This window comes from Coptis chinensis, chromosome 9 (assembly GCF_015680905.1).
Source record: "Coptis chinensis isolate HL-2020 chromosome 9, ASM1568090v1, whole genome shotgun sequence".
NCBI lineage: Eukaryota > Viridiplantae > Streptophyta > Magnoliopsida > Ranunculales > Ranunculaceae > Coptis > Coptis chinensis.
Window position 1 is genome coordinate 51,723,597 of NC_141464.1, and position 72,089 is coordinate 51,795,685.

The window sequence follows — 72,089 nt, forward strand, 5'->3', positions numbered from 1 at the left end:
CAACATTCTACCATTTGATTAGGGTCTATAAAATTAGTATATAAAAAATGTAACACAATAAACAGTCAACGGTCAACAATCCCAAGGTTGACTGGTCAACAAGTCAATCCCAACAGTTACCAATTCCAAACCGGTGTTCATCCATACGGGTCCTGACGCAAACCCGTATCTAAAACACTTCAACCCATGGTCCTAATCTAACTAACCAAAACAAAACCCAAAACCAAAGCCCAAAAGTCTACACAACTTATTTATACAACCTGACCCATTTTAAGTTATATGGACTGGCCCAAAATAAAAATAGAAATTGGCCCAAACAAAAAATAGAAACTGGCCCAAGCCCAAGCCCAACCAAGAGGTCGTCTTCCTCACCTCACCAGCAGCTCTCCTCCACCACCAGCCACCACGAGCTTCCACTCGCCACCACTCCAAACCTAACAGAAAATAATCCCCATCAAAACCCCAACAACTTTAACAAACACAAAAATCGATTTCCTCACATCACTCACTCTTTCCCCAACTGAATCGCGCCGCCATTAACAACCGCTTTCAAGTTTTAACAGTCCCCCCACTCTACAGTACTCACACACACACTACAATCAACTACCAGTCAACCAAAACAACTACAATATAATCTGCATCAATAACCCTTCCTCCAAACTGGATCGTCCGCCATTAACGACTCCTCCAAGCTTCGACAGCACCCAACCAAATAACAATTCAACATACCCAACACTTTACAACACCAACCAAACATCATTCAACCATAACCACAACAAATAAGAGTTCAAATTCAACATACTATACAAGGCGATTTCTTTGGGCTTGTGCTACCATTAACGGCCCATAAAGCTTCCGGCAGTTCACTTGAGTTTCAAAGTTCAGCAAAAGAATATGCTAATCTTTAACAGTTTATCAATTCGACAGGACCGCAGACTAACTACAGAATAATACGCAAAAAAATGGACGGAAACCTTGGATAGAGAAAAACATAACAAAAACTGAGCGGAAAACTTTGACAGTAAAGTTATCTCTATATAGACGTGAAATAGAAAAACTAAACTACTCACCTTCGTATCGCGAAAAAGTGTATATAGAAAATCACGCGAGAAAACCAATCCCCAGCTAGCTAGAAGACGCACGAATATGCTCCTTCTCCTTCTTCTTTCTTTTATTTAAAATAGTTTAATTCATAAGAAAACCTTGTTTTTTCTGAAAACCCTGAATTTATGATAAGTCATTCCATTCCAAAAATTATCTACCATATATTATGCTTAACTTTTTTAGAAACTTCCTATTTTACCAAATATATCTATTCATAACTATGGAATATAATTCTCTATTAAAAGTAGTATATCTATTAAGTACCTTATATTAATATCTTTTGAAAACTTTCCACATAATTAAAAATCTCTACACAAAATTCAAAATACTTGTTTTCCCTATTTTCTGTTTCTATCAAAAGTCAAGCCCACATTTACTAGCCCGTTGACCAAGAAATAAATATCAAATTCCAAAATGCTAAATGCTAAATATTGTTATGAAATAATTACAGTTGCACTATCGGAGTTGATCGGAATATTCGTGATAATGGACAATAACTCCAACGTGAGTTCACATTCCATCCTATCCGCCGTAATCCAAAATTCATTTTCCCGAAAACCACCATTGTTGTAGAACTTCAACACTAAATATTTGCAGTAGTGTGCCGGAATTAGGTGAAAAAGATACTCCCATTCCCTACTTGCAATTTCCCCATAAAAAAATGGGTGAAACATGCCAGCATCATAGAGATTTTTGAAATTTCTCTCGACTGTGATTCGTCGATTTCCGACCATAGAGGGATCGAAATGATTTTCTGAGGGTGTATATGGGTTGAACGAAGTGAGGGGAAGAGGGTGTAGTAAAATCTTTTGATTCGGTGAAGAATTGACCGCGTGCTTTAGACAAATTCAGGCTATAGGTATCGCGTGCGCGGGTGGTTTAGATGGGAACAAGATCCGGATTTTAAGAGGGAAGAAATGTGAGGGGTTGACGCGTGGTGTGTATCGCGTGAAGACTTTAAGGGCTGGGCACGTGACTTGGGTCGGTTTCGAATTTTTGGCCCAAGCCCATATGAAATCCAAAAATTCCCATTATGTCCCAAAATTTCAAAATTGAAATTTCGATTCGTTTCAACTCTAAATGGAACGAATGAGGTGCCAAAATGATCAGCATTAAAAATGTCATCCAATGGAATATGACAAAGGCACATTCAAACCTTTTTTTTTTAGAGGAAGTTGTGTTTTGTAACAGCCGAACACAACCTTTTTTTTTTTAATGTACAAATGTACAAAGGGAGATTAACGTGTCAACAACACAAGAAGTCCAGAAGAATCACCACAAATAGTAAAATCAGGCAACTTTCATGTCGACTCTGGAGCGAACCCAATCCAGCCAAACTGTGGCTTAACCTTTATGTTTTGGGGGCCTAAGGTCCAGGATGATACCATCCCTAACCAATGTGCAATGGTTTAATAATAATATTACCCTTAGTACATATGGTATAGCCTCAAACTGCCCCATAATGCAATCAAATAGAAAACTGCTAGGGGTTGGCCTGGTGAAATCCATTGCCCGTCCAAACTTGGGAACATCCAATGTTGCACATCACGACTCTCTTTGTGCACAATGCTTAGTGCAAAGGAAAAAATAAAATACACTAGTATATACATGTTGAGTCTTTTAACATCATATCCTCAAGACGAATGTGAGTCTTTTAACGTCAGATCCTCAAGACAAATCCCAACCTGTGGGAGCAACGGGGTAACGACGAAGTTTATCCTACTCAGCTAGTGTCAAACCAAAATATACCTTATACCGGCTCATATCGGATAGTAATTCAAGACCTTGATAGAAAGGTGTTTAACAATGCATACACACCATCCCTTCGCGCACGTCGCTTTCTAGCAAAAGTACTACGACCATTACCTATTCGAGATGGGTGAGATTTACACCAAATGATGAGCTAGAGTTCGCGAGGAAGAGAATAGAAAAGGGAAGAGAGGGAAGGAGGTAAAAATTTTGGTACCCATTATTTACCAGAAGGCACATTTGCTCGATTATCATAAGACATTTATACTCAGTTCTAAAATAGAGTTTTTGTGGACTAAGGTTCCGGCGCTTGCAACCACACACTCTAGGATATTTGAGAGAAGAAAATAGAAAAGGGTCCGACTACCCCTAATGGTGTACTTCCCCTGTTTTAAACACCTGGAAGGAAGTACACCAGCGAATCTTTTAGTCTTTGTAGACTGGATCTTGGAGAAGAGTCTTTTCAAAATCTGGAAAGCGCAACTCATGATAATGTTTAAGGCGTTGGCCATTTACTTGAAATTCGTTGTTATCGTTTAAAATTTTCAAATAGATAGCCCCATAAAGGGTGACAGCAGAGACAGTGAAAGGACCAAACCATCGAGTTTTTTATTTTCCTGGAAAAATGTGTAATTTTGAGTTGTACAACAAAACTTTTTGACCAATTTTGAAATTTTTTCTCAATATGTGTTTGTCATGCACCCTTTTCATGTTTTCTTTATAGGCCTTTGAGAGATCATAGGCATCACTCTGAATCTCCTCAAACTCATTTATCTGCAATTTTCATTTCTTGTCGACCACATTGGTATTATAATTTAGGCTTTTGATGGCTCATAGAGCACGATGCTCCAGTTCAACTGGTAAGTGACAAAGTTTTCCAAAAACGAGGTGGTAAGGAGACATGCCTATAGGTGTCTTAAAAGCCGTTCTATATATATGCCCACAAGACATCAGATAATCGGAGATACCAATCTTTTCTAGACAGATTAACAATTTTTTCTAAAATGGATTTAATCTCTCTATTAGAGACTTCTAATTGGTCACTAGTCTGAGGATGATATGGAGTTGCCACCTTGTGAGTGACTCCATATTTTTTTACTAACAACTCAAAAATTTTATTACATAAATGTTTTTCCCCATCACTAATGATAGCTTTGGGAACACCAAAACAAGAGAAAATATTTTCTTTTACGAACAATATGATGGTTTTATAATCATTAGCACGACATGCCATTACCTCAATCCATTTTGACACGTAGTCAACAACTACCAGTATGTAGAGAAAGCCATGAGAATTTGGAAAGGGACCCATGAAGTCGATGCCCCACACATAAAAAATTTCCATAATTAAAATTGGATTTAAGGGCATCATATTGCGTTGAGTAATGCATCCAAGCTGCTGGCAGCGAGTGCATGCTTTGCAATGCTCATGTGCATATTTAAACAGCGTTGGCCAATAAAATCCACATTATAGAACCTTGGCCGCAGTTTTCTTACCACTGAAATGACCACCACAAGATTGTTCATGGCAGAAGGATAACATGTCATTGTGTTCCCAGTCAGGAATGCAACGGCGTATTAGTTGGTCAGAACAATACTTGAAGAGGTAGGGATCATCCTAGAAATAAAATTTCACAGTGGATAAGAACTTTTTCCGGTTCGTAAGGAGGTAACTAGGTAGTTTACTATATCGATCAGCGTACTAAGGAGATGAAAAAAATGGAATACAAGTGTTCATCCAGAAAGGAATCACAGATGGGTTCGGTATCATTATCGACATCATTGACGAGTCGTGATAAATGGTCTGCAACCACATTCTCGCAACCTTTTTTATCTCTAATTTCTAGAGTAAACTCTTGCAAGAGGAGGATCTAGCGGATCAACCTCTGTTTTGCATCTTTTTTCGCTAATAGGTAACGAAGTGCCGCATGGTCAGTGTAGACTATTGTGGAAGAACCAACTAGGTAAGGACGAAACTTATCCAAGGCATATACAACTACAAGAAACTCTTTCTCAGTGGTGGTATAGTTACGTTGAGCTTCATTAAGAGTTTTACTAGCATAGTAAATGACAATTGGCTTGTTCTCTCGGCGTTGCCCTAGGACAGCTCCAATAGCATAGTCACTCGCGTCACATATTAATTCAAAAGGTTTAGACTAATCAGGTGGTTAAATTATAGGAGCTGTAGTCAAGGCGTATTTTAAGGTCTCAAAAGATTGTTTGCAATTGAAAGTGAAGTCAAATACGACATCTTTAAGCAGGAGATTTGTTAAAGGTCGAGTAACTTTTGAGAAATCTTGAATAAATCTCCTATAAAATCCTGCGTGTCCTAAAAATGTACGTAAGTTGCGAACTATTTTTGGTATAGGAAGGGAAACAATTTTTTCAATCTTAGCTTTATCGGCTTCGATTCCGTCCTTTGAAACAATATGTTCTAGAACTATTTCTTTTGTAACCATAAAATGGCATTTTTCCTAATTAAGAACAAGATTTTTCTCTTCACAAGGTGTAAAAATCTTTTCAAGATTTGATAGACAGCTATCGAAAGAATTACCATATATTGAGAAATCTTCCATGAAGACTTCCATAAAACATTCAACCATGTCACTGAAAATGTGAAGCATACAACGTTGGAATGTTCCAGGTGCATTGCAAAGGCCAAAAGGCATTCGTTTATATGCAAATGTACCAAAAGGACAGGTGAACGTTGTTTTTTCTTAATCAGCAGGATCTATGACTATTGAAAATATCCTGAATAACCATTAAGAAAACAGTAATATGCATGACCCGCTAATCGTTCAAGCATCTGGTCGATGAAGGGAAGTGGGAAGTGATTCTTACGAGTGACCGCATTAAGTTTGTGATAGTCAATGCATATTCGCCACTTCATTAGAATACGAGCGGAGATACATTTATCTTTATTATTTTGCACAACTGTAATACCAGACTTCTTGGGAACAATGTGTACTAGACTCACCCAAACACTATTCGAGATAGGGTAAATAATACTTGCATCGAGTAACCTTAAAACTTCTTCCCATACCACATCCTTCATGGTGAGATTTAGACGATGTTGCGGTTCACGTGACGTCTTAGAATTTTCTTCAAGATGTATGTGATGGGTGCACACATTAGGGTCAATACCTTTAATGTCATCGAGAGACCATCCAATAGCAGAACTGTGTTTTTGAATGACATTAATTAAACAGGATTCCTAATCATCAGTCAATTGTGATGATATGATAATTGGGTGACTATCATCTGGATCAAGATGTGTGTATTTTAAATCCGAAGGAATAGGCTTTAAGTTAGGGGTGGGAGGAGTGGGTTATAAAGAGTCTTGAGGAAAGTCGTCTTCAATAGAGAAAACAGATTGATGTCCGTCCAAGTCGCTTAACAGGCCGGTAGTAGGGTCAAATAGTGGTATTGACTCTAATAACGCATTTACATCCTGTGAATAATCATCAACATCAAATTCAGAATCACCAAAAGAAAGAAATTGGTGTACTTCGTCGTCAGGAAAAGAGTGTGTTAAATATTCTTGTACAAGGGTGTCAACCAGGTTAACCTCACCATCATTGTCATTCTCTGGAATTTGTTTCATCAACTTGAACACATTAACCTCGACCGAAAGATTTTCGAAGGACATGGTCATGGAACCATCCCTACAGTTTATGAGAGCATTAGCAGTTGCTAGGAATGGAGTCACAGGCAACTTCTGTATCCAAAATGACAAAATCGACGGGATAGAAAAAGTCTTGGACTTTTACAAGGACGTTTTCCACAATGCCTTTTGGATACTTAATGGAACGATAGGCTAACTGTAGAGTCATCGTGGTAGGTTTAAGCTCATGTAGACCTAGTTTTTTGAATAAGCAATAAGTAAGTTCACACTAGCTCCTAGGTATAGTAGTGTAATAGCCGTATATTTGTCACCTAATGTGCATGGAACTGTTGGTTTACCAGGGTCTTTGTATTTGACTATACTATTATATTTGGTGATGGACTGAAATTGTTCAGTAAGGAATGCTTGTTGAAGAACATTTGTTCTCCTTTTTGTGGTGCACATATCTTTCAAAAATTTTGCATGTTTTGGCAATTATTTTAGGGCATCGAGAAAGGGTAAGTTGATTGTCAAATTCTTAAAAGTTTCTCGAATTTCATCAAAATTTTCGTCAGGTTTATTCTTTGCCAAACGGGTAGGAAACGGTGCCTTAGGGTGGAATTTGGCATAAGGATCCACTTGCTCGTTTATCAATTTATTAGATGGTGACTTTGTTGAAATTGGTGTTTCCATCATAGGTTCATTATTGGGAGCAGATTCATTGGAACCTCCGGTTACCTTCGTTTGATCATCTGGCATACGGATTTGATTGTCAACGGTTTTGCCAGAACAAAAAGTAGTTATTGCATTCACCTCACCTTGGCTTGGAGCATTTGTACCAGGTGCATTGGTGAGTTCAAAGGCAGTGTTTGCTGGCTTAGAGTTTGGAACTTCTTGGACAGGAAACACACCTTTTTGACTCTTTTCTTGTGTTAATTGTTGAAGTGATTGTTGGATAGACGTTAGGATTTGGGATTGTTGCTTCATCTAAGCGAAGAAAGTCTCGCTTGTCCTATCAGTAGCGAGTGGCATAGGTTGTGCAACAGGGACTAGTTCACGATTATTGCTGAGACGTTGTTGATTATAGCCAGAACTGGGATTAGCTGGAACAAGGCTGCGGTTGTTTTGGTAGTTCGCATTGGAATTACTTTGAAACTGATTTTGACTTTGTTGGTATTGCTGATTATTTCCTTGGCGGTATGGAATAAAGTTGTTGGGTGGTCGAACAGGTGGATTGGCGAAACCTTGAGGAGCCATCTGTTATGTATTCGAGCGTCAAGTGAAATTCGAATGTTGTCTCCAAGGTGCATTAGGAATGTTGAATGCACATGCCTCTTCTGATGGTTGGGAAGGGGAGGCATATAACAAGGGACAATAAGTATCAGGATGGTTAGGACTAAGACAAAGGATACATGGGGAAGTGTTAACGTTCATGACCTGTTGTGGGAGTTGATCGTTTACTTGAACTGCGAGGGCATCTACTTTTTAGTAAGGGATTCTATCAGATTTTTTTAATTCAGGATCAGGTTTTACCTCAAAAATAGATGTAGCTTTTGTAACATTATCCTTAGATGACCTAGAAGAATCAGTGTTACCCCAATGTGTACCTCTTGTTGCTTGTTTTTCAAGAAAAGTATATGCTTTAGTAGCTCCTTTGTCCATGAAGCAACCGCCGTTCATTATATCAAGAGTTTCTTTTTGATGATCGGAAAGTCCATTAAAGAATGAACGAACAAGGACAGCGGTGTCGAGCTGGTGATGAGGACATTCTAAAAAGAAGATCAGTAAATCAACTCCATGCTTCCATTAAGGATTCATGAGGATTTTGATGAAAGAATTGGATTTTTTGGAGCATTTCAGTAGTCTTCTTTTGAGTATAAAATTGTAGCATGAAAGCTTACACAAGTTTAATTTATTCCATGTTTCTATGGATTGTGGCTATTGTCATGCTAGCCAAACTGACGCTTTATCCGCTAAAGTGAAAGGAAACAACCAAAGCAAGATTTGTTCATTAGAGACGGCTGGATGGTGAAATGTTGTGGTTACTTGCTGAATCCTACAGAGGTGATTGTACGGTTTCTCATGGTCTAGACCATGATAAACAGGTAACACTCCAAAAACTTTAGGCGAGATTCTAAAATCGCCGGCAATATCCTCGAGTTTGATGCAGGAAGAAGGTCCTTCCTGTAATGCAGGATAGAAGTCCGAAAGGAGCTTCTCAGCTGGTGGAGTTTCATCAACCATAATGAATGAAGTTAATGGTGACAAGGGATCTTGATGATTTTTATTAACAGGTGAGGAACTATTTTGAGGTGAGAACTTATGCAAATGCTTATCGTACTTTCTCCTATGATAAGTATGTTCAAATTCTTTATTAGTACCAAACCTTAATCTCATGCAAATATAAAATTAGATCTGTTGTACAAAAGGAACTTATTATTACTTGAATTCTATTATTTTCTGAAGCTATAGAATTGAACAACGTATGCCTAAACTGCTGCTAACATAGCAGTGAAACTAGGAATACGTGTGCATAAACCAACAGCCAGGTCACAAAAAAGATATGAGGGAGGATTTTCGTGCAAACATAATTCTAATTAAATAACCTCAATCTTTCAAGTTTCCTATACATCGTTGGAATATGATTAAAATTTATGGGATTTTTTTTTAATTAAAATTTATGCAAGGGATAAAGCCACTACATATTAATATTATTATCATTATTAGTTAAAATTTATGCAAGGTCCCTTTCTTTTTCTTTCTTTTTCTTTCTTTCTTTTTTTTTTTTTTTTTTTTTTTTTTTTTTTTTTTTTTTTTTTTATTTTATTTTTCTTCAGTTAATTAAAATTTATGCAAGGAAGAAAGTACAATCATGCAATCATGCAAATATAACTCATACCTATATAATTTAAATACAATCATGCAAATATAACTGACTCATACATTACTAGATACAGTAGCATGTGAAGATACTCTACTCATACGTATAGAAATACTTATAGGCAAAGTTGTATCATCAATAAATACTTCAATACGTACAGGCAAATACATATCAGTAATACGTATATATAGGCTAATATGGAGATATATATGACGTATACATATATCCACATTAACAGGCAAATTGTAATTACTCATACATATCTAGATACGGTAGCATGCGAAGATACTATACGTACGTGTATATATATACTAATAGGCAAAGACGGAACAGATACGTAAAACTAAACAGGCAATGTATTATATATAGAGTAATATACTACTCGTGGTTTGCATAATAATTCGATTATGTCAATAATTATTGAGATTGCGAATGCCATATAGAGAGCAGCTTCACCCCGCAGGATTTAGAAACAACTTACCCAACTCAAATTTTAACCCTCGTTGGAATGTTCTCCTCTTTCATGAGAAAATCGACTTATTAAACAAAACAGTTTACTCCTACGTAGATAGATACTAAACATACAACAACAGTCACTTATACGTATAGATAGATATAACTATGCAAAACAGTACCACGGGTATGTATATATACATTAATATGCAATTCATAATCACTTAACCGCATATATATATTAACAGTTGTATTCACATGATTCATACATATTTCTAACCTAATACGCAGATAATAGTCCATTACCTACGACATAATAGATAACACCTGTGAATCATACAATAATAATTTAATAGTAGAACCTGTTAGCGTCCCGCAAGTCTGCCAAAGAAATGAAACAGTCGTTACAAACCGTGGACGTCCCGAATACCAAAAGGAATTTTGAAGTAGCTGTTTCAGGTTCAAAAACTTAGGCCCTTCACTGGAATGAGAAAGACCAATGGGTGTTGCTGTTGAAACCTGAGCAAGAATAGATTAAATACACTGCGCGCGCGAGGGCGTGCTAGCGGACGCGAGGCAGGTATCGCGCACGCACAGTAATTGTTCGCAGTAGGCTCAAATTTTTACAGGAGTCTTATGGAAGTTTGTAGATTTGGCTCCAGGTCTTAACTTTTGTTTGCTGCAAGTGCAACCAAAAATCCGATCTAGGATCAGTACCAAAACGCAGGAAAATTTCAAAACAAAAAACGAAGAAAAACACAACAAAATGAAAGGAAGGAAAGGAATGAGAGTGGGGGGGTTTCCCTTTGGAGCAATTCCAGTTTGTAACAATGGTCCTTGGGTCTTTAGAATGGCAGCGGCGCCATTTGATATTCACACTTTGCGGTATAAAGATTTGATTTCTCTACTTCGTTCGGTGTAAACTCAAGTCCTTACTCATGTGTCTTCGTTTGTTTAGCTCGAGTAGGAATTTATTCCAACCTAAAGTCTAGGACAATATTACAACTTTATTGTGCTCCTTAGGAAACTAGTGAGTAAGTTTCATATTGATTTGTTAGCTAAGGTCTGCTGTGTTTTAAATCCTAACGGACACTTAAAATGCGAAACACAAAAACGGAAAAATTACGATTTTTAACAAGATATTTAAAGAGAAAGAAAGGGTAGAGGATTATGCTACTCATGCAAGGACTCATTATAATCCCTTAAAAATCAGATTACTACCATCTCTAAGCCGTTTTTGGTTCATTATCAAACCCTAAATGGATAGAACATCGATCCCTAGCGAGATGAACTAATCTCTAAGTCCATTTCCCTAGTATAAGGAGTTGAACTGATATTTCATCTCTAAATACCATCTCAACTCCTGGACTAATACAATATACACCTGTCAAATAGAAAATTAAGAGGTCAAATAGGACCCACGCGCGCGGCTAGCCCAGGCATGAAAAAGGTGGCGCACGCGAGTCTTTCTCAACTTCTAGGCCTCAATTTTGGCCGGACACTACCATTTTGGGGTAGTGTGCTACATGTGTTTTTAGTCTTAAGCAGTGAATCCTACTTCTAAAAAACATATACGAGTCCTCACATGAGCATCATTAACCCTCCACCTTGGAGGGTTTTAGCTTATGATCCTTGGATTATTTGAAATACTACAAGATATATATGCTAATGAGAGAGAGAAAGGAGAAAAGAAGACTAAACACATGAATTACCTAAGGAAATGATGAAGTTTATTTTAAAAAACTAAAGATGTTCTCCATTAACACTATTACAAGCTTTCTTACATAAAAATAAAAACTAAAAACTAAACTACAAGACAAGGAATGATAAAAGAATCTAAAAAGGGAGTTAATGCTCCAAAATCAGCCCCCCTTATACATAAGAGAGCTTTCTCCTCTTATCCCACGTGAAACACAAACTTCCCTTAATTTCCATCTTATCCATCAAACCAAAGCAAAGTTACACCTTGCATGGTTTACACTATTAGCACCTAATTTATCTAACTCCATTAATTGCATGCAAGGTGTCCATTTTGTTCCAATTATTTGCTCCTTTTGTCTTGAGTTGCATGATAACTCATCAAATCTTGTGGGCCCGCATAGTGGGTCCACGTGTTGTGTCTAATGGCAGGCTAGTCTTTTGGTATTTTTACAACTTCATGCCATTGCGTAGAGTTCATCGCACTGATCGTCTAAGCAGCTCACTTGTCGAATTTAGAGTTCTAATTCAAGAGATATAAGTTTTGGAAGTTTTATGCTTCTGTGCACGTGATCCCATTTCTGATTTGATTATGTCCTGTTTGAGTCTTTGGGCTTTAGTCCAATTTTATTGGGCTTCACATGGCTTAATCGGAAAGCTTTATGTATACTCCTTATTCCGTGCTTAAATACTGGCTTTATCATCATTTTTACGTTGGTTGCTCTAACATGTAAAAGCACGAGAATACGATTATTTCATGATTATTAAGCACAAAATTAACCGAAATGTTATGTCTCTACGAGGTTTTATAATACAGTTTTGGGGGCTTATCATCTACTCAAAGTTTATGTCTACCCAAATCTCAAACTATTATATACCTAAGATAAGATATGTGACTTTTATAGTAAAATTTTGACAGAGTCTCCTCTGTATTTTCAACATTTTATAAATACAATAACATGTCATAACCTGAAAATCACAATAATATATTTCACAAGACGGTGAAAACCCCATATTCCATTTACCAAAACTGAAGGTACTATATGCAACCTAAAACATGATATGGAGGCTTATTCATTCCGATCAAACAACTATATCGCAATCAAACAACACCAACACATATAAGAAAATAGTTAAATTCATAAATCATACCATATTGAAGGAGGACCATCAAGCTTCTCCATGAGATAGTCAAACTGGCGTTGTTGTTGTTGAATTTGCACCTGGTGTGTTTCTTGCGTCTCTTGAGCCGCTTCCTTCCATCCTAGCAACTCTTCCAGCTGAGACTTTGCCTCCTCTGCCCTTGCTCTCAATTGACCCACATCTGAGTGCTCATATCCAGCCACACGTTTACGGGATGGGGGGTGCCTCGCCATGTCCAAGACCACGTTTATAACCAAGTCTTACGCCCAAGACTTCATCAAAAATCTCTTCTTCAGTCAAAGGGTTAGAACCTTCTAGTGTAGGTTGATTTTGTAGTTCCACCATTCTCTCCTGAAAAGAAAACAAATAGATATAACTATCTCACAAAAGTACGATTTAGCTAACTTAAAGGGTAAGTACGAGTTAATTACATAATTATTTTCTGCTTCATGAGAAACCCAGCCTTTTTTCTCACTGAAATGAGTCTTACGATATAGTGCGATCATCCCAGCCTCTTGTTGAGTCTCGGGATCAACCGACTGTGTCATTTCAAAAGACAGACAAACTTCCAAAGTTAGTACTAAAAAAAATATTTATAATATCTAAAATTAATCAATTAAGTGTACCATGTCAGCACGGATAATCCGCACAAAAGATTTTGAACCAGCACAATGGTTGACGACAAGGCATGAGCGGCTGTATTGGTTATGCGTACTAACATCCTGGGTTAAAACAAATAAACAATGCATCATAAAAAGAACTATTATAATGTGTATAAGTACAACAACCAACCCTTTAGCACTACCACTTCCCACATTGAATTTGGCCGCCATAGCCTTTTCTTTAAAAAGAGGAGTAAACTCACTTACCTTACCTTGAACTTATTTGTTTCCCACAGATCGCACCATCTCTCCCAAGACTCTTGTGATACACCATTAAATGGGTGTTGATGTATGTTCACATTATTTGGAATGCTCACGTAGTACTTGTGAAGGGCACACCTATGATCTCTGAAACGATCCCTAATATAATTATTAACAGTAGTTCGACATGTGGTAGATGGATGTCCATGTCATACTTTTCCTACAAAAACAAATAAAATAAAATACAGACAAAGATATCATAAAGACGTAATTTTCAGCACGATGCTTTAAAGAGTTTAGTAAAAGAAACAATTAATAAGCAAACATCGATTACCAAAACAAGCTTGTAAAGACTTTTCCTTTGATCATCAGTCATGTCTTTCTAGTAATGGGCAAAAGGCGGTATTCTAAACCTAGCAATGACGCCAAGCTCGGTGATCCATTGTTGGCTCCAATTGCATACATGCTTATCTTTCCCAATAGCAATCTCTATCCTCGGTTTTCCACCCCCTCGCGCTAAGAGGTTCTTAAGAATTAGGTTTTGGGTTTTTTTCTAGGCTCCTGTTTTTTGGCTTTAATAATTATTTAGAAGACAAGATATTTGTTAGTAAGTATTGTACCAACACTAGCAGAACCGTAAAAGATTAGTATGAAGAAGAATAGTACAAAATTAAGAAAGAATTATACCAACACTAAACCCATCTTACATGGCCTGAGTGGCCTGAGACTGTGATGTAACACAAGTACGCAGTGGACGACCAAGTGCCATAGCTACATCAAAGCAAATTAAATAGTAATACTTTTAAACAAAAGGCAATAAAAGAAGAGTACAATATCAAAAGGCAATAGAAGAAAAGTAAGAAGAGTACAATCCTTTTAAATAAAAAATACTTTTAAACAAAAGGCAATAAAAGAAGAGTAAGAAGAGTACAATATCAATAGGCAATAAAAACAAAGCCTACAAGTATGAATGTGTGATATACATTTATAAGTATTTGAGAAATATATATTTTTATAGAAGAAAAATAACAAGCTTTTACATTGATTATGATTAATCAATATCAGTATCATTATCACTCGAAAGAATCTCCTCTTCAGTACAATATTCTATCAATGTATCATCTTCTTCAGTGTCATAGTCATTGGTCATAATTGTATCGTCAGTATTTTGAGTCCATAGAGTTTTCTCACGATCCTTGGTATGAAACCTAACTCCATTGATAATGCAACCACTATATCGAGTCACACGATGATCGGGACCATATGATAGTGAATATAAATCATCGGTTGCCTCGGGAGATTTTTCATAATACAGTTGTTTCATCTATCAAATGGAAAATAATAATAATAATAATAATAATAATTTAAGATCTTTCGTAATCGAGTGAACCTAACTACATGTCAACTTAATTTAACACGTACGTGAGCCCGGAACCATTCAGCAAAATGTTGTTCCTGCCTTTTTTCCAAATCATGAGAGTTGCATGTGCTTTTGTACGTAGCTCAACCATATGCTCATTGCAAAATGAGTATTATTATCTTTTGTGATTGATTTAACAAAATCTACACATGACACATCTAATCAGAAAAGACACTTACTCTAAATATGATGATATTTATTCTGAATTGTTTAACACATAATATCGAGCCTTGTTGAAATCATTTGAACTCATTGTTATAATTCGGAGCTCCTAATGGTCTAACATTATGTGAGAAAACATGCAACCCCTTGGTTTGTTTCACTTGACCACTGTCGTAGTTACAATCTTCACGGTTGAACTGCGTTTCAATTCCTTGGAGATACATTGAACAAAAAGTGAGAGAGTCAGAGTCAATGTACACTTCTACAATGGAACCTTCTGGGTGTGCCCTATTACGAACATATTGTTTGAGAGTTTTGAGAAATCTGCGATAAAGTGTTATAAGTTAGATGAGCATATCAAAGCATGATAGTATTTTAGCACCAAAATGAGTAGAATATAGTTTATGAACATCACCTCTCAATAGGATACATCCACCGGTATTGTATAGGTCCACCAACTATTGCCTCATGAGGCAAATTTACTGCCAAGTGGACCATGACATCAAAGAATGCTGGTGGAAAAATCAATTCGAGCTTACAAAGTATCACTGCAATGTCCTTTTCCAATTTCTCGAGTAATTCTACTTTTAACGTTTTGCAGCAAAGCTCTCTAAAGAAGAATCCTAATTCAATTAGAGCAAAAAATACATCACTATCCAAAAAACCACGAAGTGCAATTGGGAGAACTCGTTGTAAAAGTACATGACAATCATGACTCTTCAGTCCGTGTACTTTGCAGTCTGTAACATTTACACATCGAGAAATGTTTGACGCATAACCATATGGAAACTTCACCATTTTCAACCACTCGCAAAAAATCCTTCTTTCAACAAGAGACAATGTATAACATGCAGGGGGTACAACAAATTTATTACCCCTTGGAATTAGATGCAACTCGTGTCTAATACCCAATTTGGCCAAATCTAATCGAGCTTTTGCTGAATCTTTTATCTTCCCATCTAGGTTCAACAATGTCCCTAAAACACTTTCACAAATATTCTTCTCTGTGTGCATAACATCAATGTTGTGGGGTAATTTAAGGGTACGCCAATAGGGTAATTGAAAAAATATGCTATGTTTTGTCCAGTTCAACTCAGTCTCAGTACGCTTCCTCTTCTTGTATTCTGGATGCTTTCCATACCCTTGTTCCTCAACATGTTCTAATTGCTTTAACACATCTTCTCCAGTCAACTTGTTAGGAGGCAACCTGCTCCAATTGTTTCCACTGAATAACTGCCTAGCACGCTTTGTCAAAGGATGTCGTGGTTGCAAAAACCTATAATGGTTCATATAACATAACTTCTTGCCATTTTTCAAGTACATAGAACATGTATTCTTGTTGCAAGTTGGACATGCTAGTTTGCCTTTTGTAGACCAACCGGATAAATTAGCAAATGCAGGAAAGTCATTTATAGTCCATAGTAATGCAGCGTGCAACCGAAATGTTTGTTTCGTTACGACATCGTATGTATCGACACCATATACCCACAGCTCTTTCAGTTCCTCTATTAATGGCTGTAAATACACATCAATGTCATTTCCAGGAGCTTTAGGCCCAGGGATAAGGAGAGACATGAAAATGAACGACTCTTTCATACATTTCCAAGGGGGCATATTATACGACATAAGTAGTACTGGCCACATGCTATAAATACTGCTCATGTCAGAAAAAGGGTTGAACCCGTCACTTGCTAGGCCAAGACGGACATTGTGGGGATCACTAGAAAACCACTCATGTTCCTTGTCAAACTCTTTCCAAGCTTCAAAATCAGCAAGATGTCGAAGTATATTCTCCTCCGCAACTCGCTTCTCCTAGTGCATCTCATGTCCTCAGCGGTCATCCTCGACATAAATAACCACTGAAGTCTTAGCTTAAGTGGAAAATACCGTAATACTTTCACTGGTACTTTTTCAGTCTTATCTTCATTAAGTTTATACCTCGATGCATTGCAAACAGGGCAATTTTCAAGATCCTTGTTCTCTGTCCCCCAGAAGAGCACACAATCATATTGGCATGCATGTATTGAGATATAACCTAGGCCCAAATCCCACAGTAATTGCTTAGCCTCATAGTGAGATTTTGGGAGCCTCTCACCTGCAGGTAGTGCTGACTTAACCAACGCAAGGACCATGTCAAAAGATTTGTTGCTCCAACGATTAATTATCTTCAAAAGGAACATCTTCATGAGAAAATCCAACGTGTTATATTTCTCGCACCCCGGATAGAGAGGTTGGCGCGCTTCGTTCAAGAGTCTATCAAATGACATTGTATTTCCATCACTCGTATTATGATGGCCAGCAAATGCATCCTTGTCAATTGCATCGGGTATGTAATTACAGCTAGCTTCCCCACGTTGGATGTCCGACGCCTGATTGTCTCTGTGTGTTGATTGTCTCACATCTTCAAGCATGTCATCCAAACCATCATAGCGTACACCTTCACCACCTAAACCAGTATCATTATCATCGTCATCACTCGCCACATCTAAAGGTTCTCCATGGTATATCCAACAAGTATAATCTTTGTCAAAACCGTTATCATACAAATGATCTTTTACTTCTTGGAACTTTCTATACATCCTATTATTGCACTTCTTGCATAGACACCGTGCCCTATTTGCATTGTTTAAATGATTGCTAGCAAGGACAATAAAATCCTTAATACCTTGGGCATATTCAATAGGCTTATGTGGCATATTCATCCAACTCTTATCCATATTTGATTCTATTTATCCATGAAAATAAACACCATCATTTGCATTGAAACAAAAACCACTGTCCTATTTAACAAAAAATGGCATGCATAGTGGAGGCAGCACTAGTTAAACATATATTATTATTTTTCAATTTTATGTTTTCAGGACAATTTGTAACCAAGGTGGAGGCAGCACAGTAAATTTAAATTTTTTGCAAAAAATATTGTAAAAATTCGAAACGATTATTGGGCCGTAATTGTTTCACTTTAATTTTCTATCCCCACAAAGACTTCCCAAAGTCTAATGTTTCATATTGGAACTGAGCATGGAATCTTACTGAATAAATAAACAAAGCCGATAGAACTGATCGAACCAGTTTAAGGTCAACTACTTTACTATTAGAATTCAAAATAGATGGTCAACTAGTTATATCTTAAAGAACAAGGATACATTCGTGATACTATGAATGTGTGATACAAGTGGGAAGTAATAACTAAAAAACTTGGTTTACAAATATCTACCCTATATGATAGCCGAAATACCCTTTCCAATATCGAGTAGGCAATTTAAGATCTCTTTATTTACTTAATTTAGAAACACCTCCCTCACTAAATTTAAAATAAGCCCCACTTTTATTAATATAATTTGAACAAAATCCTTTTTGTATTAATAATTTAGAAACACCTATCTAATGTCACTTAAATTAAATAATTACTCCTATTTCCCACATTGAAATTAAAACACTCTATTTTATTATTGATAATTTAAAAGAACCTCCCTAATATCACTTAAATAACATAATTATTTTCCATTTTGTTTTTAAAAAAATAAATAGATGAGTCTCTCCTATATAATTACAATTACCATTTACAATTAGAATCCAATAAAACCATACTAACTATCAATCTAGAGGGACGGGTTTCAAGACTTAAAAAACCCAAATGCGTAGCACGGCTTGCATACTTGTTTACTCTTAAAAACTTATGGCATCAGTATTTTAAACTGGTCAGGCGTGTTGAACCAAAAAGTGAGAAGTGATAGAGCCATTCAATCGATAATCCACGCGTCCTGTATGTTCACCTTGTGCTACACAATCCACCTCCAGATTTTAAAGGCGACATGGATGTCTATGGTCTTGATCGACCTTGGGACCTTGCCATTTAAAGTAATTGAGTCAATTTTTTGTCTGTATGATATTCTTATTAGGTCCATCCATAGAATACTTATAGTATGTGTTAAGTTATGCATGAATTTTACAGAGTTTAATGTGCTGGGATGCCGCACTAGGATACTCCATAATTCTCATAATACAAACAGTTCAAGGTTTGAATTAATCATAATACAAGTAGTACTGTTAACCTGCATGATAGACCTCTTAATCAGTATCGCAGAGTCTAGATTCTATTAAAAGCTTACCATCATTGGGTGGTCGGCAGATAATATTTGTTAAAATCTTTGCATTGTGATATTTGCAAGTATAAATCCTTAAACTCATATATTAGAAACGTCCTCCTGCAAATTATCAAAATCCTAATTTGGCCAAAAGTTAATTTACATGCTCTGGGTACCTAAAGTAATCAGACCATAAGTCAGACAAGATACAGAGAGGAGATAAAAAGTTGGTGTTCACAAGGTCTACGAGACTACGACTCTTTAAGGAAACGCAATGGCAGTAACCATTTCTGCATTGGATAGGAAGATGTTCTAACCACTGAGGATGCTGTGGAGTATAGTTGGAATGAATTATAGGGAGAACATAGTCCTTCAAATATACAAATGCATGTCATATCAGTTGGAAAAACTATATGCTCTGTTTGGTTCGGTGTACCGACTTGCAAATGACAAATAGTTGCAAATGGCATGTGATTGTATTGCATCTGATTGCATTGCATCCAATTTACTTGTGTTTGGTAAACCCAAGACAAAAGGATGTAAAATTGGTTATATTATCCCACTACTTTTTTTCACATCTTATAAAGTTAGTTATATTATCCCACTACTTTTTTTCACATCTTAAATAAGAGAAAGCACCTCTATTGTGTTTGCATCTATTTACACAACTTTTTTGGCTGCAAGTGGATGTCATGGAAACTACTTATATAGTGCATATAATTGCAACTTGTTGCATCAACCGCCTATTTGCATTTTGCTACCAAACACTGTTTTGTGGGTGGTTACATGGAATTAGGTGCAATTGCATGTAAATACATCGAACCAAACAGAGCATATAGACATCATTTTGCTAAAACATAGAAGATAATCTGGCATTTGGGGAGCCACATATGGACACCAACCAAATAACACACAAAACAATATACATACATACATACATAATCATTTTTACTATTATAATGACTAAAGAAACTGACATATTAGTGTAAATTTCGAGTTGAGTAACTTATCTGGCCATCGTTAATTGGTTTGATTGTTATTTCAAAGGCCACAAGAAGTTCAAATGTTCATCAGTGTTATTTATCCGTTCAATTCAGTTGGTCTTAACTCTTTAAGTCACAACTCACGCTCCGAATCTGGTTACAGCAAACTTTTGACCAAAGCAAAAAAGAATACCTCCATTTTCTCCCACCCTTTAGGAAGCTAGTATACCCTGAAAGTCTCTCATATAACTAATATGCCCGCTGTGTATTATGTAGTCATTCATATGTAGACTACAACTTCTATGGAGCAGGGAAAGTAGGGGTTTTCCATCACTACAGACTATATCTATATGATTTGATAACATAGTTTCTTCAGCAACATGGGATGGAGACATCCCTCATCGTTATAAGTTCATCATCTTCAGTTGCCTAAACAGCTCTTCCCATTTACCGCAACAGCTCTCCCTAGAATCCAGTGTTTATGCCTCTTGAACATTTGGACGGAAGTTATATAATGACTCTTAGGGCCTGTTTGTTCCGGAAGAAATGCTAAAGGAAGGAAAGGAAAAGAGGTGTGGTCCATCTTTTCTATAGTTTTTTTGTTGTTTGTTTGCCAATGGAAAGAAAATGTTACTTTCTCTATGGAAACAAAACTAGGGAAATGGAAATGGTTTTGTGTCTATGGTCCATACCTAAAAATTTTAGGGAAAAAAAAAAACAACAAACAAACAGACACAATTTACTTTCCTCCTTTCCATAGTTTACCAAATAGGCACAATTTTAAAAATGTTTCCATTCCATTCCTTTCCTTTTTATAGTGGATCACTTATTTTCTTTCCTTTCCATTAGTTAAAATTTAACAAACAGCCCCTTAGGAAAACACTGGGTGTTGGGGAAGAAGCAGCTGTGCGTGTGTCACCAAAAAATCTTTGATTGTTAACAGATGATTTTCTCTAAGAAGGTGGTATCTGGTGTGAAAGTGAAGGATACAATGATTCGAAAGAGAGCAAACAACGTACAGTGAAGCAGTCGGCCTAAAGTTGAGGTTCATCCTCTATTTGAAAGAGAGTACACAAGGTTTCCACTTTTGGGGGAGTCTTAAGATTTATCCAAACAATAGAAATAGAAATCAAGCTTAAAATTTCACGCAAGGCTTCACCTTAGTTTAATTTAAGAGAGAAGGAGAGATAGATAGAGAGGGCATACCTTAATTTCAGTGCTTCATCTTTTGTTAGCGCAAGACTGATCTGAGAGCTCCTTTGTGTAAGAACCTGCGAAGCAATGCTTTATCAGATAACCAATATTAAGGTAGGGGTTCTAGTAGTTGGGATTGAAATAGCCTCACCTTTAGCCACCTCAAGCCAAAGGTTGGTGTATTGATTCGATTGGTTGCCGCGATTTAGTATTGAGAAAGATGAAGTGTGGGAGAAGGGGAGGAAAGACGGGTTTTAAATTTGGTTCTTATCTATTTTGGAGACTTAGGGTTTCCTATTTAATTTTTTCTTTGCGTTTTCTTAAAACAATGGGGGCGGCAATAGCTAAAAATATAGCAGGCTCGACCGAAAAATAGAGGGCCATAAATAAGAAAATTTTGTCACTAAACTAATTAGATATTTTCCGACGATTATTTTGTCCCTAATATAAATTGAATTATAAAGTGGATTAGCGACATATATTATGATGTGGTTGAAATCCCATTAGTAGCAACGGTTCGAAAAAACGTCCGTATTAAATACAATCACCAACGCTAAAAAACATAGTTAAATAGAAAAATCAATTTACGTCGTTCACTTCGTCGCCAAAATTATATTTTCGTTCTACAAATAATGATTACCACTTTTGTTTACGCTAAAAACGCTAGCAAAAATATTTTTCAAAAGCAAGTTAGAATAGTATGGGCAACGATTAAAAATGTCACCAAAAGTGACCATTGGCTACGATATACTATCGTTGCTAAAACTTTTGTCACTAAAGCATGTGGAGCCCATTTCTGGTTGTCGTTCAGTAGTTCCCATGTGTGATCCATGGTGAAATTCTTGTGACCTGTTGACTTTTTGACATATATCTGTTTTGCTTGTGCCATCTGTTAGGAAAAATTATATAAACTGTAACACAAAATGAAATACAAATTAAATTTAACAATACTAGTGAATTTACAATCAATACTTACAATATGTACATCGTTTGCTCCAGAAATGTTAAAACATTCAGCTTGATGGACACAACCACAAAACAAAGTTATAGCTTTGTTGATAATTCCCCAACGACCTTCCAAGCTTTTCTTGGTTCGATGAATATAACAGAACTTCAATCTCTCTGTCTCGTAGTGATTCACAATATTATCCTATAGCATGTTATAGGACTGGTTGATCCTAGTAATTGAATCAATAGAGAACTGTAACCATGCTTCAATCAAAATTGTGTCTTCCATTGGGTTAAATGACGATTTCCTAGAAAGCATTAATTGCTATAAAACAAGCTTAGTACTAAATGAGAATAAAACTGATTAATCATCTAAATAAAAGAAATAAAACAAATGGTACAAGCTAGGGGTGGGCAATGGGCCGGGTCGGGCTAGCCCGGCCCTAAACATTTAAAGCCCTTAAGATATTAGGGCCGGGTCGGCCCGGCCCTAAAGTCAGCGACATAGGGCGGGATTAGGGTCACAAGTCGAAACCTCAAGCCACGACCACGACCCTAGCCCTCTTTAAAGGCTTTTTGGGTTAGGGCTTTAGGGGGCTTTAGGGCCTATATATATTTTTTTTTTTACTACATCAGTTTAAAACTCATTTATATTACAAAAATGTACAATAATCTACAAACTCAAAGTCCAACCAATCTAGTAATAATCCTGTATAAGTCCAAAAATTTAAAATGCACATCCACAATCTAATGAACTGAAGTACATCGAGAGTTCGGAATTTGTTCTTCCTTGTACTCAAACCTCACTAAAATTACATTTAACATTGAAATACATAGACAAATAATTATATTATCATTTTAAAGGAAGAAGTAATATATATAAAGAAGAAACATAATAGTTTTGGTTAAGGGTCATGGAAGTTAAACTATTTGTAATATCATAAATTATTTCTATAATAGATTCAAACAAATATAATATTACCTTTCTTCTAATTTAAAAGTGGTTCAAGCTTTGTATATGGAAATGAAAATATTGGCTTTTGAACAAGTGATGGAGAAAGGTTTGAGATTACAAATGTCATTTTTCTGACAAAGGTTGTTTTTTGGTTTCTATGTTACAAATGTCTGCTCTGTATTTTGTTTTAATGGTGTGGAAGGAAATCTTTAGTTTTAGACTTGGCTTGGATGTGAATAAAAATATAATTTATAAGAAATAAGTGAGAAAAGAAATTGAGAATAATAAGTTATGGACTTTGACTTGATGATCAAAGGAATAAAGTCTTATTTTTATTAGGCTAGTGCTCATTGTTCTTCATGGGTCGCTAAGTTGACAAGTTTTTGTTATATAAAACAAGTTATTGGAAGTACCCTTGGGTGTAAGTGATAAATTACAAAGGACAATGTTATTTTAATTGAAAATATTTAACAAAGAGTTGGACAATTATGGTATGTGTATTTATAGTGAAAGTATGAAACAGGGCCGGTTAGGGCTTGGTTAGGGCTTGGTTAGGGTCGGGCCTATGTTTTAGAATTTTAGCCCTAGCCCCATACTAGAAGGCATTAGGGCCGGGCCGGCCCGGCCCTAAACTCTGTGAGGGCTTTAGTTGTGAGGGCTTTATAGGGCTTAGGGTCGGGTCGGTCAGGGCCGGGTTAGGGTCGTTAGGGCCAAATTCCCACCCCTAGTACAAGCATCACAAAAATATATTTATAAAAATAGCTAAAATAATCTAAGGTTAAAAATTTGAGGATGTTATACCATCAGCCAAGGGAGTTATTAAAGTACAGTGCTACCACCACCCTCCATTGCCACTACTATCCCCCTGAAAAGTACTTCTAACGCCATCAAAGCTGGAGTCACCATGAAAGCTGGAGTGGCACCTAGATGTATGTGGAGGCTCAAACTGAGGATAGTATACACCTCCCGGTGGGGTCATATGAGTCTCAAATACTTGGGAATGAGTATGTTGATCCTCTGGACTACTATGACTAATAGTGTCGTTAAAAGCTCGAATGACATCACCTGAAGTACTATATATCCCATTTGAGATATGAGATATAACACTACCCAATGAAGCATTTGCATGTAGAATATCCTCTAACATTGCCTTCATCTTAGCCTGCATATATTCAAAGATAACAATTACTTATCATAACCAACACTAACAAATACGGTAATAAATACAAATAAAACAATCAAACAAATTAAGTTACTTACACGAGACATCTGATCAAAAATAGGAAGTTGGGGCACTGATTCTCGACCCACTAGTTCAATATGGTGATGAATGATCTGCCCATTTTGTAAAGTGATAGGGACAGTCCAGTTGCTTGCAGTGTCAGGTGCATCGACCTCACACTCTCTCTGCGGGTAAGGTGTGTAAGACAAGGTCGCATCCATCGGTTGTGAGATATGCACATCATCCTGGAGACCAGATGGACCAATGTAGTCCACGTTTACATCTCTACGCAAGGCAGGAAGAAGCATACCTACTGACATGTGACCCCAATAAGCTTTGTACTGGTCCTCACTAACAAGTCGGACCAAACTAGCAGCAGGAACGCCAACATTTTTTGACCACCACTGTAGTGTCGTCGGAGAGGCCTGACTAAGATCCACAGGGGAAGGTGGAGCACAAGGAATTGAAGTTTCACCAGTCACTTGGCGCAGACAACACTCTCCCAAATACCATGTATGTACATAAGCTCCAAACACAATGCATCGTAGGTCAGTCAACTCTTTAGCCCTCTGAACATAATGATGTTCTATGTAACCCTTCCATGGCTGCCATATAATAGAAACTCGACTACAAAACTCTAACTGATGTCGAGCTAGGTCTAAAATATGAGGACCTTCACCCGAGGCATGCTGACGAAAACTTGGACCCCAATTATTTATAGCTGGAAATTGGTTAAGCGCAAGTACTTTGCGAACGTGCATGCCATTTTGGCAATAAGAGTAATATCAATACTGAACACAATTAATTTAGATTAACTTACAAATTAAAATAACTAAGTACTTAATTTAATAAATAATATGTAATTAATTTTCATTACCTCAAGCACTTGCCATATCGCCGACATAGTTTTAGTCTCAAGTCCAGTGCCATAGCGACATACTTTGTCCAAAGATCGAATTAGGTTGCAGCTCCTCCCCAATCATAACCACAAATATCGTCTATAGTAGTAAGACTCGCCAAATACCCCAAACGCACCGTGTTATTGCTTTTTGGACAAAATATGATCAATAGCATACAACATAAAAGCTCGTAAAAACATATCCCTTTCCACTTTTTCATCGGAATATGCATAGCATGTATATTGCTATAAATGAACCAACTTGATGCTACCATACTAAATGTCATTTTCATTCAACAATGTGAGATATTCTTCAGCCAACTCAAATGACTCAAATCTCTTATCATAAGCCAACGGCTTCCCAACTCCAATACGCAAACCACTCAACATAGCGAAATCAAGTGGCGTGATTCCTAGCTCCCCACATGGTAAGTGAAACGTATGGGTAGAATCCCACCATCTCTCCACAATGGCCTCTGTCAAAGCATAGTCGGCCTGCTCATCATCTATTTGTGCAAAAATGTCGAACCCAATGTCATTAATGAATTGCCTAAATTCGACGGTGTCTATTAATTTGATCAACTTCAACACAGGAGTCCAAGTCCCTTTGAGACCAATTTTTGCAATTGTCCCACCATTTCGAAGACTGTAAGATACATGTGTCTCTTCATTTGGAACAACACATTCATACGATGTGTGATCATCCAATGTAATAGACAATGTACACGCCCAAATCCGGATATTTTACTGGAGATCAACTCGAATATTTGTTCACGGCCTTTTTTCTACTCCTTGAACTCCAAAGTACACGCCCAAATCCGGATATTTTACTGGAGATCAACTCGAATTAAACAATGTACATGAAAATATAATTTAACAATAATTCGACTAAACTAACGTGTTTCATGAGTCAAATACGAAACAAACTACACTAAGCTAACCTTATTAAACAAAGTTCTCATGCATAATACCACTTGAAAAATAATTCTCATACACAAACAATACACAATACAACTTGAAAAATAATTCTCATACACAATACCACATGAAAAGACAAAGTGCACAACCATAAATGAAGCAACGCCAAATACAATTCCCAAAACCCATACTGCTACATCCTATCTAAAATTAATTTTTTCGACTGCTACAATACCATATGTTGCATTCTTCACTGCTTTTCATTTTGCAGACCTCAAGTCAATCCCACTCATGCATTATGGTTTCTAGTAAGGTCTAAGGATACACAAATTATTATTGAAAGGTGAGGAAGACTTACCTAGTGAGAAAATCGATCGAAATCCAAGCGGTACTGTTTTCACTTTTCAATCTTCTTTCTTCGACTTGTTATTGATTTTTTTTCTTTTATAAGCTGCATCGAGTTTATATTAGAATACTGCAATGCAGTGGGGCATGAGCAGAGAAGCGTGCTGATTAAGAACACCCCCTTGCATTGAACTACAAACTACCAACAACCGAAAGCAAACCCCCATTAATAGCTTCCTCCTCACCAAAAACAAATGATCCTTAACTCTAAACGACACATGAAATCCAACAATAAAAGCTCCAACAGTAAGTGAAACCAAACATTCAACGTAAAAGCTAAAGTATCAACAGAAACCAAACCAAAGTAAATTAAGAATTACTAGCATATGATTCGTGATATAATCTGAAAACCTTTAAAACAAATTTCCCTTTTCCAGTAAGAATAGTACGTACAAATTTAATTTAATCAAATCAATAAAGAAGAAGATGAAGAAGAAATCTCCCCAATAGAAGATCAATTTGGATAACATCTCATGATGTATTACAACACTATAATCTTCATTCTTTGATTCGATAACATATTTCATCTTTCCAGATAAACTAACAATAAATAAATAGATATTCAATAAAATTCAAATTTGAGAAATTGTAATAAAAACCAAAACTGAAATACTTCCAAATTTATGAAACCCATTAAGAAAAGCTAATTTTTTTGAACCTTACCTTCTTTTATCGCACGGATTGACGAGAGAGTCAGCGGAGAGTGACGAGAGAGTGAGTGAATTGGAAGGTTTTTCTTTTCGGTGGTGGTGTTCACCAATTATTGAGTGGAGGGGAAGTGGCACAGGGGCAGTTGAATTAGAAGGTTTTTGGGGTGAAATTGGTCGAGGAAGAAAGAGGGCGCAGGGGCACTTTTGTCTTTTGAAAATTTTGGGTTTCTATTCTACGCCATTTGAAGAGGCGTCGAATGGTTTTTTTTTTTTTTGGTTTTCATTCTGCGCTGGTCGAAGTGACGTGAAAAAAATGAGTTTCAAACCGTGCCAGTTCAAGTGGAATAGGATTGTTCAAACCATTGGTTCACCCAAACCTACTCTCTATCCGTATAACATTGTTATTTTGAGAGATAGAGATAGAGAGTGACAGACCATTGGACTCAGCCTTATAGCGTTTTTGCACCTATTAATCGCAGCTTAAACTGCACATCTTTGTATTTGTAGTATAAGGCTATAAGCTAATGTCGAAATGTTAGTTTAGTAGTTCGAGGTTTTGAACTACTACCAACCCTTGAATTTTGCTTATTTCATTTGTCTATTATTTGTAACATCCTGAATTAAGCTCCGCAAGCCCGCAACTGACCACAATTATTTCTCCTCTTTCCATTTCAATTGCCACACATACAATTGACAGGGTCTTCTCCCAGCAATTAAACGGCACATTCAACTCAAATTGGATTAAAAAAACAACTCAAATTTTGATGCCAAGTGACACAAAACGACCACCATACAAAACGACGCCATTGCCCTTTGTAATTCAAAAGTACCAAAACAACTCATGATGATTTCCCAAATATCCAATCTAATCTATGTTTGAATTGATAACATGTATGAACATCTAAAAATAACTCAATCAACGTTCCTAATTTATGATATGATAAGCTAATTGTTTTTCATTAATACTATTCCAATTTATGATTATTTTGGGGAGGGTGATATTGCTAATTATTTCGAATACAGTTTTATTGGGTGGGGTGGGGGTGCCATTCTGTGAAAGGCAAGCAGTTAACTAATGATTATAGAAAGTTATTTAAAATAACTTTGGCTTATCCCCCACTACTATAGAAATGCACATTAGCCACAGTCAAATGGTATATACCACTGTTTTCTTAGTTAGGTGGCTAATAGTCAATTACTATGGTAAAAAAAAAAATCCAATTTCGATACAAACAAATACCACTTGTCTCGTAAAATAGTATATAATATATCATATATCACGGTACAACCCAAAATACCTAATTTGTATTTTCACATTCATATACCCCCACTGTTTCTACAAAAAATGTGGCTAATGTTTTGCCAAAAAAAAAAACCTATTGTGGGTAAAACAATCTACCAAAACCCACTCCCTAAGAAAAAAAATATATAAAAAAGAAAAAGGGAAAAAATTGTCTTGCGCTAAAACTGAGTCTTTTCAACTTCCAAAACTCTTCTCAACTTCTATCTGTCTCTGTTTTCAACTATCTAGCTAGGGTTTCAAGTAGTGATTTTGTTTTATCTCTCCCCAATTTCAGTTATCAGATATTTGTTTTTTCTCTATCTCTCATCCGATTTCTAAAAGTTTGATTTTCTTCTCCAATTCAAATAAAGTCCAAAATTATAGTGATTTTTGTTGGTGAGAATTTTGATAAAAAAAATTGTTTATCGTTTTGTGTAGTAGTGTCCAGACCTATGGTATGAGGTATCATTACCCAAAAGAAAACTGATTAGTTTGAAAAAAAATTCTAATTTCCCATGTAACTCGAATTTTGAAAACTTCTTACTACAAATAATGCTCTTGCTCTTTTTATAAAGAAGCTTCTCGACTTTTTTTATTTTAAAATTTAAACTTCAGTTAATTAGTGAGCAGTTGAACTTTTTCTATTAATTTTGTATTTTCTATTGTTTTTTGTATGAACAATTCCCAAATAGGTGAACATACCTCATACATTATGTTGACGTATGAATAGTGATGTTCATACCCTAATAGATGTTTTTATTGATCATACATTATGTTAAGATATGAACAGTGATTATTCATACCCCAAATATATGTTTTCACTAATCATACATTATGTTGAGTTATGAATAGTGATTTTTTATACCCCAAATATATATGAACAATGATTGTTCATAGCTCATGTTGAGGTATGAACATAAATATGAACAGTAATTGTTCATACTCAAAATAGGTGTTCTCGTTGATCATACATTATGTTGATGTATGAATAGTGATTGTTCATAGCTCATGTTGAAGTATGAACAATCATTGTTCATAGTATATATATACCGGGCCGTTTATTATTTCGCGTCATGGGTAAACTTGACCATTCATCTACCTGAGCCATTTTTTATTTTGCGTCAAAAATATATTTGGCTTTTCATCTGCCCTATTCTTATGAGTGAAAAAAAAAAGGGTTTGAGAGTGATTTTTTCATCTATTTTGTCCAAAGAGTCACTTGTGAAATTATAAAACACTCTTCGAGTTCCCACCACCAAACCGTGAGTTCCCACCACTAAACTGAGAAAAGCTTAGGACTGAAGTGCATCTAAAGCGGTTGAGAACCACACATTTGGTATTCACATTAACATTTTCACACCAAAAAATTTCAAAAAAAATTTTTTTTAAAAAAACAAAAAATATCAACTGTGTGGTCCTAAGCTCCTTTGTACACACTTCGGTCCTAAGCGCTGAGGACCCAAGTCTTTTTCCACCAAACCCAAGGAGGCATCATCATAAATGTATCAAGACTTATTCATGCAATGATAGATTTGTTGGGCCCCTAGTCAGATGGTCTCTCCAAAATAATGATACAGATAACAGATTCATTTTTTTCAAAATGGGACCAATACCGTACTTCGGATTTCCTCCTAAAGACACCCTGTGAATCTAGGGAAGCTGGCTTGTCTTCCCCGTCATTGCCAGGATTCCAGACTTCCGGGGGCATGTGACCTTACATGGAAAGCACATTGCTTACAAAGAATGATCAATATTTCTTCATCTTCTTTTTTTTTGAACTTTTTTCCGATAATCTTATCAATGTCTCTATCCCCATGACAGGAGAAAAATGAAAGTTATTAAAACTTTCAACAGATTCACTGGATTGAATTTCAATGGTAAAATGGTAAAAGAAAAGTAAGTTTCATAAATGAAGTATTGATCTAGAACATCTAGAACGTTTTCTTTTTCACTTTGCTGGTTAATCCACCTACATGACTACGAAGTGTGAACTGTGAACAGTGTGAAAAAGCGCCTCTTAACTCTTTAGGCATGGTGTCGACTAAATCTAAAGTATACCCATCATTTCAGAATCCCAAGAGTGATCTTAAGTCATATACTTGTCCGCTGAACTAGTACAAAAGTCATATAACATCAAGCCAATAAGCGATTTGGACTTATGCTCCAGAAATAAAAGAGGCAGCAATTTGAAGAGAAGTGATAAAGTTTGAAAATGGAATATAACAACAAAGGAATCCACATCCAAATCTGTAGATTGGGGATAAGGTTTTACATTAGACATGTAAAACAAATGTTATGAAGATCAAATGGCAGGTTTCCGCGTCATCTGCTTTCAAAGAACTTCGTAGAGAAAAATATGAATGAAGACATGGAACATGTTAATATGTGATTCAGAATATACTTCACATTACATTAATAACAAATATTTGTGTCACAAAATACAAAATTGAATAAGTATTTAATGGCCTGCAATACTGCAAGAAAATCATCCACATTTTGGTCTTTGGCTAGCAGCCTAGCACTGGCAACTAATCAGTGGACATAAATCCAGAGTTTATCAGTGGACATAAATTAAACCATGTTTTTAATGTAAATGATGCGAAAGAATTGAAGACAGATGGAGTTTTCGTAAAATACTTCAAATAGTTCAAAATGTTTCAATAAGGAGCTCTACCTCGTATGAGTTCATAGCATATACGCCACAATACATGACCTACATTGCTACTCAGCAAGATCTGTAGATAAGGCGGGCTGTCATTGATGCCAAACGCAGTCCAACTTCCTGGGCACTGCAACTCTGCAAGTAACACAAGGAAAGGCTTGAACTCTGATTTTTCACTTTTCTTATAAATTTTATGAGTCCTGATAAGGAGAGATCATTCTCTCCTGGAATTAAAGCGCTACTTTTCTCAACCGTCAAAATAGAGTGTAGTATCTCGAGATTCCACATAGCTTAAAAAAGTAAAAGAGTTTGACGAGGCTTTTGAATGCTGGCTTTTGAGTTTTGAATACACACTGAGAAAACAACCGAAGTCTTCTCTCGTCTCTATTTGCTAGCTTTGTGAACTCCTCTGAGTCCTCTCTCCTCTATCTATCTTTTCATGGCGAACTGTAAATTATTTTTGTTGATCGGAAATCTTGTCATTGTGTATCACCGCAAATTACGAAGAAATCGAATGAAAAAAGCACGACAAAATTTGCTTTGTCATCAATTTGGCAAATTTAGATCAAATTTGAGAGTTAAAATGGTATCCGACACAGTCATGTGGCAGATGATACATGTCTTGTATCATCGTGCTACAAGTCATGTATCATTGTGATACATATCATGTATCATTGTGTAAGAAATTGATATATGACTTGTATCATCTACTATGTCACTGTGTCAGATGAATGTGTCAATTTTTTTTATGTTAGTGTAGAATTATTGGTGATTGGTTTGCCCACTCTATTTGGATAGATCTTTTTAGTTCTAAATCCATTTGGATGGCTATAAGCAAAGTGCGCACTAATTCAAGGAGAGATTGATCTCTCCTTATCAGTTGCTATATTTTATTTGGATGGCTTCCCCTATTCCCTGAGCATTTGATAAGGAAAAACTGATTAACAAAAGACCAACAGGACCTCAGGGATTCTCAAGGCTTCACATTCGCTATAATCCATCTAAAGAACTAGGAATTAAATCAACCTGAACCAGCGGAAACTACAGACTACCACATGAACTTTGGTCAAATGGCCTGTCCAAACACAGTTAGGCCAACTCGCCAAGAGTAAATTAAAATATGACATACAACAATAACAAAAACATTTTACAAACCATTAAATGTCTGTTAGCTTCAGCCTTTTTGCGTGATCAACAGATGCAAATCTGCCCCCTATCCTTCTTTTTTACACATAAATTACAATGAGTTGGGGCTCACTTGGTAAAATAGAGAGAATAACTTTTGGTGACTACCTGTTACATTTACATACCACTTTTATTTTTGGTAATCACATTCAGATATCCTTAATAAACAAGAAAACATGTTTTGGCATTATAAAAGTAGAGTATTCTCTCTTTTATAAGCCCGTTAGGACAATTTGGGTAATCATCTGGATTAAGTGCAATTTACAATGCATTAAAGATGAAATTTACAATGCAATATCACACAAACTGCCGAGTAGATTATATGCATACAGTAGAGATAAACTAACAGCACTAATACATACATGTACAAAGATGGTTATTTGTTAAGCATCTTCCGCATCACTTACACCATAGCGGGTATCAAGATTGAACTCTGAGTCAAAACCATCTACTATCCTAGCCCTGCCACACAAACACACAAAAGAATCTTAGTAAGACAACATTCAGAAGCATGTACGTTACATAAAAAAGAACTGAAGCCAAATTTTAAAGCGATAGCACCTCTCCAGAACGAATTTGCCTTCTTTGTACTTTTGGTTTTTGTCATGTGCCACCTCCTAAATATAACAAACCAATATGAAACGAGCAAACTGTGAATATATAAGATGCTGTGTATGTTTGCAAGTACACAGTACAGGACCATAGATAAGATCTGTTCAAACCAAAGCAACACATGGTGCAAGACCGAGAAATCAGGGCACCACCATGGTTGTTCTTGACGCATACCATTAGTACTTCTGAATAATCAAGTTAAAGGTTTCGTGAGAGCTCACATATTTCCAACCAACAATTTGTCCACAACAGCAGCAGAATATATCTGCAACAGTATGCATTCCAGATAGCATCATTCTTTCCTCTTGAGGTCCAATTGTGATATTCACCCTGAAAGCAAATCAAGATAGTAAATGCACCGTATACAGACACTCAGGGGCAGATGTCTGAACATCTGAGGTCACAAATAACTGAAGAAGTTCAAAAGAAATGCCCCTGATCATCAAACTCCAAATATATATCTCACAATGGGCCCCCAAAATGTCCAGAAAAAAATATGAAAAAGAGAAGCAAAAAAGATATGTAATGACAGATTCTGTGTGACCAACTTGGTGCAACAAGTCTCAAAGATTAAAACATCCCATTTCTGTGGATTGATGGGCAGCATAGTTGTTAGTAGCATCCAATATGTGTTCCTCAGAGAGAAGGCCCCTAATTCCAACTGTTTGAAAACACTAATTCCTAGTGCTTATGCGAGAATATAGGGAAAAATCAGTCCTTCGACCCCTACGAGGCGACAAAGTAAGGATGGGGGAAATTTTTGCAACCTAATACATGTGACATAATGGGAATACCCCATAAGTTTGGTCAAACAGAACCAAATTACTAGACACACGGCAGATGCTAATTGATAACTTAAAAATAGTAAATTTAAATCAGTTCCTACCACCCTGAATCCCTTCCACAGTAATTGGATAAAAATAATGGTATTTAACCAATCTCAATATCTATATATATATACCTTCGTTGTGCCACATGCAGAAAAGCTACTGAACAGGATTTCAATTGTTCAGAAGACTTGGATTTAGAAGAGCTTTTAAGTTGGGGTACAAATTCTGTACATCAAGCTCTCCACCCTATAGGTAGTATAATGTAAATGGTGTGGTGGACCTGTCCAAGTTCAAACCCAAGTCTCATTTTATTGTTATTATTATTATTATTATTATTATTATTGGTCCACGCGTGTTTTTTTGTCAACCAAACCCTAGCTTATAAATAAGGGTTTGTAAGAGAAATAAAACACATTGAAAATCCTCGCTCTATTTACGCTGAGTTTCAACATTAGGAGTTACAGGCTGATAAATCAATAATTCTTCCCAGAGACTACGAAGAAGAGCATAATGCTCGTTCAACGGTTTGTCACCTTGCTTAGGATGAGTCCAATGGCAGTGGCACTTTGTATCTGTAAAACCGGATAAACCAATGTTTTAGAGATAGAGAGAAGAAAAGGTGAGGCAATGGTGCACACTGCAAACCCACATCTTGTGCCACTTCATCCAGCGTAGAATGAAATTACTTTAAAAAAAAACAGAGAAAACAAGATGCGGTGGGGACAGATGCCATATTGAGCCACTTCAACTAGCGCTAAATGAACTCTCTATCCCTCAAATTACTCTTTATATATAGGGAGTAAAATTGAGATGACGGGTAAAAACTGCCGGATTTGCCACCACTTATTGTGGGATAAGGAGCCATTGGACTCAGCCTTAGTAGAGAACATTGTTTAAAAAATCTGAGAAACATTAAAGTCTGAGAATACATTCTTCTCAAGGGCTTTCCATATCTTCTTTGCAGTATCAAGAAACTGAACAATAGAAGCAACAAGAGGTTCCATACTATGCGATAACCAAGTCATTACCATGGACATCTCACTCCACCATGTTTCAACAGTGGGAGCAGACTAATCAGGCAGATCAACATTTAAATACTTGAGTTTCATCTTAGCACGATGGAAAACCCTAACAGCTTGTGACTAGGCCAAATAATTCTTACCATCCAACTTAATAGAAGTAATCTACTTACCAATATCATCATGAATATAGCGAGGGGGCTGAGGAGGGTTAGAACCAATAACACCACTAGTAGTCGTTATCTCCAATTGCAACCATAGTATAAAATTATGGAGATGAAAAAAACTAACCAAGAACGAATTTTTTTAATCAATGAGAAACGAGAAATGAAGAGAACAGTCGGGAGGAAAATACCAAAAGATATATGTAGGTTTGGCTGGTTGAGATAACAAAAGATGCAACCTTTCTTGAAGGACTTCAACACCGAAAACAACACAAATTTGAGAAGGCGAATATAATTTCCAGCAACAAAAATATCCAAAAAACACGAGCCAAACCTTCAAACACCACACTGATCGATCAAGAAATCTCTAACACAGATATAAAGTTTCAAGAAAACAAGGAAATTTAGGGGTTTTTCTAAACTCCACTCAAAATGGCACAATAACAGAGAGATCGATGATTAACTTGTAGCTCCTATACCAAGTAAAATTATATTATTGTTAATGAAGAAGAAAATTGAGAGAGAAAATAGAGTTTGGCTTAATTAGTTTCGGTCTCCTCTCACATTTCTTATATAGGAAAATAGTCTTTACAACATGGAAAACCTCAAAACAATTCAGCTCATGGGGATTAAAGGCTCCCATGACCCAAGGGACACTTTGGCGAAAGGTGGGCGAACCACCTATCTAATGATTCACAAAGAACTCTAACATAGTAGATTAGAACGTGGTTAATTTTAGATTAATGAAAAAGTGTTAAAGTTTAGGTTTTTAGGGTTTATTCCCGTTTACCCTAACTGTAATTTAGAGTTCTATCTATTCAAATGATTTTGTATCAATTAATCAAAGCTTCCGCCGATTAGATCACATCAAAGTGGTATCAAAACCATTCTTTCTTGGGCTAAAAACGAAAGAGGAAGAACAATTTGGATTTTTTGAATTGCATGATATTGGTTCGTCAATCAACTAATTCGAGAAGAGTTTTGCCAAATTGCAGGGTATTGCATCAAATCAATTAACTGGTGCATGGAAGTTGTTGGCGCAAATTTCAAGCATTTTTTTTTTCAAGCATTTATCAAATGTAGATAAATTGGTTTGTTGTTTTATCTAAAAAAAATATTTGATTTTCTTTTTAAAAAACATGTGTACTGTTCACGTCACTGTTCATCATGGCACTGTTTCGTGGAGCTGTTCACAGCATTAATGTTCATCGTGACTATTAGTTGGTAGGAGGGGAAACATGTTACCATTCAAGTCACTATTCATCACGGCATTGTTCATCGACAGTGTTCACACATTGTTTCATGGAACTGCTTACAGTGCACTGTTCATCATGACTGTTAGTTGGTACTGTTCACCCGAATTACTATTCACTGTAGAAAAAATAAGTAAATAAAAATATGCTTCCTAGAAGACTAAACAAGCAAAGGACTGAGTTTCACAAAATTAGTGAAGGTTTGTCCAAAGTTAGTGAAAGCTTGCTAAAAAGTGGTGAGTTAATCACCCAAAACTCTATCATGATTGAATAAATTTTCCATCGTCTCCAAGATGGTAAAATATCATTTCCATTCTCAAGTAAAAGCAGCCGTGTCGAGAGGTAAACTTTCTTGATGATTCTGTGAACTTGGTTTGGATTGATCAGATTTTTTATGACGGTCTTCCTCCAATTTATGATGAATATCCAAAGGATGATGATATTTTTGTTGATTTTAATTATTTGCCGTTTTTTTATGAATATCATGTTGATGTACTATGGTGACTAATTTAACGTCTCCTATTGTTGATGAGTATCTAGACGAAGATAATGTTTTTGTTCCTCTTGATTGCCCACCTAGTGTTGATATGTATTAGTTGCTACAATATCTTGATCCCTAAGGAAACCTCAAAAGGAAAGCGAGCACCACATAGTCTAAACTACTTTTCCTTGAGACACAAGTTTATTATTTCAATTGCTTTACTAGTAGATGTTCGTACATGGATTTTTATAATGAATATATCTCATATAATGGATAATTGTATTGAAATGCTGCTTAGAAAATAACTCAAGAGGCAAATAAATTCCAAAAGCATCTAATTTGTGTTTATGTGCCTCCACATGTCTAACCCAACCAAAAGTAGTGAAAAACTAAATAAAGTAAAAATATAATGGACAAAATCCACCTCAAATATTTAAATTTGAAACAATTTATTCTTGATGTAAAGAACTTACGCTTTATTAAAAAGATACGCCTTCCCTCTACGACAGCTGAAAGCCTGTAGCAAAGTAAGAAAGCAGCAAGTTATAAAATCTAGAAGAAGACTGTCTTAATTTTCATACCAAATGAAAAAGAAAAGAAAAAAGGAGTTAATTCATGCCTTGCGGTTCGGAACAAAAAGCACCACACCTAACAACAACAATTATTTCAGTGAAAGAAAGTGTGTTGTACAAAACAACTAAGAGCCTCAACCAGTGGCAGAGCCAAAATTTTCTTTAAGGATGAGCACGTACTCATCCGCGATTTTTCGCTGTGTCTATATTAATTGGACACAAATTTCGTCCACTGGCCTCCTCTATCAAAGTGTCCTTTTATTTTAACACATGAACATTGCCAAAATAGTTTAATAACGCTCACGCCGTCATTACTACAAATCAAAGCTTGTAACCTCCAATACCAATTTCTAGTTACTACTGTCATTAATGTTTAGATTGCCAAAAAACATATAGCGATGCTTAGAACCAAAGCAGTGTCGACAAAATAATACATGAATAGAAAGTACTGGCAAAATGAAACTAAAAAACTGTGCCTACTACCATTTAGTTTAGTCGGTAAGATAAGCACTCAAACTCTATCAGGCTATCAGCAACAGAAGGCTATACATCCCCAGGGGGGATTTTTTTTGAAAGCATTCATGAAATTTACACTACACAAACAAACAGAAGCTTCTTATCAATAAAATTTTCACTTAATTAGCATCTTTTAGACATATTGTCAGTGTAAAATTCCTAAAACTTATTATTGTGACTAAATAGCAGCCAAACTCATGTGGGGCAAATGGATATCAGTAATTATTTTACTTATTGCGATAATTAATTGAAATATCGGAAATGAATGGAGACAGACCTTGGAGACGAGATCTTCAGTGAGGGCTAAGTGGCTGTGACAAAATCTGCATTTATAGACCCTTCCTTCTAGCTCCACAAGAAACACTCTTCCCATTTCTTTTCTCTCTCTCTCTCTCTCTCTCTCTGAGATATGTACTCAAAACTCAAAAACTGTTGATTAGAAAACAACCATTGAAGATGAAGACAATAAAGATACGTGACTTCAAAATCTCGAGTTGACTGAATTTCGAACTTGATATTTCGTATGAAATATTACTAAATGGCCGAAATGATAAGTGATTTTGTGTTTTTTTTTTTTACTTTTTAAGTGGCTCAAATGTGAAACATGCACCTGCGACTAAATTTAATGGTGCGCACTAATATGTCGGACTGATTGAGTGAAGAGGTGACTTGAGGTCCATGTAACTGACGGTGATCCATTAATGGACACGACCTAATAATATGGACGGTGATCCTTTAATTCATTGGCCTGATTTATTACATTTTTAAAAAGATGGTCCAACATAGTTTAATCTCTTCCTTTATTTTTGCAGTTTTGACTGCAAAAAATCAGGGTTATTAATCTCACATTAAAGCCAAAATCAAGTTTGAAATCTTAATTTATTACTTCTGCCTAAAGAAGACAATTTTCCATTCAAAAACACAATCTCTATCTGTAAAATACTAAAATGTTTCTCACAGTAGTCATGTCAATAGACACAAATACCCCTAAAAATGTGACTCTTAATCCGACCATTTTGCCCTCTACTGACCGAATTTTAAAATCTTAAGCTGAAATACGTTTACGGAAAGACATGTCATTATAGAAAAAAAGAAAAATGAACTGTCACTTTTGCAATTACAACAAGTTCGGTGTATGTTGTTGGAAAAGGTCTTAAACCCATAATTGCATATATTTTTTTTCCTTTTGTAAATTTAAAAAGTTTGGTTTGGTTATGATTTATAAAGTAAAACACCCCAAAATTTGGATATGAAGTTGGATTTAGATACTTTTGAGTATTGAATTTGATTAACATGTCACTTCATGATAGCTTAGGGAAATATGTAGTATGTGCGTGCGTGCCCGCATCCACTATAAACGTCATTTCGCAATATCTAAAGCTATTTCAGATTAATGATCACCAAAAAAAAAATTCAGCTGTTCCACATTTTTCTAAATTTGTAGCTTTATTAAAATTTTGGCTCCAAATTTAGTAATGTATCAAGAATAATTTGGGTTATTCTTGTCAATTCATAAATACATATATTTAACAAAAATTGCAATCTACTGAGACAGCTGGCAGAAAGGACTTATTCTTTGTTTTAAAAAACGAGTAAGCTTTCCTCCTGTCGCCACAACGCGGAATGAGCATCCACGTGTCAGACCCACAATGGTTAGATACACTAACTGCCGGTCTTTAATAACGAGCTATTCAAGAGGAAGAAAAATCGCACGCCGATCCAAACCACACGGCGGGAAAATAAAAAATAAAATAAAAACACGAAAAAAAAGGTCTTGACAAAACAAATGTTAGAGAACACGCCGTCAGATATAACACATTGCCCTAAAACACACGCACACATCCCCGTCTAAACCGGCGGTTAAATTAAAAACGCCGCCCAACACGTGTCAAGTAAACCACAAGCCACGTACAACAGACAAACGAAATAATAACATGCCACCACGCTTGGAAACGGGGGCGGCGGCAATGGAGACAGTCAAAATAGCCTCGTTGACTGCGCCGAATATTTCTTAAAAAAATTCATTAACTCACCCCTATTCTTAGCCCTTCTCTTCTTATTAACTCACCCCACTCCATTCTCTTTCTATATAAACACCCTCACAACCTTCATTCTAAAACCAAGCTTTATTTTTTTTCTCCTCCCATCTCATTTCTCAAACAAATGGCACCAAGAGAGAGAAGTAACGGAGTTAATAAAACTAGTGGAGCAGCTAAAAATAACGGAGATGGAACGGAAGTACATTTTAGAGGAGTAAGAAAGAGACCATGGGGAAGATATGCAGCTGAGATTCGAGATCCAGGAAAAAAAAGCCGTGTTTGGTTAGGTACTTTCGACACGGCTGAAGAGGCAGCAAGAGCTTATGATGCAGCTGCTAGAGAGTTTCGCGGTGCTAAAGCCAAAACTAACTTCCCTACACCTCCTGAAAACCTAGAGATCTTTAACAACAAAATTAACAATGCTAGCCAGAGTCCTAGCCAGAGTAGTACGGTGGAATCATCGAGTCGGGAACCGATTGTTCTTGTTCCACCACCTTTGGATCTTGATCTGATGAATCGAGGTAACGGGGCTGTTAGATTTCCGTTTAATCAGATTCCTCTTACTCATCAACTTGGTGGTGGTGGTGGTGGTGGTGGTATGATGAGTAATGGATGTCATAATGGGAATCCTTTATTTTTCTTCGACGCGATTATTCGGTCGGAGAAAATGAATCAAATTCAGCAGCATCATCATCATATTCATAATCAAGCTCGATTTGATCCTGTTGGGATTAATTATTCTCATAATCAACAATTTTATCATCATCAGCAGAGTGGGGTTCAAAGCGATTCGGATTCATCATCTGTTGTTGATTTCAATCATCATACTAGCCCTCCGAGGAGAGTTCTTGATTTAGATCTCAACTTTCCACCTCCCTCCCCCGGAAGTGGCTTGATTGATTAATCAATCGATATTTTTCGATATTATCGGATCTGATTGAAATTTTAATTTCTCAATTTTTGTTATTAGTTTTTCATGTTCTTTCAAAGAAAAGAAGTGAGAGATAAGGAAGGAAGAGTTAAGAAGAGAGAAGGCAGAAGAAAAATGGATGTAAATATGTGACAAAAATTATCCTTTAGTTTTTTTTTTGCAACTATATGAGAAGTACTACTCTCTTTGCAGAGCTTTTCTCAAATTGTTGTTTTTTCACAAACAGCTTCTGCTGCTGCTACTGTTGCTTCTAATTGTAATCTTTCTTATCAAAAATGTTCATCAATGAAATCTTGATGATTTTTCCTCTCTTTAGTTGTTCTAATCTTTGTTTTTGAACTTTAATTAAGTTTCTTAGATTATTAATCAGACCTCATTAAATTTTTACTTTACTATTTTGACCAAAATAATTCCTCTTTATCTAGAAGTTGCGCTACTTATGGAACACTCTGAAGATAACACGAGGGTGGCATAGTCATTTTGAGCAAATGTTTCTTCGAAAAATGTCAGACCACTTTTATGGTATTTGGACAAAAGTAGCCCCTAGATGATGCTACTTGTGACTGTACAATTTGAACAAAGACTGGCGTACTCTTTATTTGCTGCCTGCTGAAATGAGAGCAATCACAATGAGGACCGAATTGTCATTTCACTTGGAAGTGTTAGTTGTACACGAAAAATGTAAGAGAGTGGGACCAGAGAGTAGTACGGCCAGTAATACTGTATGTCAATGAGAAAACACGGACGGCACCGACGGCCAAAACCGCGCATGGTCACACGCAATAATCATATCAGATTTCTTCCTGATTTATTACTAAAGATCACGAGTGATGTTTTAACAAAAGTAGGTCCCACATAGCAAAGACTCATTACGTGTTGACCATGACGACAAAATATGTAAGAAAAAAATTAAGAAAAAAAAAAAAAAAGAGAGCGAGAATCTGAAAGCGGCACGTGTACGTCATAAGCCGTCCAGTGTAGTACTCTAGTCTACACATATTTTATAGTTGGGTATTTTATGTAGCAGACATAGTGGACCCTACCACACATTGGAAGTGGAGCGCGGCGGCCGCTTTAGGTGGTGGTCCCCACTTTACTACTCGTTATTGATCTATGCAAAAGAAAAATTTTCAGCTTTTCTTTATCCAACATGCCACGTCATCATACGTGCATGACTATTCATTCATTCATGTATGTATGGATAGAATATGAATGTATGTATGTTTCGTGTACGGGGAGCGTTGAAGAAGGCGAGACGCGTGGAGAAATGTTGGAAAAGAGACAGACAAAAAATGAAGCCGGCGAGGTCGGCGTGATTAAGACTAAAATAAGGTGGGACCTAAAGTTACGTAGGAGAAAGTGAGTGGTGTTTTTCCAGATTTGCCACGTTTGTAAGAGAGAGAGAAAAATGGAATTAAAAGCAACCGCCAAAAAAGGGAAGGAACGAAGGGTGGGTGTATGGGCGGCTATTGTTGCTGCTTCTGCCACATGGCCATAAAGTAAGGGAAGATTGTTATCTAGTGAGGTGACCACATTTTGTGGACAGACGCTCCTCTTCTTGCGTGACTTTCAAAGCACCGTTTTGTGTCAATTGATTATGGATTTATTATCATTTAAATTATTCACTCCAATTTAAGTAACATAATACTTACTCTTCTTTAAGCAAAAAAATTATCAAACAAAATTACATATTAAAAAATGTGTCGTAGCGGCATATGTTGGTATTTAACTGCTTTAATTATGTTTCTTTTAAGTGTACTAGTTTTTAAGTGTACTAGTGAAACTTCTCATTCACAGCCAAGAACTTAGTTTAATGAGATAATACAAATTCGGTAAATTTTTTGGATAATGATACTAGAAGTCCGGAGTTTGAATTCTGCAAGCATCAAAAAGTTACTGATCTCATTTAAAAATATATTTACCAATAAAATAAATAAATAAAAAATTCTACAAATTTAGTTAAACGCCCAAACATAATACACAACCAAAAATTATCTCTTTAAGTGAATTCGAGTCTCTGACTTCTAATATCATCCTTTAAAGGTTTTACCGCTAATCGGCACCTGCAATTGAATTGAAAATGTAATAGAGAAAAAATTTATCTCTCAGATATTATGGAGACGGTATCCCGATATGAATATTTGGACAATTGGACATAGAGAAGACCATCAGACACGCTAAACATAGTGTTTTGTTTGATAGTGTCATAACGTGAGAAGTTGATTCCCTACCTACTATTTCTCTCTATGTCTGGGTATTCTGTTTTCATGAGATTTGTGGGTATAAAGTATTTGGTGATTCTCGTGTTCACCTTATTTAATTTGGTAGCGGTTTGTGACTATATATGCGATAAATAATTCAGTTTAAGGTTTTGATTAGCTTTCAAGGGTAAGCTTATACAGTATATATATATCCATGCCGGGTCATGGTAAAAGGAATTTCGTGCTCTTTTAAAAAAAAAAAAAAAATCAATCACAAGACTTGCGGTTGTAACTTGTAAGGCTAGTACATTGCTGAATGTGAAATGAGCGCTGATATTAAGATTTGTAGAGAAGTAGAGATTATGGGTTTCAGATACGAAGATTATGCCCAAAAAATCTTAGCGCATTTGAACTGAAATCTAGAAATTGAGCACTAGACACTTTCTTTAGTGTGTTTTTTGTCAAGAGAAAGACCAATATTATATTTTGATTCTACTCCAATTTTAATAACACGTCACTTTTTTGGTGTATTAACTGTTTTTAAAACCTTTTATTTCTCCTTTTTATCCTTTCATTTGTAACTGTCAATTTCTTCCACAAATAAATAATATAAAAATCTAATGTCTTGGTAGGTGTGTGTGTGTCAATTGAGGCCACTCATCAAGCAAGGGTGCGTGTGTATTGCTCCAAGATGTACTGCAATCAAATAATACAATTGTCTTATAAAAAAAATCATTTGTCCTTTCACAATTTGAATTACATCAAACAAAACTTAAACATGCTATTCAAAATTATCAGATATGCATTTTAAATTATTAAAACTGTATTGAAATTAGTTGTAATCAATATTACTTTTTTCCGTTTTTGAAGTTGATATTTTTCACATTGTTTTGGTCTCTCCAGAAATTCATCTCACTTTTAATTGGAATTTTGTAAATTTCAGATGAATTTTAGTTATTTTGATTAACCCACTACTCTTTTGGTAATTGATTTAGTTCGTAGTTTTTTTTTTGTTGGTAGTTGGCTTTTTTAGTTGGGACTAATAAAAGAGGTCAAAATTGTAAAAGTTAGTCTGAAATTTGAGACAGATGTCAAATTTCAGTTTTTATGGATGAAAAACAAAAAAAAAGTTCGCTATTTCATGTGAACTTAAAAATTTGTGTCTGTGTACCTATACCCAATTTTCTGTTTGAAAATATCCAAATTCATAAAAAATTGTCGTAAAAGTGTAAATTGAAATGTTGACAAACTGATAGTGAAGATTGGAGTCTTGGTAGTGGAAACACACCAAAATAACATTCACATGGTTTAGTCCCAGCCTCCCCAGGGCCAAGATTATAGATTCATAGTGCGCCCAGTATCTTAGGCCTATGCCTATTTGGATTGAGCTAATGCTGCCAACTTGCCATCCATAAAGTCATAAACACATGCTGAGACTCAGACCCCAACGATGAAGTGGATTTATCAACATGGGCTTTCCAGAAAAACCACAGAGATTGGCCCATAGTCTCTTTAATTGGCATCAATTGGCGCGTGTTTAAGTTTGTTCAGTGTGAGAATGACAGTCACATTTGAAAGTGCCACGAAAAACGTTAAAATACATAGATGATAGAACCTCTATAAGAAGCTAATAGTTTACGTAGCCCAAAATAGTTTTGTGATATAATTATCTTTAGTAAAAGTAGGAGATGATAGTCCAATGAAAAGAATTTGAGTGAGACAATCAGTATTCAGTATTCAGTACTCTAGAATACTGTAATTTGTAGGCCGAGTATCGGAACCTAAAGAGCAGATAATGCTGCAGGATTTAAAGTTGGTCACAATAATTAAACTTTCAAGCCCTCACTAGGATAGATAGAGCAAATGGGTAATATGGAAAAGAGAAATGCTAGTTTCACAGTCGCTGCTATATCTGTCACAACCAACTGCACACCATTGAATGTGCATGGAGATGCACAACTAAGATCAACTGATTAAGTATCTCAATGCACAATCAACTGTGCGCACGTGACTGTGAGCCTGCAATCCTACCGAGTGGCTGCAAATCGGCAATCTTCCACCATGTTATCTAAAATCAAAGCCAGGGAAGGATGAATGAGTATCCTCAGTATTCCTTATAGATGACATCAAAGGCTAGGACGCCAGAGCGCAGAACCAACTTGCTGGAAAATGTCATTAAAAGCAGTTGGGGAAGCGGGGGAGTAATGGGTAGGATACCTTGATAGACGATTGGGTTCAACTGCTATCACTGAGCGATGGTAGAATTACATATTGACGGAATTAATGTGCATTAGGAATAGATAGTTTCAACACAAGAAGAAATACTAAAAACACAGAAACTAAACAGGACAGAGATGCTACATATTATATGCATTGAGAGAGAAGGGATACAATTAGCTTTTAACAAAAATGAGATACAAAATGGAACAACCGTTTCTCTTCTATTCCATCTTTCTGAAACTCAGAAACCCCCATCCACTATGTGGAATTGTCAGGCACTTAAAGAGGAAGCAGGGGTGTACCAGCCATGGTGAATCTCCACAGTTTTCTTTCTTCGGGCAAGCCTGGACTTTCTGTTGGCTCCAGTGTTCCTGTGAAGTGCTCCCGCTTTCACTGCTTTGTCAATGGCTGAGTATGCCTCAGCAATCAGTTTCTCTATTGAAAGGACTTCTACAGATTGTGCATCAGTCTTTTTCTGAAGTACATCAAGTGCCTCCAGCACCTGAAATAGACCATTAAGTGTTACAGAGACCATTCATCACTGTCTATACTAATTTAGGCAGGCAAATGCAACAGAAGCAGGACTACTGAACCACATCCCACAGTCATAGTGGAAGAACCTGCAGAAATGCTGAACACTTCTAAAGGAGCTAGTTCAATCCTACTTGACTGAAGTCACCTCCTTTTTTAATAAGCGTTGCCAATGATTTCAGTAAACAAGGGCCTATCTTGTTAACAAATTGTGGAATCTCCCTAATATGTGTAAGCAAAATTATCTATTTGCCCTAAAATCTACCGGAGTCACTATTAAGAATTACCGGAAGTATACATCCCATGATGTCGGGCGCCATTTGGACTTATTATTGTGGTAATCACTGTAGCATCCTGGAGCTACTATGCTGCTACAACGTTGTGACAACTTTCTCTGAAAGTAGCTCATACTGAATGCATCTTATTACATTCATTAGCAATCTCACGTCCATGAAAGACAGTTTATGCACACAAGATACTTACAATAGGCAAAGAAGTCACACGTTACGTAGATATCAACATAAATGTTTCTTTCAAACACAACAAACTGGAAATACAGCAACAAAGGTCTAGTAATGACTAACTAACTAGGCAGAAGTTCATGCCCATTCTGGGCTGGCCAATGCCATTGCGTGCATAATGTACTTCATAAGTTCATATAAGTGCATGATGACAAATCATAGGTGTCTTATATTGCGGTAGTTCCATCTAGGAAGAATTGACTCCATTTTGTCAGCCAAGATAAATACAGAAGAGCAGGACCAACTACACTGGTTCTATAAGGGTGTTTACCGCCTAAGAACAAAAATAGGACACTGCAGAGAACCAACGTTGATCTGTAAGAAATAAGATGTGGTGCATGTGATCCGGAGAACCTACACCAGCACATGGCCAGTCCATGGTCGAGTATTTTAGCAATCCCGTGTCCCTTTATTTCCCGAGGATTACATGGGTTTTGTAATTTTATTTAGATGTCAAAGGAGACTAGTGTCATGTTGCTTGAATAGAAAGCAAATTCCTATTAAAAAATGTTGTCTGGGAAGAAGCAAGGCATGAGTTCCCCAAGTGACCTTGGGCCGCCTCGGCAACGCCTTTGATGACAACCTGCAACTATTTTCACTATGAGTTGCTGCCTCCTCGCTGGCTTTGACAACAGATAATATAAGGGCATGAATCATAAACAAGTTACTTGTCAATCTCAATTGAATTGGATGTTCAAGTTGATGCTTTTAGGGTTCTAAGTGATTATTCTAATTTCCATTCGTCACTCATGTTAAGATCAATTGGGATTCCTCTTTCATTATAACAAAAAGGATGTTTCAGTCTTACTCCCTTTCGCTGACAACTAATGGAGGATGCTAGGTTAACCGTCAAGGATGAGTGTGTGAATGTCTGTTTGCGCTCTTTTCCTAATTTTTAAGAAAGATGAGTTTGGCTTACCACAAAATAAATATAGAATGAGCCTACTAGACTCACGTACGGATCTCATGATTACACAGCTAATATTAGTAAGAAACGGAGTATGGCCGTGGGTAAAAACCCTCACTGCAACAGTAGGAGACTTTGTACTTCTGTATTCTCATTCAAGAGGACGTATTAAATGAAAAACATATAGCCGGTAGTTCCCAGAACAGATTGGAATGTATGAAGAATGGTATAGTAGTGTACCACTTTATACTTATTCAATACCAGTGTTCTAAAAATCGGTCTAGGCGGTGCCCAGGCGACTTGCCTAAGCCTATAATCAGTGGACAAGTCGGTTAACCGACTAGGCGGTCCAAGCGGGGCTAATCGGTCTACTCGGGCCCGTATTTTTTTTTTTCGAAAAAAGAAGATTTTCAATGAAATAAAAGCCCAAGAAGGCCCAATAGGGCTTATAAGATTAAAGGCCAGTATGCTTAAGAGATCGATCAAACTTCAAACTTTCAAAGCCGTATTCAACAAGGTTGAACAACAACTTTCTTTAACAATTCGTCAACTCCAACTTCCTTCAGTAGCTAGTATCCAAGTCTTCCAAGTTTCAACTTCGTTCAGCAGCAGCTCCCACCATAAAGTACTAATGTAATACACCACTAGTCTACTACTACTACTACTACTACTTTTTCTTTTTTGTTTTGTTCTTCTTCTCTTCTACAAAGTACCAAACCAACAAGCTCATTTTTTTTTATCCAATTTCGGAAATCATTTAGCTATTTCACATATTCTGTTCGACTGTTCTAGTAACTTACATGGTTGAATTGTCTTTTTGGGTTATTAATTGTTGTATGATGCTGTGATATTTTCAGTTCAATGGTTGGTAATGTTGCTTCTTCTGTGGCATCTAATGTCGTGCCTGAATCCGATCTTTTGAAACGTGATTATGACGATGTTAGTTGGGAGTATGGAATGTTGAGAGATGCAAACAGCAAGGATAAGTTAAAATATAAGTTAAAATATAGTTGGGAGTATATATATGCCATGGGGGAAGCATTACTAGCAAAATGGTTGTGGAGATATGGAGAAGAAAAGGAACATCTTTGGAGGAGGATAATAGTAGATAAATACGGGGAAGGGGAAAATGAATGGAAACCAAAGCAACCTCGGGGGCCTTATGGTATCACACTATGGAAGAGCATAATGAAAGGGTGGGAGAATTTTTCTAAAGGGGTAACTCTTTTACCGGGTGAGAATAGTTCCATATCTTTTTGGCATGACATATGGATTGGAGAGAGACCACTATGTGAACAATATGCCGCTATCTACGGTATTGTGGTGAACAAAAATGCCAAGGTAGGAGATTATGCTAAAAGGAGCGCGAATGGGATGGAATGGGAAATTACCTTGAGAAGGAGGTTAAATGATTGGGAGGCACCTTATTTCGTTAGCTTGTTGGGCATTATGTATCAAGAGGGGGATAAGTTTGGGGAGGAAGATGGGGCCTTTGGAAGTGGGATAAAAGCAAAGTTTTCACGGTGAAATCCATGTATGGGGTTTTAAGCCAAGAATCATGTGAGAAAAGTGTTGAAACCTCAAGAAATTCTAGTGGATTTTCCATATAGGAGGATTTGGATGCCTTCTATTCCTTTAAGGTGGCATTCTTCACTTGGATGGCGCTTCTAAGGAGGGTTCAAACCGTGAACAAACTAATTTCTAAAGGAATGATTATTGATAATAAATGCTCTTTGTGTGGAGGGATTGGAGAGGATGTGGATCATATCTTCATCCGGTATTCCTTTTGCTATGAGGATGTGGGAGGTATTTTTGTGCCCTTCAACAAACCTTGGACACCACCGACTAGAATTGAGGATGCACTTGGTGGGGATATTATAAAACATGCTCTATCACCGGGTCAAGGTGGATTGCGGAACACCTTCCTAGAGCAATTATTTGGGTTCTATGGAATGAAAGAAATCGGAGAATATTTGAGCAAAAGACCAAGGAGGCATTTAAAGTCTTGTTGGAGATCAAAGAAGTACTCTACAATTGGTCTAGGGAAGTGGCCGATTTGAAGACCTTAAGATTTCAAGACTTTGTGTGTGATTGGGATAATATTGTATTTAGTATTTGAAGGTATCTCATGTTTAGGGTGTGGGTAATCTTGTAACTTAGCATCTTGCTAAATGGGGATTAACATTTTGTAACTTTGATTATGATTTGGAATGCAAAAAAAAAAAAAAAAAAAAAAAGTTAAAATATAAGTTGTGCAAGAAAAAATTAGTGGGGGCATTTATCAAATGACCTACACATTGTGAACATTAAGGGACAAGTAACAACATGTCCAAAGTCTAACGACAAAGATAAAGCCAAGTGTAAAGCTGCACTAGAAGGAGCAAAAATTAAGAAGGGTAAGAAAGACAAGTACATTACAGAAGTAAGAGCAGAAGTTCAAATTATTGATGAAGAAGATGACGAGGTGGTGTCGAAGAAGAGGCCACACACTCTAGGGCCTATGGATAAGTTTGCATCCGCTATCACTTCTGATTCCTCAATTGATGTAAGGAAAAAGATGCGCTAACAAAATATTAATGATGCACTTTGGAAGGAAAGAACTCAGAACATGTATCAATATTTGTCTCGATGGGTGTATGAAACCGGTATTGCTTTTCATGCTATTGACAATGATAGCTTCAAAAGATTTGTTAAAGCGGTTGGTCAAGTTGGCCCAGGTTACCTATCTCAAAGTCAATACCAGTTGAGGGAGCCATTGTTGAAGGAAAAATATGAGCGAACCAAAAGTTCACTCGAGAAGCAAAAAAAAGAATGGGCTACTAGTGGGTGTTCTATTATGACGGACGCATGATGAATCGATCGAAAAAGAAACAGCATCATGAATTTATATGTCAATTGCAAGCTAGGCACAACTTTCCTTTCTTCTAAGGAAGTTTCAGAGGAGTCACATATCGGAAAATTTATTTTTTCTTATATTGATAAGTGTATTGAAGAAATTGGGGCAGAAAATGTAGTTCAAGTTGCGACCGACAATGCTTCGAACAATATGGCCGCGGCGGTTTTAGTGAGGAACAAGAGACCACACTTGTTTTGGAGTTCATGTGTCACTCACACATTGAACCTTATGCTTGCAGGGATTGGAAAGCTACCAAGGTTCAAAAAAGTGATTGATAAAACAAAGGCGTTCACTATCTTCATTTATTCACATCATAAAACATTGTCGATGATGAAGAAAGCTACAAAAAAAAAAAAGACATAAGGAGGCCGGGAGTTACTTAGATTTGCAACTTTTTTCCTAACTTTGCAAAGTTTGATGGATAAAAAAAGAGAAGTTGAAAACTGTGTTTACTAGTGATGAATGGGGGGAGTGCAAATGGTCCAAAAACTGCAAAAGGGAAAATGACATATCCCACCGTATTAAGTATGACTTTTTGGAATGGGGTAACACTATGCTTGAAAGTGTTTGCTCCTTTAGTGAAAGTGTTTCGCGTTGCTGACGGAGATAAGCCATCTATGGACTTTTTACATGGTGAACTAAAACAAACAGAAAAAGATATCAAAGAGGCATTCAAAAATGTGGCGACTAACTACAATCCAGTCATAGATATTATCAAAGAAAAAGGCATTTGTCGGCTTGACAGTCCATTACATTTGGCTGCCTACCTTTTGAATCCTTATTATTACTTCAAAGATCAAGGTATAGGAAATGATCCAATTGTCATGAATGGGATTTTTATTTGTATAGAGGAGCACTTCTTCCATGGTGACTTTGATGTGCAAAATAAAGTCACAAATGATGAGTTGTTGGTGTATAAGAAAAAAGAAGGTGCATTTGGTAGACCTTTGGCCGTGGCGGGATGCGCCAAGAATGATGGTAAGTATGATCCAGGTAAGATATTCATTACTTAGTTACTCATTTCCATTCCGCCTGATATTATCTAATACTAAGTAACACACTAACACTATTTATATTTGAGTTCATTGCCTTATCTATTGACTAGTTGGATGGTGGTCTAATTATGGCAATCATACTCCAAACTTGCAAAGAATGGCTTCAAGGATCCTCTCACTGACTACAAGTTCATCGAGATGCGAGAGAAATTGGAGCGCTTTTGAAGGGTTGTAGTAAGTGATTAAATAAATAAAACTAAGAGAGTCAGAGTACTAATAGTATTTTAACTTCCATTTTCTTTTGGGTAGATACATACCAAAAAAATGAATAGACTTGATACAACAAGGTTGGGACATCTAGTGTATGTTCAATTTAATGTCAAACTCATCAACAAGAATAGGAAAGAAAAAGAAAAAGAGATAGATATATTACTTGCTAGTGAAGCTAGTAAGGCACAATGATAGATATGTACATGATCCTCCCGTGGTTCAAAGGAAGTCGACCTCGAATTTTGCCCAAATAATAACTCGCAAAAAGAACCAAGTACCATGCATTCTTTCCCCAATTCACTGAATGAACAGGCTTTGTTGTCTGGCTGAGTGTTCATGCCTCATCTCTGCCAGGTATTCTTGGTTGACCAATACAATAACCAAAAAAGTGATATTTAGAGTAAACAAAAATACTAGGATCAAAAAGAACTTCCGATTCTTCTTTCTTAATATTTTGCGCTACCCCCGATGAAAATTGCACCATTATAGAATCCAATAAGGGTTTCTCCTCTTCAATTGATAATAGTGGTTGACGAGAAAGGAATAGATGATGTTTTACAACAGTATCATATGCTGAAAGTTGGTTGGATTTGTCCTCATTTACTAAGATACTATTCCGAACCACATGATTTGCCTGGGATTTTGTATCATCTTCAGTTGGTGTAGAAATAGAATCTTTTGAAGCATTCCTTAAATCATTCGGTTGGTGGTCAGTGTGATTGTCTATCGTGGGATCAATGGCAGCACAAGCTTGTCGTTCACGAGAGCTTATAGAGGCTGCTTAAAACAAAAAGTGTTACCGCTGCCGCTCGCTTTCATAATTAGATGGTGGAGGATGTTCCCATGCAGGATCACTGTATCAGTGTTTCCTTGTTTGAGATAATTTGCCTTGTTAGTCAAGAAGAGAAGGTTCGGGGTTTGCCTAACTAACAAAAGTGATTTTTTTCCATGGTGGTGGTAGTGACAATTTTTAAAAGGGGAAACACCATCCCTCTTTGTGTGGTCGGAATCGGAATCATACATCAATTCATGGGAAGAAAATTCGCATCCCTTCTCTGACTTGAATTTTCGACACAAACTAACAACCGGTGATAGAGGAGGGGAAGGAGGTTCATACCTTCTTGAAGGAGTAAAACTCTCGCGGCGGCTGCAATCCATATCGTAAATTCTCCCATAATTGTGATCGGCATAGGACTTCGACCCATGGAAACTTCGATGATCGGGCAGCGGCGGTGACTCTCTTCTATTTCTCCTACGATACTCCATGACAATTAACTAAGAAAATTGAAGAAAGTTTTTTTTCCCGCAATGAATAGTGTGCTGTGAACAGTAACCCCGTGGTGAACAGTGTTTCCTTAAAAAAATTCCCAAAAATCAATTGGCTCTTGATACCAAATTTGATGTATCTTGTTGGCGGAAGCTTCAACAATGGATGAACATCAATAAGATTTAATAAATCAAGCACCTAAGTCTAGGGTTTAAACCTTCAAACATGAAAAACAATTCACAAAGAATTAATAATCAATAATAACCATCTAACAATGAAAGCCTAGATGCCTTTATATAAGAAAACAACTACTAAACCTAATTGGAAACCAAATAGGAAACCATCTTATTCTTATTCCTAATTGAATTAGGAAACCAAACAAAATAGAAACTACTAATTAATTAATAATCCATGCTCATGCATCAACTTCATGATGAAGATTTTGTGTCGGATGAGGAGAGCGAGGATGAGAGAGATAAAAGTATGAGTTTGAATCTGACGGAGAAAGTGGTGGAAAGATATGGAGAGAAAGAATTGTAGACCTAGTGGAGTAGTTCATAAGTCATAATGTTATCTTTTTATACGTTTATTATGACTTTATAAGACACATTTGGTTTGTTGAAACTTTTGTCATTTTGTTTGAGTTATGACGTTAGGAGACATGCTATGATTTTACTTAACTTTTGTGGTTGGATTACTAATATGTATTTTTAAAAAGTATATCAATTGATTTTATTATTTATATATATATTTAAATAAATAAATAATAATTATAAAAAAAAACCGCCTAGTGCCTAGCCCGTCTAGGCGCTGCTCTCCCACCGCCCGACTACCACCTAGCGTTTTTTAGAATACTGTTCAATACATATAGAAATTATTTGTGCTAACCATCCATATCTAAATAGTATACCGGCATTTCTGCATCAGCACATTAGCGTAGGGGTCCATGAATCAGCTATTCAGTTTTATGGACTAGTAAGTATGCCCTATTGCCCTACACTGGCAAAAGAAGGCCCATCTCCACATGGAGCAAAAAAGTATCATTATCTACTGGCATAGTGAGATACTTCTACATCACAAGTTTTTAGCCAATTTTCATATGAAGCATCATAAAACCAGTGACTTGACTTCATAACTCAAAAGAGCCACTTGTTATTGGGTGCCTTACAAGTGACTATAATACACTTGGTCTTACAGCGGATGATGCCCTCCTTACTCCTCATTCTTTTCATGCTGTGCATACAAAGATATGATACACTTACAACTACTCACAACAGATCAACTGAACTATACATCTTCATTCCTACTAGATGACAAACTCGACTGGGATCCAATATTTGATACAATGTTCACTGAACCATGCACATTTCGGAGGGTATATATAGACAAAAGCTATGGCAACTCAGAGCTCAATAGTCCCCCACTCAACTCTGTTACAAGATCTACGAATGAAAGACATCTCAACTTCACCCTTCTCTTGCAATTCTACATAATTCAGCTATTTGTTTGCAGCACTTGTGTAGTTTTAGCACATGCCATCTCTATAACACGTGCCCTTCGGACTTCTGAGTAAGTTTCTTCGAGTGAAATCATGTATACTAACCAGGTATTTCAGGTTTTCCCAATTGTTAAAAACCAACATCCTCAGAGAGACGGAGTTTACAAACAAAACCATGCCCTCTCATTGTAAATAATTAAAACAATCAATTGAGCCTCTGACTGAACCACTTAATCTTACACCACATCCACGGTCTATCGTATCTCTAATAAGTCTTGTCCTAATGCCACAAGTATAATCAACATACATTCGAACCATTGGACATAAATGCATAGTGTATATCAGTTACAGAATAGTAACTCGGCCCTACACACCTAACTATCAAATGTTACATGGACATCATTGAGAATCTTAATCCAAACAACGCACCTCAGATTCATGTCGTGAGCATCATTATCTACTGGTATATTGAGACTTCTATGTAGTACATTCTTACCCAATTTCAATATGGAGCATAGGAAACCAAGTGACTTGACTTTACAACTCACAGGAGTCACTTGTTCTCGGATGCCTTACAAGTGACTATATTACACTTGGTCAAACAGCAGACGATGTCCTCCTCATTCATTGTTTTCATGCCGTACCTCCAAACACATAATACCATTACTACTTCTCACAACCAATCAACTGAACTATACATCTTGATTCCTATTAGACGACAAACTCGAATGGATACCAGTATTTTACGCAGCGTTCATTGAATGATTGCACATACCACAACAGCTATGGAAACTCAGAGTATACTCAAGTCTTCAACATTCCCCCAATCAACTCAAAATACAAGATCTTTGAGTAAAAGACATCTCAAGTTCTCTTCTACAACCCACTCTACTTTTGAAAATCTTCACAACTCAACTACACATTTGCAGCATTTATATAATTTTACCTAATGCCGTTGCTAATAGCAAGCTTCCTTCTTATTAATTTCTTCGAGTAAAATCAAGTGTCTTAACCGCCTATTTAAGGTTTTACTAATTTGAAAACTAACAAGCTCGCAAAAACTGATTTCTCAAACAAAATCATACCCTCTCATCGTCACCAATTAAATCAACATAACGAGCCTATCTCAAGCAATATACTTATATACCAAACCACTAAGTCTTCCACAACATCCACCATATCACTTATAAATCTTGTACTGTTGTCCTTATGCCACAAGACCAACATAAATCATTTACCATTCTATCCATTTGATACAAAATGCATCATCTATATAATTACCCGAAAAATAACTCGTTCCTACACTCCCACAATCCAGTCTTAAATCAATTGTACTTTAACTCAAACAACAGACCACAGACTAATGTCGCAGTGTATACAACTACATTGTATTTAGTTGAGCTTTTAACTTTATTTCCCCCTAAGTTTGACATACAACTTGCAACATGTCTATAAAAAACAGTAAGGTCAAAATTTGTACCTTTTTCATTCTGGTTTTCAACTCAGACTTCTTAGACTTGTTATAAATTCTCCTCTTCTCAGCTTGTCTAGCTCTCTTGGCAGCTGAATCCGGTTTTTTAGTTGTAGCCACTTCACATACAACAGACCTTCTACTTGTTCTCTCACTCACTCTCATCCACAAACCACCTAAAAAAAACAAAAAGAATCATTCTTTTTTCCAAACAAACATTACCAATATGGTTCAAAATGAAAACTAAGGTAAGGAAGTTTACTTACCATTTGAAAAACTAGTTTCTGAAGACAAGTTTCTTGAAAAACTGAGAGAGTTTGAAGTAGTGGTGGAAATGGTAATGGGGTTTGTTAGAATACGAGAAGAAGTAGTACAGTTTATTGTAGGGAACTTCTTTTGAAGTGAAAAGCAAGAAGAAACACAATGAATGGCAGCCATTTTTTTCTCTTCAACTTTTGCTCTCTTTGTTTTCCTTATCTCGTTTTTTGCTTATCACCAAAACTAGATAATGATGATCTAGTGGAGACGTTTGTATATGGAGTAAGGATACGGAGTATACGTGTTGGGTTGTTATAGGTTACTTGTTTTTGGGCTTGGGCCATGGATAAGTTGATGTCCATGCAAATATTGACTACACTTTCACGTACAGCCCACGTTGAAGTTTGAATGTGTGATGTGAACATGCACAATCCACCTGAAGTTTATCACTTCCAATATAGCGTGGATAGAAGTTTACAAATATGTTTCACATCAAATGTCATTAGAAATTTAGAATCATGGAATGAGTGATGTTTCATTGGCCTAATACTTGTTAGAAATATACTGAGAACTATTTTTGCTTACATGGTATAAACCCTCAAACTATATATAAAGTAACAGTTTTTTGTAGCTCAAAGGAAATTTGACCGGCCTGCGATTAATGTGGGTATTTCCGTCTCAAGACTCAAGAGTAGGACCTGTGTCTCAAAATAAAGCGTCGGAGCCAACTTCTGGTTATTGTGTCTCCTCCTTTTGGATCTGTTGCAACTTGCAAGAGATGCTTGCATGGGGACAAACCACAGTCACCTTTCTCTCAACTGTGGGCACCAATTTCATCACACGAAAGTTGGCTAGAGCTTAAAGAGGAAGTAGAGAAGACATTTTAGTAAAGAAATTTTTTTACTATAAAAAAAAAATTATAATGGCTTATTTATACTTGTGGGCTTGTGGCCCAAAGGCTTTATATTCACTAGTTTTGAGCACGTGGCATGTGTCTATCCCACATTAGTTTGCACTGACCAATTTTATCATAAAAAAAAATAAAAAATACTTAATACTGTTTTACTCTTAAAATACTAACCAATTAGCCCGCCTGCAGCTGGGCCTGCTACATTGATAGTTCAATATGACGTATTTTTACTTTTATCAAACTATTAACAACTGCCCAATACAACATTACCTAGCGTTACCTGCCATTAGTTGCATTACCTACCATTGACAGAATATTGACTGACCTTCCTGCACTAAAATATAATTGATGCATCAATAGCATCAAAAATTAATAGCAAGCCTGTTATATGAAATTAATTTTCCTTTGTACTAATTTCATTGAGGAGTAAGTATAATGATTATTTTAAGGAGTAGTAAGCATAAACAAATTGATCAATAGCTTGTCTATAGCATTAGCTGCGACTAAACAGCCCTATACAACAGAGTACATCAAGGTGCAAAATCTCTTTGCAGCTCCATTGCCAAATTGTCCAATCTAAGATTTGACATCATATAATCCAAGATTCAGCTTTGTCATTATGCCAAAGAGTTAACATTCAATTCCATAAACTGAAACAGCGAGATCAAGATAGAATAATTAAAAGCAAAAATAAAAAAGGATAGTAATAGTTGAAACATAATATAGGATAAGAAAAGGACAAAATTACAATTAAGGGAAAAAAAGAGAAAAAAATAACCCGAGATCTTCTTTCTTATAGGAATTGAAAGAAGCTTACTACGTTAATAGTTGATTTGCTCAGCCTATTATAAGTGTGTTGTGCTATTATTTTGATGATGAACTAATTAAGTACTCTTCACCAAAAAAAAAACTGATTAAGTACTCAATATTTTAAAAGAAAAAGTTCAAGCCTATTATTCAAGTGCATTGGGCTTTAAAATTAGTTTGGGCCTTTTTGTTAAATGTTGGTATTTATAATTACTTGGGGAAAAAATATGACGATCTGAAGACAATTTTTTTTGGGCACACAAATGCTATATTTTGTGCATATTTGTGAGTCAGTAGATTACACCTTTATGTAATTACTCTGTAGAATATTTCCGGGTCATCCAAGAATCCTTTGCATTTAACAAATAAGTTTATCATTTTTTCTGAGTTGCAATCGCAAAGATTCTTTTGTTCCTTGTATCTTTATCAACATTGAAGAAGATCAAATTTGGTGTCCTATGCAGCTAGCCTGAAAGAAGAAAAAGATTAAATTACTAACAATTCATCTTAGCTCAATATAATTCACCTTGTACATATGAGAAGGTCTCATTTCTGTTGGTCATGTATGTGAATCAAATGAGTACTTCAAATAGAAAACTGAACCTAAAGACTCTGTGTTTGTTGCGACAATAGTAAGTTGTTGTACTTGTATACTCACATTCATAAGCTGATTAATTAATCAAAGTGGAGCGACTGATGAAATAAGAAAACGTGCATATGTTCCGCCAAAAACAATTAATGAAGTTTGAACTCGAACATAAAGACAATATCTTGGATGATCTACATTAATAGTTAATGATCAAATTGTTTTGTTCAAAGAAAAATTCTAGTTAATGTTAGTGTGATTTTCCACATGCTATTATTATGCCGAACACATACTTTTATATTTTCAGTGATCAAGTGCCCCTAAAAATTTTAGATAATTTTCCTCCATACCCACATTTCCAGAGGTGTAAAGAACACACAACACAAACTCTACACGATATGTACACTTCCATAGACATCCATAACATAGAGCTTCTGCTAACATCATATAACTAAACACACTCGTTTAACGGCACCTCTTATTACTTCCACAATAGTTTGAATCAAGAGACACCTGGAAAACTGTCACTTAAAGAGTTAAACGGGACTGCTTGAGCTTTGCCCCATGCCACTTTTACCCAGATAGATCCAGAAATAAGAAAACCTGCTGAACTGTAAACAACCTCTGATTTAAATACTTACTGTTGACTATCATGAATTACACATAGCTCATTAGCCCATAGGTTTTACGAAAACTTCCAAGCAATATCAAATATCAAAATGGACAAATATTCGCTAGTGCAGGGGTGTAATATGGTACATTTAAGAACTTCCAAACAATAAACACAATAGAAAATTAGAAATACTAAAGGCTTGTGCGCGAAGCCTAAACCGTATGATCATATCTTAAACAAAAGAACCACTCCATGGGGTGCTCGATTACTCCGACTACTCTTCTGATGTGCCTCCCTAATGTCTCTTCGAATGTTGTCTTAGAGCAGCATAAATTTTCCTAAAATTTTCCATGGAGAAAAATATAGCATACATACGATGTCTTATAAAGATTTTGCATACACTACAGTATTTGTATCCCTTCATCCCGGTTTTCTTCTTGTATTTAAAATAGCTCTAGTTGAACAGGAAACAAAAGTATTAAAAGCTAGCAAAGCCAAATCCATATTAAATTAAAGAAAACTGCGCAAAGACTACATAATGCAACACCAAGATTAACACATTGTTGGTATAAAGGCATAACACTTTATCTACAGATTTCACATCCCATTCTCCAGCTGGAAACTTCTGTATGCATGCATTTCGAAAAGGTTTCTCATCTAGCTCCCCTAGTCGCTTGATCCCAATTATTGCTCCACGTCCATTACTCAAAAAGTCTTGGAAACCCTTTATATAAATGAAGAATTTCATTTTATGAGTTATGATAAAAGTATTTGAATATTATACATATGAACGTGCCTGCAATCGTAACAAATCTTACTTCGATCAATGATTTGTGCGCTTCGTGCAGTTGTTGGTTACTCTGACACTCTTTGACTATAAGAGTTTGGTTCAGGTTAATCAAGTCTTCTACTTCTTCTGCTTTCTCGTTTAGTTCCTTCTTTAAAGCCTTAAGCTCCTGTTGAATCTTGGAAATATTGTTGGTGTTTTCAGATGAACTTACATTTTCCAATGCTCTGTCAGCCTCTAACAATGTAGGACTTTCTTTCTCCGCATTCATGTTTCCAACATTTACTTGAAGTAACAAAGAATCTACAGAAATTTGTGATGAAATACCAGAGTTCTTTAACTCAAGTGTTGTTGCTCTCCGTGCGCTTTCAAAAAGTTTGAACACCCAAATCCTGCAGTTATAAGTTTGGAGTTTGTCTTCAGATATTCTTGACACTTGTCAGGCCTGCCTTGGCACATTCCCAATTCCTTGTATGAAATGCCTGAAGAGCAGCAATCTCTGGTGTTGGCTTCAAATGACTCACTGTTGTTTATTATTTCTTTGTTTCCATTTTTTTTTTCTTCATGGAGTGTCAATGAACATTGACCGTGACTTGCAGTTCGGTGGCATATTTCCATGATATATGGAGTTCCCTGAGTCTAGTACTGTCAGCTCTTGCTCTACCACAAATATTGTAGTCCCTTATTCTTGATATGTTTCTTTGCTTTTATGAGACGTCGGAGCATTTCTGGGGAGAGGCAAAAGCAAATTATAGCACTGTGTAACTGAAGTTAAGTTTTCCAGGTCGCGAACCCTAACATTCTGTTTAGATCTCTTCCGTCTCTTTATTTTGGTTTGGCGAATGATGAGCAACAACTCGGAAGAACTCACTTTATCAAAAGTGGATTTGCCTACTTCTTTTGTGCTCGAACTTGGTTCTGCAGGATTTTGTATCCTGATTCTTCTTTTAGGAAACTGTTTCAATGCCATCTTTTTCAGGTTTTCCCTCAGTAACATCCTCCTTGTCATCCATGGGTTGGTTCTTCAGAAGGCAGCGAGAGGTAATCATCAATCACCTGTGTTAATAGACAGTTAAGGTTGAATGCGATGTTTGCTGGTGAATTATCTACCATCACTTCTAATCCATTCGAAAACTGAAGAGTGGTGGTTCCAGAGCTATGTGAACCTACTGCAAGCAAGTCACAACAGGTGAAAATTAAATACTGAAATTATGGGTTCATGACGCCTTAAAAAGACGATAAAATCATCCAGGGATTCTCATTGTGAGCCTTAATTGGTTTGATCCAGTAACTATTGACGTTGAATATAATATAAGTAATCGGTATCATATCAACACATTTCTTGGCAAAAAAAAAAAAAAAAATCATTAAATTGTATACAAACTTGTAGTACCTTTTTATTATCTGAAGTTTTTATTGGAATGAACCTAGATGTGCGTAGAGCATAAGCCAATGTACACACTGATATGCATAGGCTATTATTGCAAGTTCGTTATTACGGGTAGTTCCTAGTGCACTCCTACCCATAGGAAGCAAGGCAATGTTTTGTTAAAGCTTATTAAGCGGTATAAAATGTGCTGTCAGATCTTACATATGCAAAGGATGGACGACAAATACATAGAGCTCCAACACATTATATTATGACAACCATGCAAGACATTCTAAATATAGATATGTCCACCAAACAAAAAATCAAAAGAAAAGATCAAGTAGACCACAAATAATAATACTTCAAACAATTATAGCCACTGTCTGAAGAGCCAAGGACAAAGTCCTGAGTGCTACTTAACATTATGCCTATTGCTAACTAATATTGCAAAGTACCAGTCAAGAAAGATGCAACACAACCGATACTCCCATTTAGCTAAAACAGTAAAAGATAATGGATACAGTGGTTAATCATGCATAGATGCCGTTCTGAAGCTACGAAAATCAACTACACTAATTTGTAGCTAAACATGTTCTTCTCGAGAAATCAAAATAGTCCGTCACCATTGGATTAATGAATGGCTCGTCTGGACCAAAGATCGTGGGTTCATAATAAACACCGTAAACACATAACGTTCATATTTGAAGGTGACTGATATAGCTATCTATAGACACCCACCTCAACACATTCCCAGAGGAAAAGACCATGCACAATAAGTTCCTGCATTGTTGTTCAAGTCTTCGTCATCATCCTCAGATTGTCCTGATAACTAAGTGGAAAATCAATCAACCATTATTTTCACAAAGACAGATGCAACTAATTGAGTCAACCTATTACACATTTACACCTAACATTGCCAAAGTATAGGTAAGTTAACTAAAAAAAATTAAAACCCAAGGCAAACTCAATTAACAGTATATCTGTTTATCTACAATGAATATCACACTCGCACATGAAAGATGAAAGCAATAGTTTTTCTATTTGTAAACAGAAACTTGATAAATTAATGATATCTAATTACCAGGCATTTTACTAATTGATGTCATAGATCTCAAAAACTAAGTAATTACTATTGGAAAAATAATATTGGTTGTGCATACCTTTTCGTCCTTAGAAGACTGAGGGCTTCACCCTATCACATATATCGTCCAAGATCAGATCATCCAGGTTGTGAAACAAAGGCACCTTGATAAAACTATCACAATTCATAAAGATTTGGTTAAGTTGAACTCTCTAGCAATATAGCATTCCAATCCAACAATAAAGTGTATTTTATCATTCTTAACATTTGTGTCACTTACGAATGACTTCGATCTATTTTCTGGCAGAGAAAATGGGGGGCATTATACAAATCCAAGCCACAACCCTCTAAGTACCATACAGCTCATACAAAAGAATGATCAAGTCTTGTCCAACAGTGCACTCAATGTATTATTCAAACAACAAACTTATAATGTCCTATCTATTTATTCTCTTCATTTGAAAACTAATATGGCAAATCACAGTACAGGGCATATGAATATTAGTATATAGACTACTATGCTGCCAAATGATAAACTACAACCCTTACCATTATGAAATAGTATGTATATATTAGAAATGAAATAAGAAAAAAAATAACATTACCTCTTACCGATAAAAAAATAACAATGATTCAAAATTTGAAGTATATTGGAGTAAAAAAAAGGTAGTTAGAGATTCCTTTTACTCTTTGTTCCACTTGTTATTCCTTCCAAGTAATAGTTGTGATATCTATCTCTGCATCCATCTACATTATGCATTCAACATATGGAAGTCAACGATAATCTAGGGGGTCAGTTTTCCTGAAAGATGGAGTTAATGTAGAAACAAATTTTCCATGAGTAGCGTCTCTACTTCTGCTTTCAATACTATAGCAGAATATTACCAATTGCAATTGCCTTGGTAAGTAGAAATGCAGTACCAGCTTCCATGCTCTTTGTTGCAAATAGCACTTGCCCGCAATCCTCAAATTTCTTCATCTAAATTGAACCAATTTATTCCACGAGTTCTGGTGACTTTCCTCGAAAACTTCACTTGGACCTTTTCCACCACCATATACCATAACCACGCTCAAATATGGAATGCTACCATGAATCTTAGCTACATTGTTAAACATTGCCTTAACAATACATAGACACTCAGTTAGACCCAAAATAACTTCCAACCTTTGGCATGCAACTTCTAAATTGTACAATCGTCAGTTAATAATTTTGGGAAGTTACGGAGAAAGTTTTCTTTTGCTATATAAAGACGTACGGATGTGAAGCATACCTCAATATAATTAGTGTGTATATCAACATGGATATTAGGCTCTTGTGATACTTGATCATCTAGTTCATAATTGAGATAATAAGTCATAATGCCTACATTAGTTAGAGTTCTAATGTTAAAAGCAGAATTATTATATTGCAATGAATAAAAAAAAAACACATATAATTAATGGAGTAAATAATTGGCACATATCCAAATAGAAATAATTATTTCTTAAGAGTAAGAATTAGCTAGCTAGATTTTCATAGAATGAAATTCGAGTAGAAATGAAAATTGAAGGAAGTAAAAAAAGAAAGGAATGATACCTTCCTTTAGTAGAGAAAACAATCAAAGTAACATTAGCGTTGCAAAGAACTGAGATGTCATGAGCTTTCTTTAGTAACCCCGTTTTCCAAAACCACGTGTTGAATCTTCAAATAACTTGAGAACAAATGGCCATGATCAAATTTAGATTCCTAACAAATACAAATCCTAAAGTCAATTTGTGGGAGAGTTATATTGCAAATAAAAATAAAAATGGCATGAGAGTTATATGGCATGGATATTCTTCAAGCTATTTAAGCATAGGTTGATACACTCACTGCTCTAAGTTCAACATGTTGCTTTCCCTCATTCTGTGGGTGAAGAACGATGGTAGCACATGCCTTTTCCTGAGATGAACAATCCTTGCACATATGAGAAACTGATATTGAGTTCAAAGAAGGCTTCTTCTCAGTCAGATCACCCAGGTCATCTCGGTCTCCATTTTCACTATGAAGGCTAAAAAAAAAATCGAATTTAATAGAATCAATTTTCAAATCAAAGAGAGAAAAAGAGTTTTGAGAGAATAATGGAGAGTTTGGAGGTTTCGGGTTTGTTTTGAAGAAAGTTTTTTTTTTTAGTAAAAGTCGGGGTGGGATTTTGAGTACCTAATTTGATGGAGGTGGCAAGGCCAAATTGTCCACACGTTCCTGAAGTATATTGTCCAACTTCTCTCTCCTGAACATGACAACCACCATAGCAATAATCAAAGGCTCGTACAAAAAAATATGTCCCAACCAACACAAATGCCCCGACCACAATTTTGTTGCGTTCCTCTCGAAATAATTGCAAATATAACACTACTTAGTAGTATATAGAAAGACTTAGTATGGACTAAGAAGTAAGAAAAGAAAGACTATGGAGAATGTATCTGATCGAGTTCAATATCAACTTTTGCTTTACCATTGCAACTTTCAAATACACCAAGCTTTGTTTACACAATGGTTGCCACAATAAAACCGTCTATTAGAAAAGCCTCGCAGAAAATTACACTAAAAAACAAAAAGATACTTATCAGTTTTAAATGTTGAATAGGATATAATTAAGAGACGCTTCATTAACATTAGCACCGTGTTCAATGAATAGATGAAACCATGATGACATCATACAAACATCTTCATATTATGAATCAACAATTTCCAACACAGCCTAATCAACAATTTTCTAAATAAAATGCAATGTACAACTCATTATCATTTGAAAGAGTAGGAAAGGTATATGTAGTTTGCATTGGATTTCTTTTATATTCCATTATTCCCACTCAATTTCTTTGTAAAATCGTTGGAAATGAATATAGGATATCGAGTATAACACCGTCAGTATACTAAGCATAGATGCCTATTGCTGACTAATATTGCAAAGTACCAATCAAGAAAGATGCAACACAACCAATACGCCCATTTAGCTAAAATAGTAAAAGATAATGGATCCAGTGGTTCATCATGCATAGATGCCGTTCTGAAGCTACGAAAATCATCTACACTGGTTTGTAGCTAAATGTGTTCTTCTCGAGAAATCAAAATAGTTCGTCATCATTAGATTAATGAATGACTCGTCTGGACCAAGCATCGTGGGTTCATAAGAAACACCATAAAACATAACGTTCATATTTGAAGGTGACTGATATAGCTATCTATAGACATCCACCTACAAAAAACAGAAACTTGGAAAATGACATAAGCGGGAGAACAAAAGACCTGATTTACATCAAACACTACCTATGACCTAACTCTAAATCCACTCAAGTGGCATCACACCCACAAAATAGGAAACTCGGGAAACATCATATATCGAAGAGATGGTATAATCCACCTCAAATAGTAAAATACTCTAGAATGTAATCAAAGAACATGCATACCTTGAGGTGGTCTCCAGTGTATTCATTTTGAATGATAACAATGTTTACGACAAAAATGCCTGAAACTTCATAATTTTATGTCAAAGACGATACATATGGCATGCCTCTTACGCGTGGAGTTAATTTGGATAGACTAAGGGCACCCAGGTCATACATTTGCCTTACAATACCAACCATGAAAGTTGTGAATAACTTTAGAACTGTTTACCAAAATTTAAATAGTGTCTATATAAAATGACACCAAAAGCCGACATGGGTTACACGTAACTTAGAAGTGACATGAAGGTATAACCAAGGCAATCCTAACAATTTTCAACACTAAATTTCCACTCAAAAATATAATGTAAAGCATCCCAATTAGATTAATGAGTACTTACGTTAGACGGACATGAAAGAGAGGGTCATACTTGCAGAGGTCAACAATGAGTTTATGAGATCGAGTTGGTGTCTTTCCCTTATTGTAGTTCATCGTAGAAACACATAAGCCAACTCTGAAGAGTGTTTGAACCCCTAAAGAAAAACTCAGAACAGTGAGAAGGTGTAGGTGCCAATAATAATATGAAACAATCACATAAGGTATTAATGGTACTCATAAGAAATCAAAAGTTGTGTACCAACTATAAGAGTACAACTAATAATACTTCCATAGTTCCATGTTTGTTGTCAAGGTAATAATGCATGTTTCAGGCCTTCCATTAATCTTTCTTTCCAATAGACTACTCCTTTAAGTGATCGATGCCAGGGCAGAACCAATCATATTACCATTTTCCCTTGATCAACACATTAATGTCTCGAATAGGCTTCACCCCTACAAAATAATGGATGATAAATATTACGTCTAACACTAAGGAAAAACTACTAATGAAATTTGTTCAATACCACTTGTTTTATGGTTTGTATAGATATGCAGGAACTGTAGAGTGGAGATGGTGTTGTAACTATTGTCTTGGTTACGATATAGGTTACCTATCAAGAATCATCATCATCATATATATATATATATATATATATATATATATATATATATATATATATATATATATATATATATATATAAGTGTTCCAATTCATTTGTCTACTTCATTATTTTATAAGGAGAATAAGACATGCATATATACCTCTATGGTAGTGAGATGGAACAGATTAATTGATTTCAACATGATACCTTAGTATTAGCAATCCAAAGGGCATATCCGGGGATATCGACTGCCTTAGATGTTTGGAACCGTCAAAAGAACAACTAAGCTTTTGTTTGACATCTCTTTTACATTGTCTCGTTTACTTAATATAAAAGGGTCCGAAGCCGTGCAGGTTGTCGGAACAACAATTGAAAATAGGATAACATAAGCAAGGACCATGAGTATGAGAGCTAGAATTTATCTGAATATGATCAAAGTGTGCTATACAAAACTCCTCAAGTACTCGGAGACGTTTGCTCATCCAAAAATCCTTAAGCAAAGTCGTCGTTACAATTTTCTTAGTGTCAAAGTATCACACACTCATAGGTTTCTGAGGAATTGCAAATTTCAAATAATTGCAGCATATATTTCACCAAGGGTAAACGCTATAGAATTCATTAACCTACTTCATATAAGTAAATAGAATCTCAATTCATACAATGGAGACATTACTTCTAAATAAACACGTTAAATTTTTAAGAAGCCACTACTAAATGTTATATTATAAAAAGATCACTGGATATTCATGGAAGTTAAAGATTTTACAGTCTGGGGATCCATATATGTTAAATGAGGAATACTAACTAAGGGAGGGACTCAGAGCAACCATTTAACAGTCATAGTCTCAGTTTGAATGGTGTGAGGACCCATTATAGCATTAACAGCCTCGTGTGCAACAACAACACTACCACTACGAAAAGCCATCCCTAAAGATCACCGCAAGAAAATACACAACATTCTAAAAGTCCAATAGAAAATGCGGACAAAAATTAGAAATATATAAAAGTATGAAAGTTTTTTTTCCTAAAAATGATATTTCTTTGCTACTTTTTTCAGTTTTTTTTTATTACCTTCACCATATGTAAATATCTTGAAAGAGATTATCATTCTTTAAACCAATATTTCATTCTTAAAACAGATCACAAAGAAGAATAGAATACCTGTTGCAAGCTTCTTCTCATTTTCTCAATTCAAAACATATACCAAACTGCAAGGATGACAAAAATAAGATATGTTAATAAAATTATCAATGTCGTGATATTCTTGATTAGCATCATATTATTAAGTTGAAGTGATAATGCACATTCTCTATAAATAGGCCAATCAAGATTTTTAGTCATTATTGTCGCCCATTGCCAGTGTGGACTGACCGTCCTTTCAAATTTAGCAATTACCTGCTTGTTGGTGAAACTTGGCAAACATAATGGACGTAGTTTTAAAGTGGTAAGACTAAAAATAGTAATAGAAGTTTATCTCTACCCCATAGAAACAATTAGCAAATTGCGAAAGCATCGTTCAAGCAGCTCTATGTTACCTCATACTTCTTCCATTGATGAGTTGATCTGCTTTTAGTGACTCCAATCCCTCAATGTTTATGTAATCGCTTGAAAATTTTGATTTATAAGCTGAAGAATTCTGACTTATTACTAACAACTACTGGCCTTATTACTTCGGCGTTTAGGTAGTAACAACAATTCCCTTAAGCTTAAAATGTGACAATAGTAGACTGCAATAACTCTCTTTCATATCTGTATCATGTTATATAAATTTAACCATCCGTCACAGGCAAGTATGTGAGTATCTTCCAAATTGAGAAACGGGGAAAGATACATATATGACACTCCGCTTGGTGGCTTTGGCAAAGATAAACATCGATATCAAGATTCCAAAGAAATATCAACAACTCAATCCAAATTAGTTTCATTAAACAGTAGTAGAATAGTCCTCAAATGGTATGCATGCCCAGAAAGTAATTGTAATGTGTGTGTATATTTGTAATGTGTGTGTGTGTGTATATATATATATATCGATAATCCAGTAATTGTAATAATAATGTTACTTGCTGCTTGCTTTGTACGCAACCCCCCGAGTCTGTTCATAAGAACGCTTCATCTGTCTAGGGAAGTGAAATCAAGCAGAAATGAATCGGTTGCAGTGGATAGACTTCACGAAGATAAACACAAATGGTTCCCTTTCGCAGAAATAACGCATTGACCGCAACACCTGCACACAAAAAAAACTTTCTAAGGCGTTATGATTTCATCAAATCTAAAAGGGTGTTTATGATATGATCCTGTATATAAGTATTTGAGTATGACACCTGAGAACACATCTTTAGGAAACAAATAGTTTAAACTTTAAAATAATGTGATATTGAATCCAAAAGGAAACTTCGAGACAGTGAACTGGGTGCATGAAAAGCGGCGAGTGACCACTGGTGCGTCCAAGGTACCATCTTATGAGTATTACAAAAAAAAATACTCCCTTTCAATAATTCTATTGCTCCGACTCATGCTTTGTGACTGAGATGTTGTTCCTGTGGCTGAGCAGAAATAATGCATTGACCGCAACACCTGCACACACAAAAAAACTTTCTAAGGTGTTATGATTTCATCAAATCTGAAAGGGTGTTTATGATATGATCCTGTATATAAGTACTTGCGTATGATACCTGAGAACACATCTTTAGGAAAACAAATAGTTTAAACTTTAAAATAATGTGATATTGAATCCAAAAGGAAACTTTGAGACAATGAACTGGGTGCATGAAAAGCGGCGACCACCACCAAAAAGTACCATCTTATGAGTATTACAAAAAAAATACTCCCTTTCAATAATTCTATTGCTCGACTCATGCTTTGTGATGGAGCCGTTTGTTCCCCGCGGGTATTGAGGTGACATTTGTTGTTGATGCGGCTTCAATTGAAACATGTTAAGCTTGTTAGTCCGTTGATGCCGTTGTTGGAACATCCGGGGTTCATGGATAATTGCCGAGCAAAGCTGAATTGTGTACTTCTCCACCCAATCAGTCTTTGTAGCCTTTCAGTCCGGACTTCCGCAATCAATGCCTCATTTAGAGCTGCCATATTTGACACACGTCAAACACACAAATAAAATTCTCAACCTTGTAAACATGCCTAATAGTACCCAACATTGGTAAGCCGGGAACTGGGTTGCTTCCTATGGTTCCATAAACTAGAAAGTCCCCAAACTTTGGGCACAGTAGCTGACCTTATAAGACCATACTAAACAAATACTAACTTCTGTAACATAAAAAAAACTGACCCGGCCATAATTATAAGCACAAAACAAATACTAACTTCTGTAACATCAAAAAACACTGCCCCGGCCATAATTATGAATGCTATATATGTACTTATAACGGAAATGTTATATCTTCTGAAAGAGTGAGAAAATCACTTGGGCAAACTAAGCAATGATGTGCTTATAATGGTAGTCAGTAGACGTGCCGAGATGCCGAACAACAATTTTCTTCCAACGTGGAATTGCCAATGCTGAAACTCAGGTCACACATACATAACAGAAACTCATTTCAAACTAATCCTCGTTTTTTTCTTCTTTTTAAGGACATCTGCGGCTTCGGTTCTCTTTTATCAGGTACACTTTCTTAAGTCTTAACACACACATTTCTATAATCCACTAATCCCACGTCTCAATCCATTATCTTACTTCCAAATTCAGAAAAAAGCGCGAGGAGTACATTTCCCAAACTCATCAACTTCCGAATGGCGAAACTCAATGGCTTCCGTCATGTTTTCGCTCATGCTGCGCCAATTTTCTTCCAACGTGGAATTGCCAATGCTGAAACTCAGGTCACACATACATAACATAAACTCATTTCAAACTAATCCTCGTTTTTTTCTTCTTTTTAAGGATAACTTTGTGAATTGGGAAACACATACATAACGAATTTCTGTCACACATACATCAGACAGAAACCAATTCCAATTTGATAACGCCCACATAAAAAAATCCACATCAGCACAACATAGTTTTGTTTACATGAAAAGAATTGAAAATGATAAAAGTCATAAAGTAAGGTTTTGATGAACTTAAAACAAATAAAAGTAATTTAGTTGGAAAATATACCTTCTGATATGCAGGGCTTCAAGGAGAAATCATTTAGAATAAGGGCGAGAGATAGAGGAGACCAAAAGGATAAGCTTGTTCGGTGTTTAAACCATAATCTTTCATTAGCATCAATCAAGTTTTTCCATTGTAGTCTATGTGATTCTGGAAGGCATTGGTGTGGTAATAGATGCAACATGCATAAGCTTTATTAATACTAAAACAAACTACTTGAGGAAACCATAACTATTTGTCTTCTTTCACATGCCATTGGAAAATTCAAGGATACAAAAAAAGCAGCATCCTCGAACCATTTAAAAGAACATGAACAATTTCTTAGTTTAATTTTGGAAGAAGAGATGAATAAGAGAGAGGGTTTGAAGAGATATTTTTTTTTTACAGAGTTGGGAGTGTTTTGTAGAATTGAATAGAGAATATGGAAAGAGGTTTTTATCTATTTTGGGTTACGAACAATTGAAATCGCCAAAAAAGAGTGTATAATTCATTTTTTTATAAAAAATCTGATGTGTCAGTCTCAGAGAAAAAATGGGGGCTGACGTGGGTCACTGGGAGCATTCTCAACTACTCAGTATTAATGGTCTTTGATAACAATCTCTACTAGTAATATATCCTATAATGATCGTTGCCTCTTAAATTCGTCTGGGTATTTTTCTTAGTATCCCTGTATGAATAATTATATCAAACACCTAGATATTTATTAATGAGGACTACTTGGTCTTTTTATGTCTTTGTAAATTCTCAGTACCGATATTGTCCTTAAATTAAAATGTTGTTTAACACCTTTGAATATGAGCAATCAATCTTTTCATGTGGCGGTATATTAAAAAACCAATTCCATGCTATTTTGAACTGTATGCTTACCATAAATGACATTTAATTATTAATAATTGGGTAATTTAATTACTAGTTAATAAAAATAAAAAGTCTAAGGAGAGAATACGAAGGGATGGATATTAAATGTTAAATGTTACTCAATTCTTCTCAACCTTCCCCCTTTCTCCTCTGATAACTTCTTCTCAATCTTCCACAATTCCAGTCATGTTTTCCCACTCTGCAATCTCATTGTATCCATCACTCCGGCACACGCCATGGAGGAGGTGAAACATTGTTATATTTTTTTTATCATAGATTTGTCTTCATCTTTTTCCGATCCCACTTTGCGATGCACACATTCTACGCTTAGTGAAAGATCAATATTTCTCCATTCGACATACTTGGTTATCTAAGCTTGTGATTCCATTATATCTCAAACTGCAATTTTTGAACATTCACGATGGAGAGTACTTAGATCGACTTGTTATAGGTATGTTTCAACTCATTTTCAAGTATTTGGTTTGGTTTTTCAATATGGAGAAAATGGTATTGGAAGAAAATGTTAAGTTAATCCACAGTACTAAATCTTTGATTCTGCTTTTTTCTGACAGCTTGTATGTTCTTTCTCTATGCTTCATTCATCAGTTATATCTCTTAAAGAGTTAAAGCTCAATCATCTTGACCATATACTACATATATTTGAAGT

The 72,089-nt window shown here is 36.0% G+C and overlaps 4 protein-coding genes across 15 annotated transcripts; 1 reads left to right on the forward strand and 3 right to left on the reverse strand.

Annotated features, from left to right (window-relative positions):
* Window positions 1-7,756: 7,756 nt before the first annotated feature.
* Window positions 7,757-27,802, reverse strand: LOC147476578 (uncharacterized). 12 transcript variants are annotated; one of them, XR_015208828.1, is made up of 12 exons: window positions 27,352-27,802; window positions 26,642-26,734; window positions 24,506-26,195; window positions 24,047-24,407; window positions 22,319-22,598; window positions 21,494-22,231; window positions 21,355-21,419; window positions 13,502-13,715; window positions 13,259-13,354; window positions 13,064-13,171; window positions 12,642-12,983; window positions 7,776-10,470 (listed from the first exon to the last, which is right to left on the reverse strand). XR_015208828.1 is itself a non-coding variant. In XM_086584176.1 (4 exons), the coding sequence occupies exons 3-4, from the start codon at window positions 25,226-25,228 to the stop codon at window positions 24,078-24,080; spliced, it is 1,053 nt and encodes a 350-aa protein (XP_086440302.1). In that variant the 5' UTR covers window positions 25,229-26,195; window positions 26,642-26,734; window positions 27,352-27,802; the 3' UTR covers window positions 23,974-24,077. The 12 variants fall into 12 exon arrangements, 2 of the variants coding, with proteins under 2 accessions (XP_086440302.1, XP_086440301.1); XR_015208829.1 differs by lacking the exon at window positions 26,642-26,734; XR_015208827.1 differs by having other exon boundaries at window positions 24,506-26,734.
* A 4,756-nt stretch (window positions 27,803-32,558) lies between these two features.
* Window positions 32,559-38,363, reverse strand: LOC147476579 (Yippee family putative zinc-binding protein). Its single transcript, XM_086583009.1, has 5 exons — window positions 38,192-38,363; window positions 37,300-37,343; window positions 33,301-33,409; window positions 33,029-33,084; window positions 32,559-32,929 (listed from the first exon to the last, which is right to left on the reverse strand). Exons 1-5 carry the CDS (start codon window positions 38,285-38,287, stop codon window positions 32,851-32,853), a joined length of 384 nt encoding a protein of 127 aa, XP_086439135.1. The 5' UTR covers window positions 38,288-38,363; the 3' UTR covers window positions 32,559-32,850.
* Window positions 38,364-39,966: 1,603 nt separating this feature from the next.
* Window positions 39,967-41,191, forward strand: LOC147476580 (ethylene-responsive transcription factor 4-like). Its single transcript, XM_086581687.1, has one exon. It carries the CDS (start codon window positions 40,078-40,080, stop codon window positions 40,855-40,857), a length of 780 nt encoding a protein of 259 aa, XP_086437813.1. The 5' UTR covers window positions 39,967-40,077; the 3' UTR covers window positions 40,858-41,191.
* A 4,234-nt stretch (window positions 41,192-45,425) lies between these two features.
* Window positions 45,426-56,397, reverse strand: PRPS20 (chloroplast 30S ribosomal protein S20). Its single transcript, XM_086583379.1, has 3 exons — window positions 55,928-56,397; window positions 55,671-55,837; window positions 45,426-45,807 (listed from the first exon to the last, which is right to left on the reverse strand). The coding sequence occupies exons 1-3, from the start codon at window positions 56,097-56,099 to the stop codon at window positions 45,577-45,579; spliced, it is 570 nt and encodes a 189-aa protein (XP_086439505.1). The 5' UTR covers window positions 56,100-56,397; the 3' UTR covers window positions 45,426-45,576.
* Window positions 56,398-72,089: the final 15,692 nt, after the last annotated feature.

Excerpts from the sequence above, each read along its gene's own strand:
- LOC147476579 (XM_086583009.1), bottom strand. The coding sequence starts at position 38,287 with ATGGGAAGAGTGTTTCTTGTGGAGCTAGAAGGAAGGGTCTATAAATGC. Across the intron at positions 33,085-33,300 it reads AAATTGTTGGTTGGAAATAT|GAGGTGGCACATGACAAAAA; the intron begins GTGAGCTCTCAC and ends TGTTATATTTAG. Across the intron at positions 32,930-33,028 it reads GGCAAATTCGTTCTGGAGAG|GGCTAGGATAGTAGATGGTT; the intron begins GTGCTATCGCTT and ends TTTGTGTGGCAG.
- PRPS20 (XM_086583379.1), bottom strand. The coding sequence starts at position 56,099 with ATGGCTGCCATTCATTGTGTTTCTTCTTGCTTTTCACTTCAAAAGAAG. Across the intron at positions 55,838-55,927 it reads AGAAACTAGTTTTTCAAATG|GTGGTTTGTGGATGAGAGTG; the intron begins GTAAGTAAACTT and ends TGTTTTTTTTAG. Across the intron at positions 45,808-55,670 it reads TGAAAACCAGAATGAAAAAG|GTGCTGGAGGCACTTGATGT; the intron begins GTACAAATTTTG and ends GGTCTATTTCAG.
- LOC147476580 (XM_086581687.1), top strand. The coding sequence starts at position 40,078 with ATGGCACCAAGAGAGAGAAGTAACGGAGTTAATAAAACTAGTGGAGCA.
- LOC147476578 (XM_086584176.1), bottom strand. The coding sequence starts at position 25,228 with ATGCACGTTCGCAAAGTACTTGCGCTTAACCAATTTCCAGCTATAAAT. Across the intron at positions 24,408-24,505 it reads TTTTTGATCAGATGTCTCGT|GCTAAGATGAAGGCAATGTT; the intron begins GTAAGTAACTTA and ends GAATATATGCAG.